We start from the raw sequence: 60,948 nt of genomic DNA, 5'->3' as shown, positions 1-60,948 counted from the left end.
TGTGAAGCAGAAGCAGGATTATAGAATAAAATCATGTACAGAAGTATGTATGAAGGATATAAAAGATTCTTGATGTTATTACTAGAGGAAAGTTTCATGTTATGTATAGTCAAATAAGATTTGAGTAACAATCTTGTATCTCATGTACTGTTAAAACAATAGAGATAATGTTGAGTTATTTTCTCAGATATTTGTACAAAACTAATTTTTAATGAAATTAAGATATATTTATATGAAATCTTAGGAGTCAACGTAGCTGGGCATGGTAGTATATATGTTTTATCCTAGCATTCATGAGGCAGAGGCAAGCAGATCTGAGTTCCATGCCAGCCTGGTTTATATAGTGAGTTCTAGGCCAGCTAGGATACATAGTGAGACTGCTATTCATGTCCTTTGCTTTCAGTTGAAGTCTGCAGAGTTTCTATGGCACTTTCTATGACAAAGAAACTTGGTATAAAAATATTGAGATTTAAGTTCTTATCAAATTTCAATAATGTAGCAGTCATGTGATCATGGTAATTCATATGATCATTAGACTACAAAAAGAGAAGTTATTTTATTTACAGAGAAATAACAGATTAAGGGGCTATTGCAAAGAAGTGATACATCATCAATACTCTAGTACATCATCAATTCAGCAGTCAATGTTCTGTCCAAGTGATGCTGGAGACTAAGTCCAGGGAGCTGGGCATGCTAGGCGACTCCACTACCTTCCCAGCTCAAGAGTCAAACGTTTCAGAGTTGCATTGCTGTCTATAGAACCTTTTCAATTCTTTTAAATTTACATATTGTAGAAGAGAATAAAGATAATCATTAAAGCCATAAAAATGGATTCTGTAATGGGATTAATCAGCAAAGCATCAGCAGTTCTAAGTAATTGTTTTAAATCTGTACTAAAATTGATACACAGATCAGCAGTATTTTTGCACTCAGCAGGAAACCATCTAATTTTGTCATAATTTCAATAAACCTGAGCACAAAACTGCTTCCTTTAGTCCTTTGGTTTTCTTTATGTTGTATCCTAAAAATCAACTAGAGCATTCCAAGTCCAAGTAATAGTTAAAAAGGAAGTTGCTTTTATCATCTTGTAAGATGTGTAACTGATATTCTGATATTTTTTAAGATTTATTTGTATTTTATGTGTATGAGTGTTTGCTACTTCCACCATGTGGGTCCCAGGGATTGAATTTAGCTTGTCAAGTATGGCAACAAGGGTCTTTACCCACCTGGCCCAGTGTTTAAGGAGGCCAGAGGGGGCCTTGGATGCCCTGGAGCTGGAATTACATGGGTGCTGGAAACCTAACCCCGCCCTCTATAAGAACAGCAAGTATTCTCAACTCCTGAGCCATCTCTCCAACCCTGATAGTCTGATTTTGTTGTTGTTGTTGTTGTTTGAGACAGGGTTTCTCTATGTAGGTTTGGCTACCGTGAAGCTCACTCTGTAGACCAGGCTGGCCTCGAAATCACAGAGATCTGCCTGCCTCTGCCTCCTGAGAGCTGGGATTAAAGGTGTACAGCACCACTGCCTGCTGATACTCCGATGCTTGGCCTTGTATTTTATATAGTCATTGAAAACCAGTCATTTATACACTGTATGTGTATAGCATCTATTGTAATTGTACTTTGGTCAAAGGTGAATGTGTTTTCCGCAGTTCTAGACAAAGTACATCCAAATTCTCCTAACCATAGGGAAACCTTCATTCTTTGGGGCCTCCAGGATCAACGGTGGTGCCCACTAGGAGCTGGGACAGCGCCTGGGTGAACTCTGGGTCCTTCTCCCAGTGCTAAAATGCCAGTTGTGGCTCATCACAAGGAACCATTACTATCTCCTTGTGAGGGTTCTCAGTGAATTCTATCTGAGAAGACCCCCAATTGTGTATTTATTATATTCATTTCATTTATTTTATGTGTGTGTGTGCCACAGCACACGTGGAGGTCAGAGGACAAGTAGTGGGAGTCAGTTTGCTCCTTCCACCTTGTGGGTCCTAGGAATTGAATTTAGAATGTCAGGTTTAGGAACAAGCGCCTTTACCCACTGAGCCACCTCCCTGACCTGATATATATACATTTTAAATTCCCATGTTTGCTTTGGCAGTACATATACTGAAATTGGAACGATACACAAATTAGCATGGCCCCTGCGTATGACAAGAAAACATATTTAAAAAAAAAAAAAAATCTCGACTATGTGATTGTGCCAGTTTACCCCAGGGAGCAGGCTTCCCAAGACCCAAGCGGCCCTCCCTATTGGAGCCAGGCCCCTTTAAGGCCTTTCCTCGTCTCGGAGGCGGAACCGGAAGCGCGAGGACGCGGAGCCCAACATGGCGGCCGCCTGGCCCGCGGGTCGGGCATCCCCAGCGGCGGGGCCTCCGGTCCTCCTCCGCACTCTGTGGCTCGTGACGGTCGCCGCGGGACATTGGGGGGCCGCTGCCTCTGGCGCCGTCGGCAGCGAGGAGACGCCCAAGTGTGAGGACCTCAGAGTGGGACAATATCCTCCGGAAAGCGCTCGGCAGGACCGGGGCGGTGGGATGGGCACGGTGGGATGGGCAGCGGGGCCTCTGCTGCGGCTTTAGTGACCGGTGGACCCCGGGAGGTGAGGAGGGCTGTGGGGACCGAAGGCCGAGCACCGTGTGCTCTCACCCTGGACCGCCCAGTGGTTGGCACTTCCTTTTTTTTTTCCCTGACGGACCCGTGTGTTGTTAACCGGTGCGCTCGCTTATTCAAACACACACAATCTCAGGCTTTGTCCAGATTCTAGAAATGCAAAAATGGATAGAAGCTCCCCTCAAAGTTTGCAGGCGTTGAGGAAGACGAATATGACTCGTGAGCCAGTGCATATTTCTCATTTGTCATTAACGTTACATACATCACCTCCAGCCAGCCTCAGATGGACTGCCAGGCAATTGACGGCTTCACTTTGTGATCTTAAAATAAGAGATCCTCTTAGATATTTTTAAATGTAATATTTGTGCTAATACTTTGTGAGAGTTTCATCCAATGGATTTTGAGTATATTCACGGCGACTTTTCAACCCCTAACTCCTTCCAGATAGGCTTTGACCTTCTCACTCCCTCTTAACTCCCCCCCCCCCAGAAAAACAAACAAACAAAAACCAACCTACCAAAACGTAGAGAGTCAGATTTCTGTAGCTCACATCCTCAGAGGGGTGGGGCTATCCACTGAAGCCTGATGGGCTTACCTGGGACCACACCCTTAAAACTATGGCTCTCTAACTTAAAAGCCATCAACTGGCAGTAGCTTCTCAGGGATGGGGGCTCTTAAATGAGCAAATTATGTCTATTTTCTTATGAATAAAACATCTAGTGTCAGTGACACCCAGCTTAAAGGGCATTTATATTAATTAGTACATTTGTGTTGTTATTTACAGATGACAAATCTGAATTAGGATTAGGTGAATTGTCTTATTACAACAGAATTGAAATAGAGAAACAAGCCGGGCGGTGGTGGCGCATGCCTTTAATCCCACCACTCGGGAGGCAGAGCCAGGCGGATCTCTGTGAGTTCGAGGCCAACCTGGGCTACCAAGTGAGTTCTAGGAAAGGCGCAAAGCTACAGAGAGAAACCCTGTCTCAAAAAACCAAAAAAAAAAAAAAGAAATAGAGAAACAAGATGAAATGTGTGTTACACTCAAATCACTGTGAATGAACAAAACTTTGAGTACTGACACAATTCCTCAAACGTTTGTATACAGACTCTCAAACCTGCAGAAGCAAGAAAGAATAAGAAAAATGTTAAAATTAAGAAAACTCTGTAACATCTGTATACGAATTGAGGAGAGGCATCTATTAGACTTTCACAGACTACCTCATAATTTGCTAATCCCAACATGAGTGGAGTTTCTGACATACTGAGTTTAGCATTGTCTTAGGAAAAACATGAGTGTCCTTCTAAGAAGTAACTGAGCTAATTATGAACTGTTGAACCCTGGTAAGAAGGGATTCTGCCTGTAGAACTCTGAGATGGTGAAAGCTGCACCTTGTCTTAATGACCTAACTAAGAGATGAAATTTCCAGTAGTGATTTCGAAGTCCGAAATAAGGGTCAAGCTGTGACTAGACATCTTGTATGTACCATACCTACTCCATTGGAGTGTGAATCATAAAATCTTTAGACAATAAAACTTAAAAAAAAAAACATTCTTATTGTTTTAGTATCTATTTAGAGGGGTTTTCAGAAACTTAAAATCCTACTGAAGTCACTGACCACACAGAAAACAGCCAACTTCCTGCAGTCCGATGCAAAGTGCCCCAGGCTTAGAATCACGATACCTGGTTTTGGTGCCGATCATTTACATGACTGAATAAGCTACTCAAAGTTTAAACCTCAGCTATGCTTTTGTGGCATGGGAATAATAAAGGGTATCTTCTTTGCCTCTTTGTGTTATACGAAATTCAGTGTGAATTAGTTGAATCCAGAACTCTGGAAACTGATTTTTTTTTTTAAACTTAAAATAATTTGGTAAAGATTTCTATTTATTTATTTTTTTTTGGTTTTTCAAGACAGGGTTTTCATGTATATCCCTTGCTATCCTGGAACTTACAGAGATCCACCTGCCTCTGCTTTCCATGAGGCCCCACCTTGGGGCAAGATTTTTAATTTGATTGTTTCTTTGTGTATTCTCTAATTGATGTTCTTTGACATCATCTGCTAGAGCTTTTGATCGAATTTGTTTTATGTGACTTTTCTATAATAATTTAATTTTGAACTATCTAAGCAACACTGAAAGTGTATTTAGGTTTGTTTTGTTTTGAAACAAGGTCTCTCTCCATAGCCCTGGCTGTCCTTGAGCTCACAGAGATCCTCATGCCTTTGCCTCCCAAATGCTGGGATTAAAGGTGTGCGCCACCACCCTAGGTTTAAAAGTGCATTTGTATCTGAATTTGTTGACTAGTACAAACTCAAAGTCTTTCTGTACATGTGAATTGACAGGAGTTATAAGGCATTTAAAACATAGTATTATATGCTAGAAATGTAATTCAGATTTCCTTAACTTTTTAAACATATATTTGTAAAGAACCAAAAATAAATGATGCTACACAAGAACCAGTTAACTGTACAAACTACACAGCTCATGGTAAGATTTTCAGAATCTTTAAAGTCTTTAAAGTGCTTTGTAAGATTTTTACCTATTTCAAGAAGCAATACATAATGCCTAAGGGCAATTAATAAATGTGTTTTATGTTGTGTTAGACGTGATTGTTCAGTTTTCAGAACAGTTTAGATATGGAAAATGATTACAAATGGTGAACATTCAATTAATTGATTGGTTAATTAACTAATTAACTTTGGTGCTTGGGCTTGAACCCAGGGGTCCTTGCATGCTCTTCCAGTGTTGTACCCAGTGCCACTCTTTCAAGTTAAAAAGCAATTCTTCTAAACGATATAAACTGGGATGTTTTCTATTATTTTATACTTATTTTAAAACTTTAGAATCCCCTTATAGAGCTCATGTGTTTTAATTTTTATTTAAGTTTATCTTTAACTGATATATGATTACATAACTATTGTACGTATTGTATGATGAAATGTTTTGAGGTGTGTGTGTGTGTGTGTGTGTGTGTGTGTGTGTGTGTGTTACTTAACTCTTTAAATATTTCTAGTCTTTTACTTCCCAAGCTTTGTTACAGAAATATAATTCTTTAGTCGGGATTTTGTTGTTGTTGTTTAATTATATCTTTTAAAGACAAGGTCTCACTGTGTAAGCCTCAGACTCACAGAGATCTTTCTGCCTCTGCCTCCCCAGTGCTGGCATTAAAGGTGTGCACTGCTGTATGCTACTAAAGGTCGTGCTGTCGTAGTCGCTCTTCTATCGCTGTGAAGAGACACCATGGCCAAGGCAACTCTTACTGGGGCCTGCTTACAATATCGGAGCCTGAGTCCATTATCCTCATGGCAAGGAGCATGGCAGAGTACATGGCATTAGAGCAGTAGCAGAGAGCTTCATCCAGATCCACAGGCAGAGAGCAAGACTTTGGGTCTAGCCTGGGCTTTTGAAACCTTCAATCCCACCCGTAGTGATACTTCTTCCAACAAGACCACATCTAATCCTTTCAAATAGTGTCACTCGCTCATGACTAAGCATTTAAATATATGAGCCTGTGGGGGGCATTGTTATTCAGAGTACGACAGGTGCCTAGCTAGTTAGTACTTTTATGTTTCATTTTCTTATTTAAAATTTTTGAAAAATTTCGTGTGTATGTGTCTGAGTATGTATATATATATGTGTGTGCATGCAGGAGGCTGTAGAAGTCAAAAGAGAGTATTGGATCCCCTAGAATTAGAGTTACCAGTGGATGTAGGTGCTGGGAATATGCAGTACACATATGTAGCAGTCAGGAGACCTTGCAGAAGTCAGTTCTGACCTTTTACCCTGTTCTCAGGTATCAAGTTCAGGGTGACAGGTTGGCAGCAAGTGTGCTTACTCACTGAGCTGTCTGCCCACCCTTGGACATGTGTTTTTAATTACTGGAAAAGAATTTGAAGCTGGATATGGCAGTACACACCTGTAACCCCAGTACCATGGAGGGTGAGGAGGAAGATTATGATCTTGAGACCATCATGATCTATATAGCAAATTTGATGCCAGCCTGGGTTCTGTAGTGAGAGAAAGAGTTACAAGGGACAGGAAGCTGTTCAGTACATTACACAGAACTGTACTACCCATAGGATACTTGAAACGTGGACTTTAGTATATCCTACATAGAAAAACAGTATGGTAAAGATTTTATAGCTGTATCACTTATCAAAATATATCAAAGAAGTGTTTGGATAGTAGATAACACCTTATTCCAATGACTGAGGGGAGCCTCTCTCATTCTAAATATGTATAAAGCTAGGTGGGATTTAATAGATTGCTTCCTGTCTTAATCACTGTTCTGTTGCCGCGAGGGGACACCATGACCATGGCGACTCTTATTTGGAAAACATTTAATTGGGAGTGTGCTTACAGTTTCAGAGGCTTAGTCCATTGCCATCATGATAGGGAGCATGGCGGCACACAGGCAGACATGGTGCTGGAGAAGAAGCTGAAAGTTCTACAGTGTGATCGGCAGCAGAAAGAGTGAACTGGATCCAGTAGGGGATTTTGAAACCTCACAGCCTACCTCCAGCACTCCAGAGGCAGAGGCAGGTGGGTTTTTGAGTTTGAGCCAGCCTGGTCCACAGAGCAAATTCCAAGACACCCAGGGCTACACAGAGAAACCCTGTCTTAGAGAGAGAGAGAGAGAGAGAGAAGAATCATAATTAGAATAAAAAAAGTACTGTTTTGTCTCTTGAAGACTTGATTTTAGATAGTCTCAGACAGAGCTAACAAGGCTGTATAATAAGGAAATATTTCCCACATGTGTGAGTTTTCTGTTACTGTTATAAAAAAAATACCTGAGATAACAAATTGAAAGGAAGAAAGGTTTATTTTTGGCTCTCAGTTTCCAAAGTATCAGTCCATGCCTAGCTGACTTCATTGGTTTTAGGTTTGTGGCAAGACTGAAACCCTGTGATGGAAAGGCTTGCTAGAGGGAAATTGCTCATATTTTGGCAGCCAGGAAGCAAAGAAAGGACAGACTGGAAAGGAGGATAGTCAAAACCATGCCTAGTGACCTATGGCCTCCACCAGGCCCCACCCCTTGGGTCCTATCGGAAGTCTGACATTGAGCTTTACAGTAAACTGTTGGACTTTGCTTCTACTTAGATTTGATTGTGACTGTGCCCTGATTCTTCCCTCTTACGTTTGATTTTACAGGGACTTATAGTTGAGATATTTGGGGTATTTTAGATAGACTATGGTTATTTTAGAGACCGAATATTTGACACAAGCTAGAGTCATTTTAGAAGAGGGAATCTCAGTTGAGAAAATGCCCCCCCCAGACTGGCCTGTGGTAGATTTTCTTGATTGGTGATGGATGTGGGAAGGCCCAGTTCTCTATGGGCCATGCAGAGTAAGCAAGCCACGAGGAACAGCAGTAAGCAGCACTCCTCCATGGTTTCTGCACCAGTTTCTCCCTCCAGGTTGCTGCCCTGCTTGAGTTCCTGCCCTGACTTCCCTCAGTGGTAGACTGTGCTATGGAACTGTAAACTGAAATAAACCCTTTCCTCCCCAAGTTGCTTTGGTCATGGTGTTTCATCACAGTAGACAATGTATGTGTAAGTGCAGGTGTGTACATATGTGGAGGTCATAGGGCAGTTTTGTAGCGTTGGTTCTAACCTTCCATCTTTATGTGGGCTCTTGAGGCTCGGAATCTGACATTGAAATCAGAGTATTTACAGAGCCCTGTTCCTCTCAGGCTTTAGAGCACAATCCTGTCCTTTTCCTCCTTCCATATTTCTGATGGTAGCCAGTCTGGTACTTTGAAAGAAAATGCCTCCCAAAGGAATTGGCACTATTAGGAGGTGTGGCCTTGTTGGAGTGGGTGTGGTCTTGTTGGAGGAAGTGTGTCACTGTGGAGGCGGGCTTTGAAGTCTCATATATGCTCAACTCACACCCAGTAAGACAGACCACTTCTGTTGTCTGCAAGATGTAGTACTCTCAGCTACTTCTCCAGCACCATGTCTGCCTGCATGGTGATAATGGACTGAACCTCTGAACTGTATGCGAGCCACCCCAGTTAAATGTTTTCCTTTATAAGAGTTGCTATGGTCATGTGTCTCTTCACAGCAACAGGAGCCCTAAGTAAGCCAGTGATTCTTGTTATTCCTTGTCTAGCAATTGCATCAACACAACCTTTGCCTCCATCTTCACACAGCATTTTCCCTGTGTACCTTCACATCCTCCCTTCATGTGTCCAGTTTGTTTGTTTTTCTTGTTTTTTTTTTTTTTTTGTTTTTTTTTTTTTGAGATAGGATCTTACTATGTAGCCTTGCCTAGCCTAGACCTCACCATGTAGTCTAGACTGGTCTTAAACTCAGAGAGATCCACCTGCCTCTGCCTCACCAGTGCTGGGATTAAAGATGTGTGCCACTATGCTTGGCCATTTTCCTTTTTTATATAAAAGGTTAGTACCTACTTTAATAATGTTATCTTAAATATGCCAAGAGCCTATTTCTAAATAAGGTCCCATTTTTAAGTTGAGTGCATGCCTGCATGCTTTAGGCCCCAAATGCAATCCTTAGTAGCAAATACACATGCACACAGATGTTGAAGAAGAAAATGTTTCTTAAGCTAGGCATGGTATCACATGTCTTTAATCCCAGCTCTTGGGACTGGGAAGTGGGGAAATGAAGGACTTCAAGGTAAACTTGGCCACATACAAGTAGTTTAAGGCCAGTCTGAGCTTCATGAGACCTGGTCTCAAATAAACAAACAAATGTATTGAGTACCTTCTATATGCTATATACTTTATGGTACATAGTTTTATGTATTTAACCACAATGGTCCTATGATGTAGGCGATCTTAGTGTTATTTTTACCTGCAAGGAATCCAAGAGCTGAAAGAGACAAAAATAACCCACATAAGGTCATCCTTACTTCAAAGGTCTTCTGTATACCGTGAGGTATACAGAAGTGTCTGCCTGTCCACAAAGTAACATCTGTACTATTTGTTTATATTATGTCTTGGGTTGTAGTGTGGCTTGATATTGCTAAATGCTGAAATAACATTATATCAAGACCTAGACGGAGTCAAGATAGAAATATATTTATGGAAGCTGTTGTCAGTGGTACGGTAGTATCCTCAGTTTCTTGCCCTGTTGCTGTGTCAAAGCCTGATAAAAATAGATGAAGGAAGGGGTGGTTTTCCCTCCCAGTGTCAGGAGACACAGTCCACGGTGGCAGGAACGCTCTGATGGCAGGAGCAGGAGGCAGCGGATTGCGTTATGTCCGTAGTGAGGAAGCAGCAATGAATGCTGCTATCAGTTCACTTTTCCCTTGGTATTTTAATCTACAGTCCCAGCCTAAGGAATGGTATTGCCCCCATTTAGGATGGGTCTTTCCTAATGATGTTAGCCTTAATTCATAGAATTCCTCAGATACGTACAGAGGTTTGTTTCTATGGTGGTTATATCCCCATCCAATTGTCAGTCAAGATTAGTCATCACAAATAATTAATATAAGCTGGAGAGATAAGCCATAGATTATGTTACAGTGGCTTGATAATTACCAAAAAAAAAAAAAAAAAAAAAAAAAAAATTCAAGTATTTATCTTAGAGGTAAAGTTTAAAAAAAAAAAAACAAAAACAACCCAGTAATATTTTGCAGTTCTTTCTTTGTCATCAGAGGCAAGAAACTGAACTAGATGGGCCATGCACACATCTGAAACAGTATGGCGATATTTGTATTATTGTATGAAGAGACCGCTATCATTTATCTTCCATATAAGGGCATTTAATAGATATAATACAATTCTTTAACTTTCAGTCTAGATTAAAGCCTTCTGTCACATGTTACAATGGGAGATAGTTTGTTATAATGTTATAGGTTATTTTGTACTTTGCCAATCTTGGGGGAAAAAATTCACTTTTTCTGTTTTTAGTTCAGTGTTTTCCAGCACCCAACATAATTTGTAAGGATTACAGCGGTAATGAAACACATTTTACTGGAAATGAAGTTGGTTTTCTCAAGCCCATATCTTGCCGGAATGTGTAAGTACATTACTGAAAATTAAAATGTTGTATCTTGATTTGGTGGAGTGAAAAATAAAAGAGACATGTTAACGGAAGTCCTGCAAATATAACTCATATCTTCTTGCTTATGTTGACAACCTTCTATTTTAGTTTATAAGTACAATTCACCAGCCAGGAGCTGGGTTAACTTGTGAGATAGAAAAGGATTGAAGTTGACTCAGGCCTTGTCAAGTGAGTTTATGCCATCAGGTAAATAAGTTATGGATAAGTTCTGTTTTCAAAATTGGAGCACAAATAGGCATTTACTTACTGTAGCAGAAAAACTGTCTTGTTAATTGTTTGTGCACTGTGTTAGGTACTTTTCTCTCTGCTGTGACAAAGTGCTAGACAAAGGCAACTTCCACAAGGATCTATTTTAGCTGACAGCCTAAAGGGAGCAGGTCAGTCTTGCAGGGGTGCCACAGTGGCAGGAACTGGAGGCAGCTGGTCTCGTGTGTCCATAGTCAGGAAGCAGGGAGAGGTGAATGCTGGGCTCAGTTTACCTTCTTTTTTTTTTTTTTTTTTTTTTTTTTTTTGGTTTTCCGAGACAGGGTTTCTCTGTGTAGCTTTGCGCCTTTCCTGGGACTCACTTGGTAGCCCAGACTGGCCTCGAACTCACAGAGATCCGCCTGGCTCTGCCTCCCGAGTGGTGGGATTAAAGGCGTGCGCCACCACCGCCAGGCAACCTTCTTTTTATTCAGTCCAGGACCCCAGCCCATGGAATGTGCGGTCCACATTTAGGGTGTGTTTTTATACCCCAACCCAGCCTAGAAACTCCTTGCCAGAGATTTGTCCCTAGGTAATTCTATATCTAGTCAAGTTGACAGTATTAGCCATCACACACTGGTTTCACTTTCTGTAGCAGATGAATGGTAACATTAGGCAGACAGAATTCAGAAGCTGGGTGAGTGTGGGATAGTAAAGGAACGGTTTCTATTTAGAGAATGTTTTATTTTCTTCCTATTAGAAAGCTTGCATTCACTTTTTCTGCCATGAGCTAAAGACATGATTTACTTTTCCCACCTTCTTTCATTCCTGGTATCATATTTATGTATTAGAACTGTAAATGGTTGCATTTTATTTGATGGTACATATTTGCAGTCATGTTAAAAAATAGCTAATGTTTGGATTTTTTTTTTACAACTTTTTCCAGAATCCTTAGAAAGGATTAGCAAAATAAAAATAGTTGAAAGGAATTATTTCCTAGCATGTGGGTATTATTTATTCAATTTTAAATTATAGATTGCTATTTCTACCTTGCACATTCCGAATGTCAGAACAGATAATACATTAAGTGCTGGTATGAGAAAAATATGGCTGTTAATACAAGTAACAGACTCATCTGTTGAGAATCCCAGCTTGCTCAGGTTGGCTCTTATAATTATTGTCTGTCATGGTATCTATGCTTTGTTACTTAATTTCCAAGCTAGTCTGAATTTTCTTACAGTGTCTCAGGGTAAACTAGGCTGAGAGAGACTGAGATATGCTAAATAGGTTACAAGGCATTGATGTCAGTTTTGATAATGAATATAATCACTAGAGAAAACAGACACTCCAAGTCTCCTAGCCAGTTTATTCCTTTCATAGTCAAATCAACAGATCCCAATTAATTTTTTTTATAAGAATTGAATCAGAACATGAGATTCCAGTAGTGGATAGTTTTAGTGTAAAAGTAACACACTTAGCATGTCCTGCTATGTCACATTTCCTTTATCAGGATCAGGATGCACAGTATGTGTGCAGCAAAAGGTCAGCTGTGAATAGACTCACTAGCAAATTCTATTTGCTGAGATTTCCATTTCCGTTGACATGGTTTTTTTTCTACTCTTGCTAGCATATTTTTGAAAATATGTAATATTAATACTCAATTAAACTCCATTTCAGTATTACAGACATAGACACTCTGTAATATAGTCTCCAGAAACTGGAGTTTGGTAACGACAATAAGAGTTATTTTTTATTCATGATATGATCTAGTTTGGGTTTCCTTAGAGCTCTGGGTTATGATATGAGCAAGTGCTGGTGGTTCCACACAGCCATGTAGGGCCCGGCTTCTCCGTGGCTTTGCTTCCTCTAGAGTCCTTTCCATTCAGACAATAGATGAGAGAGAGGAGGGAGAACCCTTTGTAAGCATATTTTAAGGATGAAATCCAGAAATAGCACTTACTTCAGCCTTCTTTCCGTTGACCAAAACACAGTTATGGTTGCACCCAGTTGCAAGGCCAGCTAGGAAATGTAGTTCAGCTGATGTGAAAATTAGAAATGGTTTGGTGAATGTCTAGGCAGTCTCTGCCCTACCAGGTTGTTCTTCAGCATGGTTTACATACATAGCTAATTGCTTTTGTATTTCATTCCCTTTACCCGTTAAACTTCTAAATAATTGTTTCTATAATACTTTCTCATCAACTATCAAACATTCTGTGTAGCATCATACTGGAATTTACCAGCCATCCTTCTCTATCAAATACTATTTATATTCCATATTAAAATCACTCTCCAACATTGGATATTTCCTTCTTTTCTTGGTTTCTTATATGAACTCATATAAAATAATTTTTTTTTTAGATTTATTTATTATGTACATAGTGTTCTGCCTGCATGTATGCCTGCAGGCCAGAAGAGGGCACCAGATCTCATTACAGATGGTTGTGAGCCACCATGTGGTTGCTGGGAATTGAACTCAGGACCTCTGAAGGAGCAGTCAGTGCTCTTAACATCTGAGCCATCTCTCCAGCCCCTAATAATCTTTTTATTACTATGTTTTAGCTTTTTTTTTTTCTTGAGATTTATTCAATTTTTATCTTTCCCAACTGTGTGTGTGTGTGTGTGTGTGTGTGTGTGTGTGTGTGTACATGTATATGTGAGTGCCTGTGGAGGCCAGAAGGCATTGGATCCCCTGGAGTTAGAGATACAGGTAGTTTATGAGCTCCTTGATGTAGGTACTGGGACTTGAACTTCAGTTACCTATAAGGGCAGTGGTGTTTTTAACCACCTATCCATCTCTCCGGCTTCCTTAGCTTCTTTCTTAGATGTTACTATCCCCTAAACAATATCCTTAATCCTTTATTTTGTTTGTTTATGAAGCACAATTGGAGTTTCATAAGAAAAGGTTTAAGGTAGATTTAAGCAAGGGCATGCAGCGTGTGTGTGTGTGTGTGTGTGTGTGTGTGTGTGTGTGTGTGTGTGTTACACAGTAGTGTATGCCCTAGATTAGGTTCAGGCTTCTTGAGAGAATCCCTCAAGATTGCTTTTGATCTAGCCGCCCTTTACATGTTATCATCTTTATTATGGTACCTAAAACAGTACATGATGATGTCTTTCCCCTCTGATTTTTGGCTCAGTGAATGGCACCTATTCTACCCAGTTTTTTAGAGCATAGGCATTGTTGCATTACTTGGTGGGCAGAGGTAGGAGGATCATAAGTTTGAGGCTAGCCTGGACTATGTGATGAGACCCTATCTCAAACAAAACAAAACAAAAACAAACAAAATAGAGAACAGAAAATCCAATCAGAACTCTAGAGTCATTCTCTCATTTTCCTTAACCTCCATGTGAAGTCCGCTTGCTTCTGCTTTCTTAGTGTCTACACGTTTTGTTCACTTCTTTCTTCTGGTCTCAGTCACTGTGTAGCCAAGGTTGATCTTTGGACCTTGATCCCCTTGCTTCCATCTTCCAAATGCTGGCATTATAGCCGTGTACCACCACATCCATCCTCAATCTCTTGATGCTCAGTATTTCCTGTATGTTTGTAACTTAACTGTCTAATTTCTGTCTGTGTCCTAGACTTATTTCCATAAATCCATGCTGTAGTCACTTTTTCTCGTCAGGCTTTCTTTGGACCGCCAGCCCCACTTATTATTATGAAAGATTGGCCTTTAGCTTAGGCTTATTCCCAACTAGCTTTTATAACATAAATTAACCTGTTTCTATTCATCTATGTTCTGCCATGTGGCTTTTTACCTCTCCTCCATTCTGTACCTCTGGCCTCCCCAGTGTCTCGATGGCATCTCCTACATTCCTAGATTCTAACCCTGAGTTCCTCTCTCTCCCCAAAGGACTGCCTAGCTATTGGCCATTCAGCTCTTTATTAAACCGTTGAAAAGGTGCCTTAGGCAGAGACACATCTTTACGGTGTGCAAAAAAAAATTATCTCCCAACACCACACTTGTAATGTTCAGCTGATTTTTTAATTCAACACTATTTGGGTATCTTATGGACACCTCACCCTCACATATCCAAACTCTATTTTGGTTTTCGTTTCAAGAACCATCCATCTGCATTCTTTCCCAACCCCTTCAACTTCTTAATGCTTAGGATAAAATTTGGAGTGCTGTTATTGTTTCTTTCTTTTCTTTCTTTTTCCTCTTCATACCCTAAATTTAACAGATAAGAAAACTGAACATACTTGGAACACATCCAAGAATCTGATGATTCTCAGCATTTCTTTTCTAGTATTCAGTCAAGCCATTATTAATTCTCACCTGAGTATTGAAAAGCATTTAAACATTTTGTCCTTGTGCTCAAAAATAAATTTGAATTTGTTAGCAGATATTCATCCCTCAATTCTTATTAACAGAAGAACGTGTATTTCCCATACCATTGTTTTTGGACTTGGCTGTATTGGTTAATTTAGCTTAAGGTTAATAGACAAGTAACATGTAGAGGCTTAAGTGTGTTTTTGAAATTCAGTTTCCCTTTTGTATTTTGATGAGATAATCCTGAAAAGAACTTGCCTCGGGTGTCTGCCTCATGTTCAGCCTGAACCTCAGAAGTCTCAGTTTCAGCTTGAGACTGAAAGTGAATCTGATCTGTAGCCTGTATTCAAGTTCAGGGCACCTCAGCCCAGATGCTGTCTGCTGAACCACACAGTCTGCCATGTAGAATGTGAGAATAATCACTTATTGCTGTAGGCCATTGGGTTTGGGGGTTTGTTTTTAGAATGCTTGTGACATTAGTTGACAAATACTCCATTACAATCTGTTCTTAGCATAACAACCACAGTATTTGAAAGTGTAAAACAGATCTTATCACGGCTTAAAATCCTGTGATAGCTTTCCGGTTTTCTCAGAGTGAGAGTTATGGTGGTGCATGGATTCTCAGCCTCCTATTTCCGCTCCCTCAGTCGCTCACTGGTCTGCTCTCCTCTCTCCCTAAATCTGCTTCTACTCCGCTGGCCTTAATCCACCCCCATCCATAACAGTGAACTGCCTTGCAGCAGCTGCTCTTCCCTTGAACTGACACGGCTTAGCTGATCCTTAGGGCTTTTCTCACATAGCACTGTCTTGTCATTAAGTAGCCCCCAGCATCCTGGACTTCCTGTATACCCTGGTATTCTGAATTCAGTAAACATCTGCTCCACCTTTTTTTGTTTCCTAATATGTATAACTTTCTAATAAACTGTATAATTAGATTTTTAAATATGTTTGGGTTTTTGTTTACTGCCACTGAGGGACAGGGAATCTATGTTGCTTTTATTCATTAATATATACCATAAGCTTAGAATAGTGTTAGTTACAAAACCTCCAAAAGACAAAGTGCATGAATGAGTGAGCCACTAACCAAATAGGTAATGATGCACAGATCTGTTTTCTAAAATGCTCACATGTTGGTAATGCATGGCTGTGACACTCAGGTTTTAATTCTCTGCAGAAATGGCTACTCATACAAAGTGGCAGTTGCATTATCTCTGTTTTTGGGTTGGCTGGGAGCAGATCGATTTTACCTCGGATATCCTGCCTTAGGTGAGTATGCTTCATTCAAAAACAAAAGAAAGAAAATCCTTGTGAAACCTGTTTAGAGTTTTTGTTAAATGAATATATGCCTATGATTTAGATCTCTCCACGTACAAGAGTCATGTGAGTTGAATGGGTACATTTTTCTCTGAGTTGAGAGTGTTCATTTCTGCAGTTCAGCTAAAGCAGGCAATATTGGCCTTTCCAGTGTATTCACCCTTTGGAAAACATAATCGAGGGTGAAGGCTCGTCACTTGACTGGAACTGTTGTGCTGTGCTAGGCACGCAGTGGCTGTACAGTATGTTTACGAGTGTGTGTTCTTTCCAAAAGAGTGTCATTTGCCAGAGTCCTTGTCACTGTTGCCCTGGAATAGAAAAAACTGCTCTCAGGACAGAGTGGTGTTTGGTGATCACCATGAGCTGGGATGAGAGTCTGACCCACTCTATCCCTCCATCCTAACTATATATTTCCCTTTTGCCATGGTTTTACTAATGCATTTATATTTGACCTTAAGTTTTGTTAAACTTTTATATGCTTACCTATATTTAAGACTTATAACTCTATGGTTATCACCCTCTTTAAATCCTCTTCAGCCTAGGGAAATTCACCAGAGAGGTTAAGGGATTTACTGAGCCAAGAGGCTTTGCTGTATTCTGTGACATATTTGTTATAATCTTTCTTTTATAGATAAGGAAATTGTCATGAGATTATGAGATGGTATCCAAGGACATTTAGCTTAATAGGAACCCAAATTTTCTGTCTTTGGAGATCATGTTTTACTTACTATTGGATTCTGCTGGCATATTGAGCAAATGTAAAGTTTGAATGCTCGGCTTCCCAACTGGCAGCCCTAGTCTTTGCATGTAACTACGCACCAGAGAGCAAAGAGGGATCTTCTATATGGGGTTGGGGGAGGTGTATTTCTGTCACTCGTATCTGAAACTAAATGTATAGTACATAAACAAAAGCCAGTGTTGACTTAGTGAACAAAGAAAATGAAGCTGGGCACGGTGGTACACACCTTTTCTCTCAGCAGCTGGGAGGCAGGGGCAAGTGGATCTCTGTGAGTTTAAGGCCAACCTCGCCTATATAATGAGTTCTTGGATAGCCAGGGCTACATAGAGAGACCTATGTGAAGAAAAAAACAAACAAAGAAAATAGCTACAGGTTGGCAAGATGGCTTACCAGGTCAGGAAAAGGAGCTTGCTACCAGGCCTAACCAGCTGAGTTCAATCCTAGGACCCACATGGTGAAGGACAACTTACCCTCCTGTTTTCTTCTGACCTCCACTCACAGGTCATGGCATGTGTATCCCCCCCACTCCCACAGTAAATAAAATGTACTAAAAGAAAAAAATAACTACATAAAAATTATGGAAGTAAAGATGAAGATTACAGTGTATATTTTTGTCTTAATTAGGGTTACTATTGCTATGATAAAACACTGTGACCAAATTAACTTGGGGAGGAAATAGTTTATTTGGCTTAGACTTCCACATCACTGTTCATAATTAAAGTCAGGACGGGAACTCAAGCAAGGCAGGAGCTGATGCAGATGCTGTAGAGGAATGCTGCTTACTGGCTTTCTCAGCCTGGTTTCTTATAGCACCCAGGACCACCAGCCCAGGGATGGCCCCACCCACCATGGGCTCGACCCTTCCACCTCAATTATTAATTAAAAGGAATGCCCTATAGGCTTGCCTATAGTACTATCTTGTAGAGGCATTTTCTCTTTCTTTCTGGTTGTTTTGTGTGTGTGTGTGTGTGTGTGTGTGTGTGTGTGTGTGTGTGTGTGTGTGTGTGTGTGTGTGTTTTGAGACAGGGTTTCTCTATGTAGCCCTGGCTGTCCTGGAACTCACTATGCAGTCTAGGCTGACCTTGAACCACCTGTGCCTCCTCAAGTGTTGAGATTAAAGGTTGCACCACCATGCTTGGCTGTTTAAAGCGTTTTTAGCATTACATTTTTCTAGACATTGACATTTATTTATTTTGTGTCTGTTTGTATATACGTGTATGTGGTGTCACCCACATGCCACAGTACATGTGTGATATCTCCAAATTTTCACTAAAATGCTAATGTCAGCAGGCATGTTTCCACAGCATACCTACAGGAATTACTTTATGAAATACTGGATACAGTGACTGAGATCTTAGGAACTGGGATAGGAGATTCATCCATTTATTTAACAGGGAATAACCATCTACTAGGTTCCAGGCAATGCCATAAGCACTTAGGATGAAGACGTAAACAAGACACACAGAAACCCTGTCATAACCAAGCTTTCAGCAGACAGGTAGTAAAAAGGTAGATAGGAAGTGCTTGGGAGAAAACTAAAAGCAATGTTTCTTTACTTTTTGGATTTTAATGGCTGTTACTAAATTACTGCCGTGTGCTACCCCAATGCATGCAGTATTCTGCCCTATGTCCAGCCCTAAGAAGAAACCAGCTCTTGTACATTTATGTGCTTGCAGCTTTGTGTTTGGAGAGGTGATCTCATCTACTCTTAACAATTTTGAGTTGATTATCTGTTTAGCTGTATGTGGAGCAATTATTTTAAAAACATTGTTTTATTTTATTTTATTTATTTATTTTACATGTATTTATTTGGCAGAATTAGAGATATTTGAGTTACTAGTCAAATTTTGGATGTTTTGTTTTATTTTTCAAGACAAGGTTTCTCTGTGTAGTCCTGGCTGTCCTGGAACTCACTCTGTAGCCCAGGCTGACCTCACGAAGATCCTGCTGCCTCTGCCTCCTGAGTGCTGAGATCAAAGGTGTGTGCCACTATTGCCTGGCCGGATTTTGGAATTTTACAAGATCAGTATTTTTGTTGAACATTTTTGTGGCTTGACAGTATAGATTTGAACTTTCTGCTCTGTTCAGTTAAACTTGTATCACATAATGTGTTTTGTCTGTTCAGATCAGTAAAGGGCTTTGCTACTAAAAGGTACTGTGAGCTCTGGGGTGCTGAGGGTCTGTTGTTTGTGTTGCTGAAACCCCTGTGCCTGCTGGACAGACACACAGAGGCCCAGATGTGGGTAGATGGAAACACTTTTTTTTAAGTTTTGTAGAGTATATATTTTTTTATTTATTTACTATTTTTGTTGTTGTTATATTAGTTACTAAACTATTTTGTATATGAGGTTCCTTTAAAACATTTTTGTATTTTTAGGTGAAGATTTGATTTTTTTAAAGATTCTCCTTTTTATCATACTGTAGAGTTTATAGACTATAGCTTGGTAGAAAGCTAGAAACATTTTAAGTATTTATAAGACTTTCGTATTGTGAATTATTTTCCTTTGTGCTTTCCTAGGCTTGCTAAAGTTTTGCACCGTAGGATTTTGTGGAATTGGGAGCCTAATTGATTTTGTTCTTATTTCAATGCAGGTAAGTTAGTTTCAGTCTAGAAGGTAAACTATAGTCCGCATGGGAGTTTGGTGGACCTCTCCACGTATGTGACACTTCAGATACATTGGGAAACAAAGGGGAATGAATGCTTTACAACTTGGCTGCAGATGCTGGGCCTGAGGGATCTGGTTGCAGTTTCAGTAAACATTTCTCAAACTGTAGCTCTAAAGCTATAGGATACTTATTTCAAAAAGGACTGTATGTTCAAAGGTGACTGTAGATATGGGTTCAAGTGAGTAGAAATTTCTTTACTGGAGAATTTCCAGAAATCTTTATAATTTTATAATATATTTTGTAATGAGTCTCTAAGGCAGGTTACAATTATATCTCTGACTTAGAATTTATTTGCCTGGCAGTCCTGATCACCTTGTCAATTACCAGAATAGGATGCATTGATGGGACTCTGGCACATATATGAACATTCAGGAGACAGAAGTAAGATTTTCTTTCGAAGTGCATAGGCACTTTCTACAAATTGCACTCTGTGCAAATGACAGAAATTATAATCTAGCTAACTTACAGGATAAACAAAGGAGTGTGTGTGTACTCCACATGGTTTCTAGTAGTGGATAGCCTCAAGCAAGACCAAATCCACACAGATTTTATGTTCTCTACTGGAGATTTCTCCCTGTTTCTCTGTGACAGCCTCACCTTCTCATGCTACAGTGGGTTTGGTGACTGGCATAGTTTATGAGATGCTGTCCTTAAGCATTTCAAAGTGCCACCATATGTTCTCTGTTAAATAAGAAACTGCTTGTGATTGCTCATGAAGCTTCTTACATTAGAGGCAAGGATGAATCTTGTTGAGCAGCACTAGGGCAAGCATTTATAGAGCACCTAGTGTCCTCAGTGAGTGTCAGTGTGCCTTTAAATCATGCTTTGCTCTGCCCTCAGTCAGCACTGCCCCTCTTCAGTTCTGACTGCTTGGTGTTACTGTCAATGCTTTAAAGGCCGGTTACTCTTGAATTTTGACTCCTCTGTGAGGAGGGGGCCAGCATGTAGATAAATGAGATACAAGAATTAAACAAGGAAAATAGTTGTTGTTGTTGTTGGTTTTCCATACAGGGGTTCTCTGAGTTCTAGCCCTGGCCATTCTGGAAATCGCTTGGTAGACCAGGCTGGCCTCGAACTCAGAGATCCACCTGCCTCTGCCTCTTAAGCGCTAGGATTAAAGGTGTGCACCACCAACTGCCCTGCAAATATTTGGTTTTAAAGTTGAACTTTTCCTGCCTTTACACACAAGCCACACGCCTAGGCAGATAACCTGTCTAACCGTGGAACAGGTGTAGGCAGGAAGAGGCAAAGGCACCTAGTGTTAGAATGGACTTCTCACTTTAAATGATGATCAAGCAAAGTCATGTTCTATTGGTATTGTCCAAATTAAGATATCCAAAATTTAATACATCTTGTTTGTTTGTTTTTATTTTGAGACAGAGTATCACATAGCATAGACTAGCCTTGAACTCCTGATCTCCCTGCCTCTACCTCTAAGGCAATGGTAGTTTTTTGTTTTCTTTTTTTTTTTTTTTTTGAAGAGAAAAATATTTTAATTGTATTGAAACCTCTTCCATTTGTACGTAATCAGAAAATTTCAAATCAGCATCACTAATGTGTATTCTGGCAAACCTGTGAGACAGAATAGTTACAGATCCAAACAAGTAGAAAAGCTAGAAGTAGTAGCTTAGTAAGCAGTGTTTGTTTCCCTTTAGACCTTAGTGTATTGGGCTGCTAGAACCAAGCACCTTAGAATAGGTCATTTCTTTTATTTTATCTGTTGATGTTTTATTTCGTATTGTATGTATGTGTGGGCATGGCCTTCAGAGGACAACTTCATGTTTTGTATTGTGTGTATGTGTGGGCATGGCCTTCATAGGACAACTTCATGTTGTTGTCCTGTATTGTGTGTATGTGTGGGCATGGCCTTCAGAGGACAACTTCATGTTTTGTATTGTGTGTATGTGTGGGCATGGCCTTCACAGGACAACTTCATGTTGTTGTCCTGTATTGTGTGTATGTGTGGGCATGGCCTTCAGAGGACAACTTCATGTTTTGTATTGTGTGTATGTGTGGGCATGGCCTTCAGAGGACAACTTCATGTTTTATATTGTGTAGATGTTACCAACTGTCTTATTAAATAAGAAACACAGAACCAATGCAAAGAAGAAAGCCAAGAGGTCAGAGCTAAGAGCTAAAACCTTACCCTTCCTCCTGTGGTGGTCCTACCTCTCCGAAAGAGAGCTACTTCCTGTGTTAAAGTCTTTATAAAGACTTTCAGTTCTGCCTTCTCATTGGTTGTAAACCCAACCACATGACAGCCTCGTCACTGCCTGTCTGTACAGACCTCCAGGTCTTCTATGGTTGGTATTGAGATTAAAGGTGTGTGTCTCCAATGCTGGCTGTATCCCTGAACACACAGAGATCTACCTAGCTCTGCCTACCAAGTGCTGGGATTAAAGGCATACACCACCACTGCCCAGCTTTCCTGTGGCTTGCTAATAGCTCTGGTCCCCGGGCAACTTTATTTATTAACATACAAATAACATTTTAGTACAAAATAAAGTATCACCATATTTTCCCTTTTCTATTTTAATAAAAAGGAAAAAGGAAAAAGCTTATAACTAACATAAGAAAAACTATCTACAAAAGTACAATAACTATATACAATATATACAAGTAATAAATACCTAAACAATGTCTAGTCCATTTGTATTTGACAAATTCAGACAAAATAATTCCATTATCTATCCTATTTTGGTAAGTCCAAAATGTATCTAATTCACTTTCTATCCTAATTAATCTTCAACTATAACTAACTAATCTTCAACTCCCTCAGAGACCCAAGAAGGAAATAATATTAGCTAACAAAAATAAAAACAGGAAGTACATGCAAGCAACTTCCAAAAAATTGTGAGTTGACAGAAACAGCCAGCTGCCTGGACAGTCATCTGAGGTTTCTCCACAGTGTTGGGGCATCATCTTCAGCCTTTAGGCTTAGCGTATCTGACAGACTCATTTGTGAAGTAGGATGTACACAAGGTCAACAGTTCAACCTCACATTGGGTGAGAGCAGTCCATGTACCAGAAACACCTGAATTCCACTAGTGTCATGTCATGATTCAGGATTTTAATTTCTGGAAATTGTTCATGTTTTTTGAATTCAGCTGTCCATTCTTCTTGGCTGTGTGTGTATGTGGCTTCATCTCAGCATCCTGTTCTTCTCTACATCCCTCTAATAATGCCATTCTACTATTGAGAGGCGGGAGCTTAGTTACTCTTCAAGAATAACTGTTTCAGCTGCTGTTCCATTGCACATCAGAAGCCATCGGCCCACTGGCTTTTCGGCTGCCTTCAAAGAAAAGGGCACTGTACCTTTTCTGGATTGCGAAGGCCACTTCAGGGATGGTGCCATATTGTCCTGTCCTCAGAAGATGCCTTTTGATAAAGCCATAACCACACTTGTTTTGGCAAGAATCAGTAGTCCTTTGTTTCCTGTCCTGTCTGTCCTGTTTGTCAGCAGTTGATTCAAGGATACTTTGTTGTCCAGTGGCTAACTTTTGCCACAATGAAAGTTAACTTCAATTGCCCATATTTTCTCTGAAGTAGATTGGTACTGCCAGGAGCCGACATGTCTCATAGTCATAACAAAAAAGAAAAATTTTCTAAGTTATTAAAACATTTTAAATACCATATTTTGTAGATCTCTGAAGGGTTTGAAGATGACCTGTTTATCTAAAATATATCTGCTCAATCTTGAAAACATACCTAATATGACTACGAGTTCTATTATAATGTCTAACTACTAACTTTCATTTCTTTATATCCTAATAGTTGGTAATAACATTCAAGGATCAGAAAATTGCATTACATTGTTAAATGAACGGTATAAGTACAATTAGAAATATACATATAGCATTTTCTAACAATATCAATTTCAATATATATAATTTGTATACAATATAAAACAATCCAATGCAATGTAAAGTTTTTAAAACTAGTAATTGTCTTTTTCTTTTCTTTCTTTTTTTTTAAACAAGAACCTTAAATCTAATCTCCTTTGCTTAGCCCTTTTCCTAACCCTTGACAACTTGTAACCAACCCCCCTAATCAATGAAAATTATCCTAGACCCAAAACCCATTAAAAGACCAAAAATAACCACCCACCCCACACCACCTCTTTGGGAATGTGGGCGTCGTATTCTTAAAATTGCTTCCTGCTGGGTATGGGCGAATGTATCTTTATCCTGAAAAGAAAAATTTTAGGTTAATTGTCAAATTCTAGGAAAGGTAACTATATCCTTCGTTATCCAATCTGTGTATAATGCCAAAGTTCAGGGTTTATCTCAAATCCTTATTCAAGTAGTCTTTGAGACTGGATCATCTCAGCTAGCCCTCTCAAAATTGCTCTGCGCACTTTGTAGTTCAAAGCTAATCTATAGATGATGTTTGTCAGCTTAGTGATGTTATTATTGTTCACGTGGAATTGTTGTTGTTGTGGGGCCCCATCTTCTTTCTGGAGACTTCAGTTGATGTTAGGCCTGGCCGTGAATTCTTGCAGAAAACTAATTAGAGACTTGAACACAAAGACATATATATGCAGCTAATTGAAGCCTTTTTTCTTTCTAGAATTAGTTAGTACTTTATATGACCATTCATATCTTAACAAAGCTTAAAATGTATCTCTCTCTCTCTCTCTCTCTCTATATATATATATATATATATATTCTTGTAAATTTTGATATAAAATTAATACTTTAAGAAAAGTTTAAAGAATCAGAATAGAATCAAAGAGTTGAGATCAGTAATAGAATGAATAGTCCCTTAATTAATTTGGCTTTTCTCCTGTCCCATAGCAGAAGATGGCTCTTTTCTTCTGGCATGATACAGGGAGTTTGCATTTTCCTTTTAACAACATGCTTGAGTTTAAAGAAGGAGAGAGCCATTCTCCAACTCCAAAGTCAGCTTTAAATTTTAATTGAACTGGGACTATTAGAAGACCAATAATGTTAAATCTTTAGAGAAAAGCAGAAACAAACATTTAGGAAGACATAAAATTTTTTAGATAATATATACCCATACACCGTTTCATTCTGTTTCTTGGGATAGATGATTTGTCCCTTTTCTTCAGTTGTCTCATTTGTCCAGTGTTCTTCAGATTCCTTAACCTTCATTCTCCTAAAAGACAAAAACAAAGACCTTTCCCCAAGACTAATTTTGGGGATGTTCCTTTTTGGCAAGTTATTATCTGATTAAATGAAAAGGCATGTGTTACTGGTATAAGTTAGTTTAAACTGGATGTTCATGCTAGTTGATGAACTATCACCTCCTCTAATTAAGAGATCTCTCTTGTTCAAATCGAACCTTTATCAATTTTGATAGTACCCACAGCTTATCTTCTCCTGTAGAAACAAAAGCAAAACCTCGTCCCCAATGTAATACATATCCTGGTTTCCATTCTGAGGTCAGCACATCCTTAAAGTATATAGGCTGATTTAATTCTGTAGTTTTTTTTCTATTATCCAATGTCTCTCTGCGGCTGTTGTTCCTTTCTCATTGGCATTGAGAAAATTTAAAGTTAATAGAGCATTATGTAGTCTATTTCTGGGGGGTTTTGTTACCCCTTTCTGTTTATTTAGCATATCCTTTAGAGTTCTGTTGATCTTTCTATAACTGCTTGACCTGTAGGAATATGTTGTATACCTGTAATATGCTTCATATTGTAATAAGCAAAAAACTGTTTCATTTTAACAGAGACATATGATGGAGCATTGTCAGTTTTGATTTGTGCAGGTATACCCATGATGGCCATAACTTCTAGCAAATGAATGATTACAGAATCAGCTTTTTCAGAACTCAAAGCAGCTGCCCATTGAAATCCTGAATAGTATCAATGGTGTGGTGTACATATTTCAATTTTCCAAATTCTGCAAAGTGAAACACATCCATCTGCCAGATTTCATTCCTCTGATTACCCTTTGGGTTAAATCCTGCTGGTAATGGCGTTTGATTGTAGAAGGAACAAGTAGGACATTTCTTTACTATTTCTTTGGCTTCTTGCCAGGTTATGGAAAAATCCTTTTTTAAACCTTTACTATTGACATGATATTTTTTATGAAATTCTGAGGCCTCCAGCACATTTCCTATCAATAATTTATCAATCTCATCATTGCCTTGTGCTAGAGGGCCTGGCAGACCAGTATGGGATCAGATGTGAGTTATATATAAAGGATGACTCCTTTTCCTGATTGTATCTTGTAATTGAATGGATAGTGAAGTTAATTCTGAAGCATCAGGGATAAATTCTGCAGTTTCAATATGTAATACTACTCTTTCAGCATACTGAGAGTCAGTTACTATGTTGAGAGGTTCTGAAAAATCCATTAATACCAACAGAATAGCATACAATTCTGATTTTTGAACTGAATTATAAGGACTTTGAACCACTTTGCTTAAATTTTTGGATTTGTAACCTGCTTTTCCGTGTTTGTTGGCTTCTGTATAAAATGTACAAACTCCAGATATGGGTTTTTCCAGTACAATTCGAGGCAAGATGCAATCAGCTCTCTTTATAAGATCAATTCTATTGCTTTTGAGATATTTGTTGTTAATTTCTCCCAAAAAATTACTGCAAGCTTTTTGCCAAGGTTCACTTTCTATCCATAATTTTTCAATGTCCTCCTTAGTTAAAGGTACGACAATTTCTGCTGGGTCTATTCCTGCTAATTGACGAAGTCTCAATTTTCCTTTCCAAATCAAGTCAGAGATTTTTTCCACATAAGTTTTTATTTGGTTTATTTGGTAAAAATATCCATTCCAATATAATATCTTCCCTCTGCATTAATATTCCTGTAGGAGAATGCCTAGAAGGTAAAATAACCAAAATGCAATCCAGCTTTGGATCAATACGATCTATGTGCCCTTCATGTAGTTTCTTTTCTACCAAGGCCAATTCTTTCTCAGCTTCAGGTGATAATTCTCTTGGACTGTTTAAGTCCTTGTCACCTTCTAAGGTTTTGAACAAATTATTCAGTTCATCATTTTTTACCCCAACAATAGTTCGTAGATGAGAAATGTCTCCAAATAATCTTTGAAAGTCATTAAGAGTCTGTAGTCTATCTCTCCTAATTTGCACCTTTTGGGGTCTAATTTTTTTGTAGCTCAATTTTATATCCTAAATAATAGAATCTCCTCTTTGTATCTTTTCAGGAGCAATTTGTAATCCTCAGCAAGGCAAAATTTTCTTTACTTCTTCAAACATCTGCATTTGAGTATCTGCATTTGAGTCAGCTAGTAAAATATCATCCACATAATGCTAAATTATAGATTTAGGAAATTTTTTAGATACCACTTCCAATGGCTGTTGTACAAAATATTGGCATAGAGTTGGGCTATTCAATATTCCCTGTAGGAGGACCCTCCATTGAAATCTTTTAACTGGTTGAGAATTATAAGTAGACACTGTGAAAGCAAATCTTTCTCTGTCTTTTTCTTGTAAGGATATTGAAAAGAAACAGTCTTTTAAATCAATAACTATGAGAGGCCATCCTTTTGGTAACAGAGTTGGCAAAGGAATTCCAGATTGTAGAGAGCCCATGGGCTGAATTACTTTGTTAATTGCTCTAAGGTCTGTTACCATTCTCCATTTACCAGATTTCTTTTTAATAACAAATACAGGAGAATTCCAAGGGCTGGTTGATTCTTCAATATGCTGAGCATTTAACTGTTCTTTACCAGCTCTTCTAAAGCCTGGAGTTTCTCTGTTGTTAAAGGCCATTGCTGAACCGCTTGTTTGTTGACCATTTTAAAGGTAGAGCTGTTGGTGTTTTTGGAAGATTATCAGTTGTTGTGCCCTGTTCTTATATAACATGGATGACTGGTGACCACTCATTAGCATAATATCTTCTAATATTTCTCTCAGAAACAGTATTGTGTGTATGTGTGGGCATGGCCTTCAGAGGACAACTTCATGTAGTCAATTCTTGCCTTCCACCTTTACATTGACTCTAAAGATCAAACTCGGGTCTCCAGACCTGCTTGCTGGGCCATCTTGCTGACCCTTTTTGGTGTTTTGTTTTGTTGGAGATTGGATCTTATTGAATAACCCATATAGGCCTGGAACAGCCCAGTTATGTCAGCGTCCCCACCTCTTAAATCCAACACATTGGGGATTAAACTTGAGGGACACATTCATACTGTAATAGGTCCTTACGTAAAATTTCAAAGTTCATAGGGTTATGAGGACCAATGAATAAAGATAAAAGCTGATATGATAAATTGCAGAGTGGGCAAGATAGCTCACCAGGTAAAAGCACTTGCTGTTAAGCTTGAGACCTGTGTTCAATTCCTGGAACCCATGTAAAGGTGGAAGGAGCTAACCAACTCCTACAAGTTATCTTCTGATTTCTTCACATGTGCCATGGCATGTGCATCCACACCTGCCACCTAGCCCTACCCACACAAAATAAGTATAATTAAGAATAATAAATAAATTCTCTGCAGTAGGTGTGGCGCTGTCACATTGACAGGTTTAGTGAGCAACGGGGATAATATGTTTGAGTCCTTGCCCTAGAGGACTTTATAGTCCTAACTATCCTAAGAGAGGTTTGATAGTAGATTCTGCTTTTTAACAGAAATATTTCCTTAGGAACCAAGGCTTTAAATAAAAAGAGCTTTATTTTTGAGCCAGCTATGGTGGCTCATGCCTGTAATGTGGACACTTGGGAGATTGAGGCAAGAGTTTTGAAGCCAGCTACACAGTAAGTTCAGGACAGTTTCTCTCCAAACAAACAATATTGATTTCATCTTGAATAATTTTTTTCAACTTTGCTAAAATGTTGAAGATTCTAGACTTTTCAGTTTATCTTAGAACATAAATGATGTCAGAGCCTTGGGCTAACTGTGGAGAAAGGCAGCCTGTTCTGAGAAAAACCCTGTGTACCCCTTGGCCTTTGATATGTGTGCTGCTGACTGAAGGAGAACAAAATGTACTCCCTTCTAATCTGCCAGTGCCGGAGCCTTGACAGCTTATTTGGTGGATGCTCGGTGTGGGCAGCAGTACATAAAAGCATAAGACTGATAAGTATCAAATCTAGCCACAGGTTCTCACATTATTCATTTAACCCTAGGGTTATTTATTGGGGGAAATAAATTGGCCAACTAAGGTGACTTATTAGTTTGTGTTGTTTCTGCTCTGAGTTAATTAGGTAGATTTCAGTTCACTTACCCTGTGGGGGCATTTAGTGACTTAATAACAAATGTTTAAAACTGTCTGACCAATCCCTAAGCTGTGGTTTCCTCAGGAGACATCATGGTGAGTGTTACTACGTAAAGAATAATATTTATATTAGTCATTTAAATTACAATTATCAGTTGTTAAAAGAAAATGAAGTCAAATGGTCCAAATCCATAAATTCTGGTACTCAAGTAGGCATTCTGATGCTAATTTAATGTGATCCTGGTAAGATGGTTTTCATGCCCTTATAAAAAAATTAAACATGCAGAGAAGTCAATATGGAAACAGTGGAATTCAACTTTTAGGAGATACAGACGTGCTTGTCTGGGACATTGGGATGGACATGGCTGCGTCATTGTTGTCTTATAGTCGACTGCTGAGTCAGTTGCTTTCTCACTAGCGTGATAGCTCCCTGGGAGATGATTTGATCTGGTCAGCATTTTGTCCAGTCAGTATTAATATTTGCTGAGGGAGACCAGCTCCCTCTTATTCTTCCATGTTACTCTTGAGCAGGGAGAAATGAGAAATATTAGCTAGAAGGAGAAACCTAGATGAGAGGAAAGACAGAAACACAGGTTAGCCTTGGGAGGGCCTGGTTCCAAACCCACCAGCCCAGAACTTTATTCCAAAAGGCTATTTATGACAGTGCCAAGGGGAGGAGCAAAGACCCACCTCTACGCGTGCGCGCATGCACTCCAACAGTTTGCATTCTTTCTATGGAGAAAGTTAGAAGTAGAACAGAAAGGTATGTTGGCTCATGACTGTAATCTGAGCACTCATGGGTGAAATGATCTTGAGTTGAAGGCTAACCAGGGCTACTGCATGTATCCCAGAATAGCCCGAACTACACAGTGATACAACATTTCAACATAAACAAATAACAAAGCCCAAGTTGTATGAATCAGCACACTTGTTTAATCCTAGCACAGAGAAACCCTGTGTCAAAAAACCGAAAACAACAACAACAACAACAAAAAAAACCAAACAAACAAGAGAAATTCTGGTTTTAAAAAGATACAATAGGCTAAACAAAGAGTTAACAGACTGAGTAAAAGGATAACAACAATAAGAATTGATATCTAGACTATATAGTCAGTTTCTGCAAATTAACAAAAATGATAGCCTAGTAGAAGAGCATAATAAATTAATAGTCAATTGACAGAATTGGTTATTTACATAACTAATAAGCAAATAAGGAAAGCTTCCTGAGCATGTACTCAAAAACTTCATGTTCCTGTCAACCAGGGAGCATGCACAAAGATGTCCACTATAGCTCTGTTTGTAGGTCTGCCCACTAATAGGGAAATCCTTTGTAACATTAGTAGTTACAACAGCGCTTACCCAAATGTGTACATAGCAGCATGAAAAGTCTTAAAATCATAGATTCTGTGACAATAATTTTAGCCAGGCCTGGTGGCTCAGGCCTATAATCCTGGCTACTTGGGAAGCTGAGGCAGGAAGACTGCCAAGTTCAAGGCCTGCCTGGGCTCCAGAGTGAGTTCAAGGCCAGTCTGGGCCAGTAAATGAAACCCTGTATCAAAAAAAAGTGAAGACTATCCACGAGACTGCTTAGTCTACTTGCCAAGCATCCAGGAGTCCCTGATTTAAATCCTGCCATGAGATACAAACAAATTAGCAAAAAAGAAAAGAGATTTCAATTATAAAGATTTGTAGCACAATACTATAAGATAAAATTTTAAGCACATTTTTTTTTTAGGGAGCAGGGGTTGCATTTCGAGACAGGGTTTCTCTGTGTATAGCTTTGGCTATCATGGAACTCACTCTGAAGACCAGGCTGGTCTCGAACTCAGAGATCTGCCTGCCTCTGCCTCCCCAAGTGTTGGGATTAAAGGCACGTGCCACCACTGCCTGGACTGCAGAATTTTTTTAAACATTTATTTTTATTTTATGTATATGAGAGTTTTGCTTGCGTGCATGCCTGTGTACCAGATGCATTCCTGATGCCCACAGAGGCCAGAAGTGGGCATTGAATCCCCTCGAACTGAAGTTACAGACAGTTGTAAGCCACTGTATGGGTGCTAGGGATTGAACCTGGATGCTCTGGAAGAGCAGTCACTGCTTTTAACTGCTAAGCTATCTCTCCAGCCCCACTGTTAGGTAAATTTAAAGTAGATATTTATTCGAAGAATGTCACATTTCTAAGAATAAGTACAGATTCAAATCACGTGGCAGCTCATTGTGTGCTTATTCTGTGTGTAGGTACCTATAAATGGGAGGATTGGGGGAGGTGGATATGAGTGTATGTTGCAGGGGGGTGGGGTGGGATGGAAGAACTATTATGGAGAATTAGACCAATGACATCAAGGGTAAAGAACAAGAAGTTCTCTCCAGGCCACCTCCTTTTCCATGGGCAGTCTGGGCCAAGGGAAACGGTGAGTGTCATTTCTAAGCCAGGCAAGTTAAAGGTCTTAATATGGGGGGTCATCTTGGTTTACTGTGTGGATACTAATCCAGTGTGATAGTTGGCCGGAGAATGCCAGTTGACTCAAGAAGCTTGGAGCTTCTGCCTTCCAGCATTGTAAATGTCTGCCACCCTACAAAATATGTGGTCATTTGTTAGAGCAGCTTTAGGACACTAAAGCTGAGTCTGAATTCTGTGGCTGTAGGCCTTATGTTGTTATAAAGTTCTTATTTGGTGGGCACGCTTAATAGCACTGGGAGCGAGCAGGCGATTCTGAGTTCGAGATGTGTGGTGAGCTAGAGAAAGTTCGGTTCTTCATTTAAATATTTTAATTCAACATTTTTTACTGTGTGTGTGTGTGTGTGTGTGTGTGCGTGTGCGCGCGCGCGCACATGTATACATGTTGTGGCATACATGTAGATGTAGAGGTCAGTGTACAACTCAGTGGAATTGGATCTCTGCTTCCATTGTGGGCTCTAAGAATTGAACTCAGACTGGCTAGCTGGGCAACAAATACCTTTATTCATGGAGACACCTCATTGACCCCAAAAGTACTTCTTAGAGTATGTTGACCTTCTTCTTCTTCTTCTTCTTCTTCTTCTTCTTCTTCTTCTTCTTCTTCTTCTTCTTCTTCTTCTTCTTCTTCTTCTTCTTCTTCTTCTTTTTCTTCTTCTTCTTTTTTTCTTTTTTTTTTCTTTTTCTTCTTCTTCTTCTTTCTTCTTCTTCTTTCTTCTTCTTCCTCTTCTTCTTCTCTTCTCCTTCTTCCTCTTCTCCTTCTTCCTCTTCTCCTTCTTCCTCTTCTTCTTCTTCCTCTTCTTCTTCTTCTTTCTTTCTTTCTTCTCTTCTTTCTTCTCTTCTTTTTTTTTTTTTTTTTTTTCTTCTTTCTTCCTCTTCTTTCTTCTTTCTTCTTCTCTTCTTTCTTCTCTTCCTCTTCTCTTCTTCTTCTTCTTCTTCTTCTTCTTCTTCTTCTTCATGTTGACCCTCTTGTTCACCTACTTTATGACAAGAAACTTTGAAGAACTAACAAAAATAGCTTAAAGGAGCTGGGCGGTGGTGGCGCACACCTTTAATCCCAGCACTCGGGAGGCAGAGGCAGGTGGATCTCTTTGAGTTTGAGGCCAGCCTGATCTACAGAATGAGTTCTAGTACAGCCAGGGCTACACAGAGAAACCCTGTCTTAACAAAACAAAAAACAATTGCTACATTATATATAACATTCATGTAAACTTCAGTGAGTGCCATATTCAGTACAGGAAAGGGGAAGGGGACCAACACACCAACACATAGCATTTCCTACAAGTTAGTGGCTAACATATTGTAAAACATCTGTGCTTAGAATGAGCTGCAGATGGGCTTATTAGAAATGCATGATATTAAAAAGTCACCCAATCATGTATCACCTAATTTCTAACATTTATATATTTTTCTTCAATGAGTAAATGCAATTATCAGGAAAAATAGTACAGGAAGAAAAAGAAAATAGAGCAAACGGCTCAGTTCCAGTCTGATTATATAGTCCAACAAGATGGGTTTTGACTGTGTTATTTGGCCTCTTTCCACTAGCTGAACCTCACTTTTTTGTTTTCTTAATAAAGTCTCAGAATATTTTGCCTTCTAATTAACCATTTTTCTCTCAGCTTAGTGTTCCTGGTAATTCTTCATGAGCTTACCCACAAAAAAGTCACAGATGCATTAATTTTTACTTAAGTTTATACACAGCATCCATAAATGTCAGACAGGTTAATTTACTCTTTAGGGATTAAGTCAACGTGCGTAGCTGCAGCCGACAGAGGAAGCTCCCTGTTGGCTGGGATGGTATCTTAATCACTGTTATACGCAAAATGTCTGGGACCTTCCTGGAATAGTGTAGGAATTAAGTATTTGTTGAGTTGTTTTTGTTTTTATGAGATGGGTTCTCATTTATGTAGCCCAGGCTGGCCTCAAGTTCTTGTGTTCAAGCAATTCAATTCTTGGGTTTTCCTGCCTCAGACCCCCACCCCCACCTACCCCCAGACACCTCGGACTATAGCTGTGAACTATTGCATCTAGCCTGTTCAGTTTTGGGCACTGAATGAACTATGTATTTTTTTAAACTAAAGTCCTTTTTGTTTTTATCTTTTAGATTTATTTATTTTATTTATGTGTATGAGTGTTTTCCCTGCATGTGTATATGTGCCCCACATGTGTGCCTTGTGCTCTCTAAGGTTAGAAGAGGGTGTCAGACCCCTGGGAACTGGAGTTGTGAACCACCATGTAGGTGCTGGGAACTAAAGCCAGGTCCTCTGCCTGCGTGGCAGCTGCTCTTTACTGCTGTGCCGTCTCTCCAGACCCTGTGTGTTCCTTTCTGTGAGACAGCCTGGCTGGGTCGCTCTGGCTGGCCTTGAATTTGTGGCAGTCCCCGTTCTGTGTCTTTAAGTGCCAGGGTCACAGGTCTGCATACAGCTCTGAAGTCACTGAAATGAGAAGTGCTCGTGGCAGTTTGCTTTGCTCTAGTTGAATAACCCTTAGAAGAATATTTTTAAGTCTGTACCCTCTGCATATTTTTAAATTGACATTTAAGTTTTCCATCATAAATTTAAATAGCTGCATAGGATGTCATTTCAAATATTGACATGTTTAAATAAAACTGTTACATCAATTTTTAAATGTACCCAACAGACTATAAATACCACAAATTTTAAATGTCATTTACTTTATAAAGAAAGGAATAAACTCTTCACAAACTATAATAATTTTTTTACTTAAAATATGAAATGCCTTTATGTACAGGTTCTGGAAAATGAGATAATTGTAACTGGCATGCAGGCTGACACAGCCTTGAATGGTAGTCGTGTAGTGGGCACTTGGAATGAGCTATCCCAGCACACTGCACCCCAAGCATTTGCCAGACTGTTGCATTTCTTCCCACAAGAGAACTTCCTCACTACCCCCAAGACCAATAGACTCTAATAATCTATCAGAAATGTCTTTTAATACCCCTTTAAACACCTTAGAAACAACAGCCAGCCCTAACATTCGGATGGGAACTTGAGGAAACTGCTTTCAATGCAGTTAATTACCACAAAGCACTGCATTGTGTGATGTCCCTTGGTAGCCCATCTTTTTATTTTGACAGTCTGATCTGAAGGGGCTCTGTTAGTTGCATGTGCAGGCTCCTCATTCAGAGCGACTCCCATGGTGCTGGTACGCAGACTCCCGTTTCTTCATCTGTAAAGTGGATAATAGCACCCTTTGAGTCTCAAGACTGAAACTTAAAAGTGCATGGAGCAACTGCCTCACTGCCCTGTGCCACCAAGTCTGTCCTGTGCTCCAGTGCTGTGGCAGTGCATGGACACTTGGTTACTACATGTAAGGCCTCACTTTTCACATACCCCATTGGAACTGTAGAGAATCCTGGTGTAAGCAGCTGAAATACCAACATAGGATATCCCAGCCTCACCGGTTTCTGTCAGGATTTTTCACACTGTGTTTGAAACTGAGGAAGCTGCTCATTGGGACTTTAGAGATAAACTCCCATGGCCCAAGGTCAGCCCAGACCAGGGATTTTGCGGCTACAGTTGAGGCCCAAGGTAGTGGCACATTGGCCCAGTGACCTCCATGGGACCAAATATCTTCAATGACTTTATAGTTAGGGGCAGTTGCTTTTGTAAGGTTTGGGGTAGGCTTTGATGGTAGCTTTTCTGCTACTGCTTAGAGAAATGACCACATTGAGAAGGGACACAGGACAGAAAAACAGTGTAACGTGTTTACTGAAGCCTGGTGCCAGGCAGATAAGTTTTATAGAGTATTGATACTTATAAAAACTTCCTAGGCCTCACATACAACTTGGTAAATTCTTGTCTACTACTGTTAAGGCTACAGGGTCTTTTGTCTGTCTGTTCGTTTATGTGTGTGTTTGGGGGGGGGAACGACACACATGTAGGGGTCAGAGGACAAGTTGCTGGAGTTGTTTTTCTTCTTCTACCTAGTAGACTCCAGAGATCAAACTGAGGTCAGCAGACTTGGTGTAAGAAAGCTTCTCTATGCTTGCTGAGCTCTCTCACTGGCCACACCTGTAGATTTCTGTCTTGAATGATAATTACAGAATCCTTGTTAACTGTACAGGATTAACAGTGGACAAGATGATTGTAATGAACATGTGTGGGTTTTTTATAAATATATTTTTAAAATCTATAATTTTATGTGTATGAGTGTTTTACCTCCATGTATGTCTGTGCATCATGTGCATGCAGTGCCCATGGCCAGAAGAGGGCATCAGATCCCTTGGCACTAGAGTTATAGATGGTTGTGAGCCGTTATGTGGGTGTTGGGAGCCAAACCTGGGTCCTCTGCAAAAGCGGGCAGGATTCTTAACCACTCTGCCATCTTTCCAGCTCCAGCCTATGTGTCCACTGAACTGCTTCCTTTTGCATTGTAGGTAGTTGTAGTTAATTACACTGCCATCTCCTGCTGGGAGTCTGGCCTGGACAGTCATATTAGATTTTATTTCCTTGGATGTGGTAATTATCTAGCCATAGTCATAAACCACAAACAGGTCAGTGAAGGTCGCTCTCTGAAACTGATGTGTAAATAGTGGGGGAGAGAAGTGTATTGGAGAAGGCTGAGGTGGCAATACATGATTGTGGCATTGGTGGCCTGTAGAGAACAAAAGCAGAGCCTAGGGGTCGGGAGGCCAGAGTAAGGGGCACAGAATGTAGCCAGAACCCAGTTCCTCTAGCTCCTTTCTATCCTGGGAGCTCTCTGGCACTTTTTCCACTTTACTTATTTTGTTTTATTCTTAGACTTGTTTTTTTTGGCCACTGAAATAATTTTATTGCTTACTAACAAAAGTAAACTCAAGTATCTTTTGTAAAGTAAAAGGAATAACTTTAAATTTTTATCTTTTCTAGATTGTTGGACCGTCAGATGGAAGTAGTTACATTATTGACTATTACGGAACCAGACTTACAAGACTCAGCATTACTAATGAAACATTTAGAAAAACACAGTTATATCCATAAATGCTTAAAAAGAGGAACAGTAAGTGATCGATCGATTGATCTACCTACCTACCTACCTACCTACCTATCTACCTACCTATCTATCTATCTATCTATCTATCTATCTATCTATCTATCTATCTATCTATCTATCTATCTATCTATCTATCTTAATTCTGGGTTTCTCATGGACTTAGTCGATGATGGAACCATCGGCAGACTTCAGAGTCCATTTAGTGTTCAAAACCTCTCACTTCCTTTACCAGCAGATTTAGGTCCACATGTGTGAGTGTCCCTGTCCACTGACAGTATTCTTACTCTGCTCAAGCGCTTGCAGTTTCCTCCGCAGACACGTTGTTTCCAGAGAACATGGTTTTCACCAGGACAATACTGTGTGGTGGTTATAGTGAGGTGTGTGTGGTACTTCTGGATGAAATGCTTTCTGTTGTCCAGTTCTTTGGGACCAGGATAGTAATCTTTGGTTTGATTTTTTTTTTTTTTTTTTTTTTTTTTTTTTTTTTTTTGTGTGTGTGTGTGTGTGTGTGTGTGTTTTTTTTTTTTCTTCGAGACAGGGTTTCTCTGTGTAGTTTTGGTGCCTGTCCTGGATCTCGCTCTGTAGACCAGGCTGGCCTCGAACTCAGAGATCCGCCTGGCTCTGCCTCCTGAGTGCTGGGATTAAAGGCGTGCGCCACCACCACCCAACTTGTTTGATTTTTGATTTGGTTTTGATAGTGTTTTTTTTTTTTTCCTTCTTTAAAATTTATTCTTTGACAATTTCACACATGTATACAAAATGTTCTAGTCTGCTCAATCTCACCTCTACACCCTCTTTTACTTATTTCCCATCTCCACTGATGGCCTCCCTCCTCCTAACAGGTTCTTTCCCATTACCATGTCTTTGTGCTTTTGTTTTGGAACACACTGAATGAGGCACTAACCACTGGACAGAGGCTTATCACCAGTGACTACACTGCTGAAGACCAAGACTCTTCCGTCCCCTCGGCCACCAGCTACCAATAGCTTTCTCTAGAGGGGGCTCTTTCTCCCATTCATGATTAAATGTTGATGGCCTGTTTCGTTTCTTTTTTCAATTCTGGGGTTGAACCTAGTGCCTAGCACATACCAGGCAAGTGCTCCACCACTGAGCTCCATCGCTGTCCTGTTTCTTGGTTTTTCAGATAGATTTCAGTACATAGTTTAGAGTGACCTAGAACTTGCTATGTTGCCTAGCATGGCCTCAAACTCCAGGTCCTCCTCTTTGCAACTACCAAATGCTAAGATTATAGGCATGTGCCAACATGTCTAATATGAATAGGATTTTTAACCTTCCCTTTCTTCTTCCCTAAATCTAAAAGCTGGGATATCCAAACCTTCCCTATGTACAAGTACTAATGATTGGCTCTACCCATGAAGTTACTAACTGGTTTCAGTTTTTAGTAGGTCTACAGCTAGAATGAGAGGTGCTGCAGTCTTCATGGTTGGGTATCTGCCACTACAAAGATTTAGGCCATTTGCTGTGTTAATCTAGTTAATAATTTCCAGTGCTATCAGGTTTTCCTCAGAAGGACATGGGTAGGTAGGTCAGGCAAGCTGTTTCCTGGTCCATTCGTTCTCTATAATGAGAAGCATTGTAAAGCATGCAGTAGCATGTATGGCTCTTTTTATATTAAAGTCCACCTTCAACTGTCCGTGTACTCTCAGATAGGCTGAAGAAAGGCAGGTTAGATGTCTGGACTCCATCATAGAACTCCATCTCAGAGACTTGTTCTAGAGGTCAGAAAATGAAGAGACATTGTTCTGTGTGTTGTGGTGTATAAATAGAATCTAATGCATAAGTTTGCCTAATAGGGAGATTATTTTTCTTACATTGAAATTTTTGAATACATGTGATTGTTAAAGGATTGAATAGTGACCATCCCTGCAAAATACAAAACCGATTGTCCAAAAGTTTCCAGATTATCACTATATAGTCTAGGCTGGCCTGAAAGTTACTGTGTGGCCCAGGCTAGCCTAAAACTCTTCATTCTCCTGTCATAGCTTCCTGAGGGCTGGGACAATTAGCCACAATACTGGGTTTCAAATTCTTTCTTAAAGAGCACATAGTGCTCTCCGAAATAACTTTTGAGTTTTGTAGCTAGAGTTTTCCTGCCTTGCCCACAGTCAGGACAAATCTCTGTCACCCGCCAGTCCCACAGCCGCTCAGACCCAACCAAGTAAACACAGAGACTTATAGTGCATACAAACTGTATGGCCGTGGCAGGCTTCTTGCTAACTGTTCTTATAGCTTAAATTAGTCCATTTCCATAAATCTATACCTTGCCACATGGCTGGTGGCTTACCGGTGTCTTCACATGCTGCTGGTCATGGCGGCGGCTGCAGTGTCTCTCCGACTCAGCCTTCCACTTCCCAGAATTCTCCTCTCTCCTTGTCCCACCTACTTCCTGCCCTGCCACTGGCCAATCAGTGTTTTATTTATTGACCAATCAGAGCAATTTGACATACAGACCGTCCCACAGCACTTCCCTTTCTTTTTTTTAAAAGGAAGGTTTTAACTTTTACACATCTCCAAAGTCAGCTTGGTATATTTGGGAATTTGGGTGTAGCTTCTCTTACTACTTCCTGCTGGAGGGGAGCGCTGTATCTTAAGGGGACACAAAGAAAATCTTAGGATCATGGAGTAGTCCATGAGGCTGTATCGTCTGAGCCAGTTGTCTTGAAACGATTCTGGATATTGCATCATCTGGGCCATGGTGTCATCGGAGACCTTTCAGGTGGTCTTGGCTGGTCAAACCTGATGTATCTCAATCTGGAACAAATCCATAGCCTCTGGCTTTCTGTAGAAACAAAAGCAGAGCCTCTTTTCCAAAGCAACATATACTTAAATCCAAATTTTGAAGTCAAGGTACCTTTAAAATATACATTTTGGCATAACTCAACAGCTTTTGCAATCAAATGTTTTTCTTCAGTTACGAATATCAAAGAGAACATAATCCAGATTCTCTGTGTGGTAGCCATCTTTATGTGGCTTATTTTTTATATTACCTTGAGCCTATTGCTTTAAACTGCAGCCTTCTTAGCACTGTGGCTGCTGGCTCTGCCCACTTCAGCTTCCCAACATGGCGGTGGTACGTTTTCCGCCAGCTCTGGGAGCCATCAACTCTCAGAAATAGTGGGTCTATGCTTCTTATCAAAGCAGCGTGTAGCCCAGAAACCTCTTTTTGTTTTCTACTAGCAAAGGCTAAATCCACCATGCAGCTTAATGTGCCACTTGCAGGGGCCTCATTCCCGCCATACTGCAGATCGAGCGCACACGCCAGGAACCCGCCAGGAACTCAAACCGGCAGCTGCTGCTCATTTGAGAGAGACAATTAGGAAGCTGTTTTTAGCTCCGTTTTAGAATCTTCTCTCAGGTTTTAGGTGGAAACTCTTGCCCTCTCGTTGGGCGCCATTTGTAGCTAGAGTTTTCCTGCCTTGCCCACAGTCAGGACAAATCTCTGTCACCCGCCAGTCCCACAGCCGCTCAGACCCAACCAAGTAAACACAGAGACTTATAGTGCATACAAACTGTATGGCCGTGGCAGGCTTCTTGCTAACTGTTCTTATAGCTTAAATTAGTCCATTTCCATAAATCTATACCTTGCCACATGGCTGGTGGCTTACCGGTGTCTTCACATGCTGCTGGTCATGGCGGCGGCTGCAGTGTCTCTCCGACTCAGCCTTCCACTTCCCAGAATTCTCCTCTCTCCTTGTCCCACCTACTTCCTGCCCTGCCACTGGCCAATCAGTGTTTTATTTATTGACCAATCAGAGCAATTTGACATACAGACCGTCCCACAGCAGAGTTTACTTCTAAGTAGCCAATTTGGGTGGTTCACAGCTGCCCATATCTCCACTCCAGGGTTCCCAGTACCATCTTCTGTACTCTCAGAGGAGCTGCACTTGCATGAACACCCCCTAATCCCCCCACATAAATACTTAATTAAAAATAAAATAAAAATGTAAACAATCTCTTATAAATAAGAGGGTTTTTTATTTTATTTTTCTAACATCTGTGTGTGCGTACATAAATGCACGTTCTTGCCATGGTATACCTGAGGAATGTGTTTACCATGGTATACCTGAGAAATGTACTTACCATGGTATACCTGAGAAATGTACTTACCATGGTACACCTGAGAAATGTGCTTACCATGGTACACCTGAGAAATGTACTTACCATGGTATACCTGAGAAATGTGCTTACCATGGTATTATTACCTGAAAAAATGTGCTTACCATGGTACACCTGAGAAATGTGCTTACCATGGTACACCTGAGAAATGTGCTTACCATGGTACACCTGAGAAATGTGCTTACCATGGTACACCTGAGAAATGTGCTTACCATGGTACACCTGAGAAATGTGCTTACCATGGTATACTGTAGGAATGTACTTACCATGGTACACCTGAGAAATGTGCTTACCATGGTACACCTGAGAAATGTGCTTACCATGGTATATCTGAGAAATGTGCTTACCATGGTACACCTGAGAAATGTGCTTACCATGGTACACCTGAGAAATGTGCTTACCATGGTACACCTGAGAAATGTGCTTACCATGGTATACTGTAGGAATGTATTTACCATGGTACACCTGAGAAATGTGCTTACCATGGTACACCTGAGGAAGTCTGTTCTCTTTTCCCACATGTGCGTTCTGGAGATTGAACTCACCTCATCAGGCTTAGTGACAAGCACCTTTACCCACTGAGTCATCTCACCCCCTTATGATCTTTTCTTTAGCTTATAAAACTACTGTAAGAGAAAGAAAAAAATGTCTTGAGCAGATGAAGTGTTTAAGTGTCCATCCTGAGCTAGAAGATAGTTCAGTGGTGGAGCACTGCCTAGCATGAATGAGGCCCTACATTACACCCCCAGCTGAAAAGGGAAAGAAACAGAAATGTGTCTGTGGAACCTCATGGGAACATTGTTTAACTTCCTTTTCCATTTTTGTTTTAGGATTTGCGCCTCCTTGACTTCAATAGAGCCCCGGATGTGAAATTCCAGATTTTCCTTTTCCTTAAGTACTACTTTATGGGTTCTGGATGATGTTTTGGTGTGTGCTCAATTTTGATTTGTTGATTTAGTTGAAAGTATTATTCCTGCATTTATTTAATGTCTTTCTTAAAAAATCAGTATAATAGTATTTTGTGGGCTTCTATCTCTATGAGATAGCTAGCCTCTTACTGTTACTATTATGTATTACTGTACTGTCCTTTACATGTTACCTGTCATTTTTATTTGTGAAAAATAAAAACTATAACTTATTTACATCTTATTATCCTCTTATTAAGAATGGAGCTATCTTGCACATAATTCACGGTGTGAACATGGTTCATACTGTTTGGGGCTGCAGTGTCCACCTGAGATGCTGCAGCTTTTAGTTCTGTGTTGTGTGATATCCATGGGGCTGTGAGGCACATGGACACTTCTGGTCTCAGAAATGTGAACTTTGTCTCTCTTGCTCGGAGAGTGATACATTGGCTATGGAGGCCAGGTGGGACTATTTCAGCTCACTGCAGTTGCAGCTGACACTGGGTGGACAAGGTGGGAACAACAGCCAGATGATCACTGTGTGCCATCTGTGAGCACTGCCAGGAAGGTGCCAGCACCCTGGGGTCTGAAGCAACACCTGTGTGTTAGCGCCTGGTTTTCCTATTGTGTTAGAGGGCCTTTAAGGAGATGAAAATCAGCTGGGCAGTGGTGGCACACACCTTTAATCCCAGCACTCAGGAGGTAGAGGCAAGGGATCTCTGAGTTCAAGGCCAGACTGGTCTATCGAGTGAGTTCTAGAAGCTAGGACTGTACAGAGAACCCCTGTCTCAAAAAACCAAAAAAAAAAAAAAAAAAAAAAAATGAAATTTGCGAAATGTAAGGTCTCCAAAGTACTGCCCAGCCTTCCTTTAGCAATTGACATGCTAACATGAAAATTAATAGGTACATGGTTCATTGTGGTACATCAGTATAGTATCGTTTACTTCACAACAGTCAGAGATAAATAAGAGCTACCTTGATTCCTATATGGGGGTTGTAGTCATTAATTTGACTGGGATAGCAAGTGCTTTTTTCCTTTTCCTTTACTTTTTTTTCTAAGACAGAATCTCATAGCCCAGGCCAGCCTTGAACCTACTGTGTAGTCCAGGATCACCTTGAAGGTCTAATACTCCTGTCTCCACCTCCCAAGTGCTGGGATGATCATATCCACTGTCATACTCAGTTTATGTGGTCCCAGGGGTCAAACCCAGGTTTTCATGTATGGTAATATTTTATTTGTACTGAAATGTGATTTTATTTGTATGTTAATAAATAAAGTTCCCTGGGGGTCAGAGCTAATAGCAAGCCATAGCAGAAGCTGGGTGGTGGTGGTGCATGCCTTTAATCCCAGCACTTGGGAGGCAGAGCTAGGCGGATCTCTGTGTGTTCAAGAATACAGCCAGTATGGAGACACACGCCTTTAATCTCAATACCAACCATAGAAGACCTGGAGGTCTGTACAGACGGGCAGTGATGAGGAGGTCATGTGGTTGGGTTTACAACCAATGAGAAGGCAGAACAGAAAGTCAATAAATAGGACAAACAAAATAAATAGGAAGTAGGGCTCTTGCGGAGAGGTAGGACAGCAGTGACAGTGAAGGGTAAGGTTTTTAGCTCTTAGCTATTGCTCTGACCTCTTGGGCTTTTAACTCTGCATTTGGCTCTGTGTTTCTTATTTAATAAGACCGTTACATCTACATTCATGTATGATAGACAAGTACTCTACATACTAAGCATCTCTCAGCCCCAAGCAGACACTTCTCAGTATCTGTTCATATACACAGTATTACAAAAGAGTGGTTGACTTTCTTTTCAATATAGTTTTTATGACAAGAACACTTTTGTCTAGTTCTCTGTTGCATTATACATGTAATGTGTTAACAGATGTTTCTTCTGTTACTCGTTTTTTATTCTACTCAAGTTTGTCAGTTTTCCTTTTGTCAAGCATTATTTCATCATGACTGTTTATTAGTAAGTATGAATTTTATGTGACTACCTTGCTTTTAAAGTAGTGGGCAGAATTGTGAAGTGGGTTAGCTCAGTCGTTCTACAAGTTTACTCCTAAGCCCTCAGGGGTCAGTGGAATGGCCCCTTTCAGTCCTGCAGACATTTAGTGCCACAGCTGTGGTGGTCATTTACAGATGTACCTGTAAATGGTTAATGCTGTTTCCAGGAGTAACTATACCCAGCTGTAACCCCAGCTTTTGCTTCTATTATAGAATGTCAGGTCCTAGGTCATTTATAAGAAGCAAAGGTCACTTTTTTGCAGTGCTGGAGACTTGGAAATTGAGGTGCTGAGCTATATCGTGACATGGCAGGAAAAGAGCAAATGAACCCAGGTCTCCTACCCTACTGACTTCCCAATCTCTACTATACCCTAAGGCTCTACCCCTAGACTACCATAAATACTCTCCATGTACTACCAAGTATGTGAGTTTGGGGGCAGAAATTAAAATGATAGGACCACATAGATAAACTAAAGCACCTTTTTAGAGATGTCACAAGAAGCTTTAGATCTCAGCCAGCATTTGTTCACAGATCCACAAAGACCATAAGAAATAACAATTTTTATGAGTATGATTTGTTTTATGCAGAAATTTTTCCTTCCTTCCTTCCCTTCTTCCTCCCTTCCTCCCGTCATCCCTCCCTCCCTCCTTCCCTCCCCCCATTCCTCCCTCTCTCCCTCCCTCCCTCCCTCCCTCCCTCCCTATATTTATCCCCTCCCAGTGCTGGGTATCTACCAGGGCCTTGTACATGCTAAGTGAACAGTGTGCCTCTGAACTACATCCTTAGGCCTTTCCCCATTATTTTAACCTAAATGTATAAGAATATGTCAAGTAGTATATTTGTTAGGCACCCAGAAAGCTAAAGAATCGATTTATGTTTCTTTTAGACATTTTTGATTGTATTATACTGAGTTACTGAGGGCCATCTTCATGCAAGCATGCAGTGTACTTTGAGAATGTTCCCCCACAGCCACTGCCCTCCCCTTCACTCCCTTCCATTAGTTACCTTTGTTCCTCTAGTCCAGTGGTTCTCAACTTTCCTAATGCTGTGACCCCTTTACAGCTCCTCATGGTGTGGTGACCCTCAGCCATAAAACTATTTCCATCACTACTTCATAATGGTAATTTTGCTACCATTATGAATCATAATGTAAATATCTGTGTTTTCGGATGGTCTTAGGCGACCCCTATGAAAGCGTTCTTCGAATTGGGGGTCGCAACCCACAGCTTGAGAAACGGCTGCTCTGGCGTCTCGTCTACTCTCATGGCGTCTGTACTTAAGAGAAAGTGTGAGATCTGTTTTTTCTGAGGTTTAGTTCGTGTTGTGTGATGGTCTCCACTTTCATCAATTTTCTTGTAAGTGACACAACCTCATTCTTCTTTCAATTTAATCTTTGTTTGTGTTAGTATGTGTGGTGTGTCCATGTGGGTGTGTACACAACATTCTTGTAGAGGACAGAGTAAGATGCTGTGTGTCCTGTACTGCTTCCCACCTTTTTGCTTTGGGCCGGGCTCTCTCACTGAACCGAAAGCTCACTGTTTGAGCTAGGACTTTGGCCAGCCAGTGAGATGTCAGAGGTTCTACATGTACTTTGCCCCCAGTGTTGGGGTTGCAGGCACTCCAGTGTCTGTCCAGCTGTGCTGGAGGTTCCGGGGCAGGTCACTCCTGCCCGCCGAGCCATCTCCCCAGCTCCTGGTTGAAAGGATCCCACATTTTCCTTCTCTACCTCTCATAGGTAGAGATGTACTCATAGGCTGGTTCGCTAACTTTGCTGTTGTGGACAGTGCGGAAGGAAATGGTGTGCACTTTCCCAGTGACTTGCTGACTGGGAGTTTTTGAGTAATACTTGGGAGTGGTATATAGCAGGTCTATTTGTAGTTTGTGGGGAGTCTCCATATTGATTTCCACAATGGACTTATTTATATGCCCACCGTGGGTGAGGGCTCCTTTCTGTCCATATCCTCATCAGCATTAGTTCTTTGTTTTCTTAATGGCTGCCAAAATATCTGCTCGTGGGAAACCCGCACATCGGCGGGCCTCTCTCTCGGAAGGGCCGTGCCCAGGGTGTGCTGTGAGCCTTCCTTTTCCGCTCATTTGCCGGCAGCTCTTGGGCTTTTTCCTATTTGCAAAACCGACACCTACCTGATGAAGAAAGACACCAAAAAGCACAAAGAAAATAAAAAGTGTTTCTGCTAGTTTCTGTGCATGCTTATGAAGTGCATAATCTTAATAATAAAGACCTGGAGTTAGATATCGAGGGTGGAAACTGAAAGATCAGAGAGGCAGAGCAGCCAGCCCCTAGAGACTTCTTACCTCTATGAAATCTCAGATCGAAATGAGGGGATCCTGTCTCTACGAGTCCTCAGACTGAGTGGACCAAGATCCTGTCTCTGCCTCCCTAGTGCTGGGATGAAAGGAGACTGCCTGGCCTCTATGGTTAACTAGAGGCCAGCTCTGCCTGTGATCTCCAGGCAAGCTTTATCTGTCAGAACACAAACAAAATACCATACAACATGTTTATACATTTTTCTCACAGAAATGATACACTGTGCACACTGTTATGACAGCTTCACCTTGTAAAGATTTTTCTGTCTCAGTAAATATTTTTAATTTGTGTTTTACATTTATTTCTATTTATAGATAAATAAAATTATTCATATTTATTACATTTACGTATCTTGCATGTGTATGCATGTTGGGTGTATGCCATTGCCTGCATGTGGAGGTCAGAGGACAACTTGCAGGAACTACTTCCCTCTTTCCACCAGGTGGATCCAGGATCAAACTCAAGACTGCCAGGCTTGGCACCAAATGCCTTTACCCACTCACAGAACCTTCTAGACAGCCCTCCATAAATATTCTTTGAATTTTTGTTTTGTTTTGTTTTTGTTGTTTTTGTGAGACAGCATCTTACTATTTAGTCCTTGCTGGCCTACAGCTCTTTGATACAGACCAGCCCAGCCCTTAAACTCACAGTGATCTACCGGCCTTTGCTTCATGGGTGCTTGGATTAAAAGCATATGCCACCATGATTGGCTACAAAATTAACTGCTGTGGAATATTCTATGTCTATGCCAAATTTACACAATCCTTTATCATTTTATCCTAGCAATATTGACCAGTTACTTTTGCCCTAGATTTGGAATCTCCTGGTCTTAGTTAGGGTTTCTATTGCTGCGGCGAAGCACTATGACCAAAAACCAAGTTGGGGAGGAAAGGGTTTGTTTGGCTCACACTTCCATATTGCTGTTCATCTTCAAAGGAAGTCAGGACAGGAACTAAAACAGAGCAGGAAGCTGGAGGCAGGACCTGATGCAAAGGCCACAGAGGTAAGTTCCTTACTGGCTTGCTATCATGGTTTGCTCAGCCTGCTTTCTTATAGAACCCAGGACTACCAGCCCAGGAATGGCCCCACCCACAATGGGCTGGGCCCTCCCCCATCAATCACTAGTTAAGAAAATGCCTTACAGCTGGATATTATGGAGGCATCTTCTCAACTGAGGTTCCCTCTTTTCAGATAACTAGTTTGTGGGTCAAGTTGACATAAGACTAGCCAGCACACTACCTCAGGTTGCTAGGCTTGCAGGACAAACACCTTCACACAGAGTTATTCAGAAGCCTGTTTTGTTTTGTTTTAAAATTCATATGTGTGGTGTCAGTTAAACAGGGTAATGGAGAAGAAATGAAGTCTAACAATCCAAACCCAAGTTTAAACAAAATTGTGGTAACTTCCCAATTTCCTTGGTGCAGATTAAACGTGAACCAGGCATTGCAGAGACTGCTCTTTGCTGTCCACCAACCATTGCTTATATTGGTTTTGATTGGTGTTCCTCACTCCTGAGGGCCTCTGGGACAGGAGTAAAGCTTCTGGAGAACAGGGCAGGCTGTCCATATTGGGAGGGAAGTAGCAAGGCCAAGTGACATAGAATGTCAAATGGTTGGCTCTTACCGAGTTGCTTCCCAGACAGCGTGCTGGGAGAGGTGATTGATTCTAAGAGGGCACTCATTCATACGGTCTTCTTCTTCTTTTTTTTTTTTTTTTTTTTTTCTGCTGAGAGGGAAAGAGCGGCGATAGATTTAGAAATGAAGAAAGTTACTGATTAGAGAGAAATAAATTTGGGGGAGGAGAGCATAACATGCCCACAATCCCAGCATTCAGGAGTCTCCGGCAGAAGGATCAAAGGTTTGAGGCCAGCTTCTGCTACAAACTGAGTTCTGAGGCCAGCCAGCCTGGGGTACATAGAAGGACCCCCTAGCATGTGAGCCAGTGGTGCCAGACATGTCCCCTGACCACTGAGCCCAGACAAGTCCCCTGACCACTGAGCCCAGACAAGTCCCCTGACCACTGAGCTACACCTTCCAAGCCCTTGAGTCATGAGTGGCTCTGAGTAGCTAAAATGAGGTTTGGAACACCGCTCAGCTAAGCTCAGTGTGGTACAAATTACTCGTTCCTGTGTCTTTTTAGAGAGTCATGTAGATTCTTCCTCAAAACACCAGTTCTCTTAAAGCTAAGTTACTATCTGACAGAGGACACAACCTTACATTTCTAGAAAATATTTTTAAGAAAAACACTTGTAAAAATGATAAGGTGTAGAAATCTTAAAATTTCAAATGTTAACTTCTTAAAAGTTGTTTCCCACATGCAGTCACTGTGCTAAGCTCATCATGTATCTTAAATGATTTAATTCTGTTTTGTGGTTTGTGGTCATGGTAGTTGTTTTGTTTTGAGACATAAATGCCAAAACTGTTTCATGAATACCAACACGAGATTAAAAGTGATTATTGCCAAAACCAGAAGGCTTACTCTTTATCTGTCATCTATAGCACACTGATGTCCCAAAAAGGGGATTGTATTTGTATGGCAATGGGAGAGATACTCAGATACTCAATGGGACCAGACTGTTTGGCTCTGTGTATTTTTGCCAGGGACAAATGAAGCTGTCGATATCTGTAGGTGGTAGGATTGCAAGTCAGTCTTTGGGCTTCTTACATTTTTTTTTTTTTTTTGACAACAAAAGGGCATGATTTTCATGGATATATTTGACACAGTGGAAGATGAGTGAAGTAAAATAAAGCGCCCACATGCATCTTAATCTTATTCTCCTTTTTTTCTCCAGATCTATCCACTGTGCTGTTTGCCATGATCACTGAAACAACAGATAAGCTTTAGGGAGATGTTAGTAGAGTTGGCATCCCAGTAGCAAGAGGGAAAGCACAGCTATTGGGACCAAATGAGCTCGAGTTTGCATCCTGGTGCTTAGTTGTTTTGTGACTCAACATGTGACCATTATGAGCCCCTCTGTCTTTGTGTGGCTCGGGCTAATGGCCACAGGTCATATTGAAAGTCTCTATGACGCTATCTATGACAGTTGTCGCTCTTTAAAGGGATGGACTAGACTCAGGAATTTATTAAGTCCACCTGGAATGAACCAGAGTTTCCTTACACCTTCACTACAGTGTGGTTACGTAATGAGCAAATCCTCAGTCTCAAAGTCTCTGGAAGGGAAGTCATGTGCCTTCTTTAGACATGTTTACCTAAGTTTTCCTTATCTCCACTTTCTTATCTCCATAATTGTCCTTATCTGCAGCTACTGGGTGTAATAAAGACCAAAAATGTCTCTCTTTTCTCAAGAATTCGTCTTCTCGGCACCTCCCCGCTTTGAGAGTCCTGGGTGAAGGGAGGCTGCTACTTGCAGGACTTGTTGCTGCTTTTAATCCAAAGGTCTCTTGAGATTTTTATCTAATCAATTTTGAAAAGTTTCAGTGAGGCTGCAGTAGACTCTCTGCCTAAATTACCTTTTATTGCAAGCAGTCTCTAGCCACACAACACACTGTTGCTTTTAACTTGTCAATGTTATCAGACTACGCCAAGCATGTAGAGATTAAAACTTGAAAAATGATTGAGGTTAGAGCTATTTGGACTGTGAATCCCAAAGAAAAATGTTTTACCAAAACTCTCTAGAAAATGTGGTTTTTGGAACCTTTAATCACATGAGCTAATATTCTATGTAAGAGGGTGTGATAAAGAAAACTCCAAGTCTCATCTTTGATTTTAAGAAGAGTCAAGCTTTGAATATTACTATATTACTATTGCAGTGTAGATCCCTGAGGAAGGAGGCGTGCCTTCTCTATCCAGTCTGTGACTGAGAAACTTGAAGTGTGAGACATGACAGAAATTAACCTAATACTATATCACATCTTTTTAGAGGTCTCAGAAAGGGACTCATTGTTTATTAAATCTCATTTATTGGCCCATTATGCACATCTGTGCTCTTACCCTCCAATAGTGTATTCTCCACACAGCAACTACAGAGATAAAATTAAATGAGAATGTGTCACTCTCCTGATACTGCCCCAGAGGCTGTCACATTCATACATACCAGTGGGTTCCTTCCTCCAGGCACTGTTCTTGCTTCCCTCTGTTTGAGGCCTCTTTTTCCTGGCTTACAGGACTTGTGTGCACACTTTCTCGCATCTCCAGTATGATTCTTGATCATTCTCTCGAACATTCTGCCCTAATCCTCTTCTCTGAGTTTCTTTCTTTCTTTCTTTTTTTATAATTTATTTCACTTATTTTTTTTAATGTGCATTGGTGTGAAGGTGTCAGATTCCCCCAGAACTGGATTTACAGACATTTGTGAGCTGCCATGTGGGTGCTGGGAATTGAACCCGGGTCCTCTGGAAGAGTAGCCGGTGCTCTTAACCACTGAGCCATCTCTCTAGCCCTTCTCTGAATTTCTACTGCTTTATTTCTCCTCACGGCACTTATTGCCATCGGGCATTAGGTCTGGCTTTCCCCCCTGTCTCTCATACTATATTGTTGGCTTGGCAGGGGCAAGAACTTTGTCCTGGACACTGGAGACTTCTCTGCACTTAGGACAGTGCATTGAACATAACTGTTCAAAAGATGATTTTTTGAGTGAGTGGGAACACCAAAATTAGTTAATAAGAATGGCTTCATGGGTTAATAAAACTCCCTTGTGTTTATATCACATATTTTCTTTATTCAATCACCGTTTGATGCCCCTCTGGGCCTATGAACCACAACAATAGCCAGAATGGCAAGAGAGCCCCAGAGGTGCAATAGTGACACTTACATCCTGGGCATCACAAACAGCTGTCTACGAAGACTATAAGGCCTATTCGATAGGAGGGAATCCATGCCTGGTACTGTAAACCTGGTCAAGAACCCATGGCTAGCAAGGCCACAGAGCCTAAGGGGGACCCCACTACTGCCACTTTCCTAAACCAGTATGACTTCTAACTGTAGTCTAAATACTCACACCCACAGGCAAGTGTGGCTCTTTGCAGCAGAGACAACTACAGACAGTCACAACTGATCAAAATGCAAGGAACAACTGACTGTGAGCCACCCTGTCTCAATTCATACCTACACGCAAGTCCTGCACCTAGAGCTCAGGGACATTGTAGAAGAAGGGGCAGAAGGACTGTAAAAGCCAGAGGACTGGAATGTCTTGCTGGGAGACTGTCTTCTAGACATGTCAGGGAAGCTGCACCCATGAAACAGCAACACTATGGCCATAACAGTACCAATTAACATGCCAATGTAGATGTGGGGAATCTTGCAAGGGTCTACCCCTATGTGAAGAGCTATAGACAATGACTGCTTGGAGAGGAACAATCAGTGCTCCTCAGGGATGAGCCCTCTAATTTGTTATATCCATCACCAAGTGGTCAGCCCTAAACACATATACATAGGAGTAACATAAATGGGCTTAGCAGATTGTATTTATATATGCATATATATATATATATATATATATATATATATATACATACACATACTAAATGGACTTAGCAGTTAAATGGACATAGCAGTTAAATTTATATATTGATTAGTGTATACACACACATAAATGTGTATATGTAACAATCATACTTAAAAAAAGGGGGGCTATGAGTTTTCAGGGGAATGGGCGTGTGGGAGGAAAAGGAAGGAGAAATTGCTGTAAATACAGTACCCATATATGAAATTAAAAGAATATGGAGAGTCAAAGGTGGACATCAACAGATGAAGCATAGGGAATCCATAACAGCAGGTGTTGAAGTTCTCCTACATGATACAATAGGACTTATACCAAAACTAGGCAGCAGAGATAAAGAGGGGGACGGACTGCAGAATAATAAAAGGAACAATTCTCCAAGAGCATGTAACTATTTTGAGAGGCTTCAGGATGGCAGATGACACCCAGGTACCATCTGCTAGAGGCAAAACCCATGTTCTGTCTATTGACAACTTGTAATACAAAAGCAGCTTTGCCTGATGGCATCACTCAGCACCTTCCACAGCACTGCTTCCTGCTTCCCACAGATAGTTCTGTGGGTCCTTCTTGCCTTAGTGGAAACATGCTCCTCCTCAGAGAGGGGCTGAGATTATTGTGGGTGCAAAAAGAAGCAACAGATTGTGAATTTTGGAATCAGACTTACTGAATCTGCCTTTTAGCAATTACTTGATTGTTCTAGATGTTTAATTTCTTCTTTTGTAAAAATGAGACTAATAATACTCACTTAGTGGAGGTTTTGTGAAGATTAAATAAAATAACAAATATGAATGTGCCCTTCAAAATGGAATAGATGCTTCATCAATGCTACCTTTCCCATAGAATAATTAAGTATTTCATCTTCTTGTTTTTCTTCCCCTGACTTTCCCTATACAGGCCTTGATTATTGCTTTCTTTTTCCATTTCCATGTTTGCACCAACTGTTCCTTTGTCCCTTCAGTCCTAGGTAGGAGGGAATGTCCACAAGCTAGCAGTCCATGACCCAAGAGTCTGTTATGGTCCAGCTCCTTCCTGAGTAGTCCGTCTTCTTTGTCCTTTATCCTCATTCAATGGATTGTAGACTATTTTCCATCTGCCATATACTCTCTACTGCATTGATTCCAGATGGGTCTGTCCCTTGCTATCGATTGTTTCAGGCCAGAGCTGTCTTAGAAATTTATACCATTTCCTATGTTTCTCAGTACCAGTGTGGGAGATGGTATGATGTGGAGTCAGGTTACCTGAATTGAAATCTTCCTCTGCCAATTGCTAGCTCTATGATTTTAATCAAGCTACTTCAACTTTTCTAAATTTCGGTTTCCTTAGCATAACTATAGCATAATAAGAACTATCTAGTTTTCAGAATAAAAATAAATATGATGTGCCTATAAAGCATATTGCACTGCATGGTTTCCTAAGTCAGTGGTTCTCAACCTGGGGTTCATGACCCCTTTGGAGGTTGAATGACCCTTTCACAGGGCTTGCATAACAGATATCCTGCATATCAGATATTTACATTGCAATTCATAACAGCAGCAAAATTACAGTTATGAAGTAGTAATGAAAATAATGTTATGGTTGAGGGTTACTACAACATGAGGAATTGTGTTAAGGGGTCTCACCTTTAGGAAGGTTGAGAACTACTCCCCTAAGTACTTATTGAGTATTACATATTGGCAATATAATATGTCTGGTTATTACATATTGGCAATGAGTTGCTATATGGCCTACTGCTTCATTTCCAAATGCCGTTGTAATACACTACCACAAACTTCCTTGGATTAACACAACACAAATTTACTGTTATACAGGTCAAACATCTAGTTGAATTTCTTTTTTTTTTTTTTTGTTTGGTTTTTCGAGACAGGGTTTCTCTTGTGTAGCTTTGCGCCTTTCCTGGAACTCACTTGGTAGCCCAGGTTGGCCTCGAACTCACAGAGATCCGCCTGGCTCTGCCTCCCGAGTGCTGGGATTAAAGGCGTGCGCCACCACTGCCCGGCTGAATTTCACTCATGTAAAGTAAGTTCCCTTCAGAGCTGTGCCCTTCTGGAGGTTCTAGGGCAGATGCTGTTTCTGTGACATTTCTAGGTTCTAGAGCCTGCCTGCCTTGCTTGCCTTGTGGCTCGCCGCCGCCGCCGCCACCCGGTAATTTTTTCATACAATTTATTCTGATCATGGTTCCCCTCCCTCATGTCCTCCAGAGTCTCTCCACCTTCACATCCATCCAACTTGACACCATTAACCAAGGCAACTCTTATAAAAGAAAGCATTTAATTATGGGCTTGCTTACAGTTTCTGAGAGTTAGTTATCTCAGCAGGAAGCATGGCACCAATGCATAGTGCTGGAGCAGTAACAGAGCTACATGCTGATCCACAGGCTAAGAGAGAAGAAGAGAAACACTGGGCTGGGGTGTAGGCTTGTAAAAAAAAAAACCCTCAAAGTCCACCCTCAGTGACACAACACAGCCACACCTTCTAATCCCTCCAATCCTTTTAAATAGTGCCACTCTCTGGTGACTAAGCATTCAAAACTGGCCCCCGCGGGCCATTCTTATCCAAACCACCACTGTAGGGGTGAAGGCTCTAGTTAGGCACAGCGCAGATGCCAAGATTCTTACATCTACAAGGTCACTTTTGCTGTATAAAACAATATAATCGAAGGTTCTGAGAATCTGCATGGGAATATCTTTTAGGATCATTTCTTCTGCCTGATATGCCAACACTGTAAAACTCATGGGGCTGGGGAGATGGCTCAGTGGGTAAGCATTTGCCTTGTAAGCCTGATGATTTGAGTTTGGATCCCTGGAACTCCCATAAGGCAGTGTTCAGTAGCATTTCCCAGCATACCTTTACCTGGGAGATGGGGGGGGGGTGAATGTAGGAGAATCCTTGGAAGGTCACTATGCTGGTTAGCTTTTTTTTTTTTTTTTTTTTTTTTTTTTTTGTCACATTGGCACGAACTGGGGTCATCTGGAAAAGGGGAACTGCGATTGAAAAAAATGCTTCCACCCAATTGGCCTATAGGTGAGCCTGTTGGTCATTTTCTTGAGTAATGATTGATGTGAAAGGGCCCAGCCCACTATAGATGGTGCTCTCCCTCCTCCCTTGCAGGTGATCCTGTGTTTTATGAGAAATCAAATTGAGCGAACCATGTCAAAGAAGCTGGTAAACAGCATTTTCCCATAGTCTCTGCTTCATTTCCTGCCTCCAAGTTCCTATCTTAAGCTCTTGTCCTGGCTTCCTTTAATAATGGACTGTGATTAGGATGTGTAAGCCAAATGAACTCTTTCCTCCCCAGTTGCTTTTGATTATGGTGTTTATTCCTACAACAGAAGGCAAATTTAGACACTAATGTAGTCCAGCTAGTCTGGCATATAGAGCAAGGAACGATAAGAGACTGTCCCAAACAAGCTGAAGACCAATACTTCAGGGTTGGCCTCTGACCTCCACATGACACCAGAACACCTGCGCGCGCACACACACACACACACACACACACACACACACACACACATACACACATCATATAAACCTCTCATTCATCTATTCAACAAGTATTCCTATTTACCATTCTGCCAGTCCTTGCTTTTATTTTATTATATATCTATCTATTTACTTTGGTTTTTCAAGGCAGTATTTCTCCATGTAGCCCTGGTTGTCCTGGAACTCTCTGTAGACCAGGCTGGCCTTGAACTCGGAGATCTGCCTCCGAGTGCTGGGATTAAAAGCTTGTGCCACCACACACTCTTGCTTTTTTTTTTTTTTTTTTTTTAAACACACATCAGATATCTGACTAGGGCAGACATTAACATGCTACTGAGGAGCTTGAAGCAGGAGGAAGACAAGCTTGAGACTGGCCTAGGCAACTTGTTGAGGCTTTGTCTCTAAATAAAATTAAAAAGGCAATGGAGCTGGTGAACTGACCCAGTGGTTAAGAGCCCTGGCTGCAAAGACCTGAATTCAAGTCCCAGAACCTATATGGTATCTCACCACCATCTGTAATTCCAGTTCCAGGAGTTTGGCACCTCTTTTTGCCTCTGAGGGTATGCTGGAATGCACATGGTGCACATACACATACATATATGCAGGAACCCTATACATACAAACAATAAAATCAAATTTAAAAGATATTGAATTTGAAAGGCAAGAGCCGAAGGTACCTATGTGAAGTTTTATGTTCAATCTCTCTCTAATACTGAAAAATAATATTTGTCTTTCATGTTTTCTTTCCATCTAGCAGAAAAATGTTGTGGGTAGTTTATCAGTTTTATGATAGTATATCCAAAATGTGAAGGGAGATGATAAGATCTCACATTTAATAGTTACGCAAACCTTAGTGGTCTTTTGAATGGTAGAGAAAAGGAAAATACAGGGAAAGTCAACAAATGTGTTCCAGGTGTCCAGTGACATCCAGTAATTTTCCTGGGCCCCATATTTCCTACCTAATATTCTCCCTGGCTCCCTTGGACCCAAACTTTCCCCTCAAACTATTTTTCTCCTTCATGGTTCTTCTCTTATGAGACCCTCAAGAAGTGAGGTAGAACACTGGGGCGGGGGCAGCACTGTGAAGGTCCCTTCTTCTCTAGTACTGGACAACGTGACACTTTTTTATTTATTTTGTTGCTTTTTGTCATTGTCTGGGTGCATTTGTACTTTGTCTTCTTTAGTTCGGAAAGGGTGGTTATGGCTGAATGACTCCCTCACCTCCATATTTGTGTTGTTGTTTCTTGGTTGGTTAGTTGGTTGGTTTTCGAGACAGGGTTTTTCAGTGTAGCCCTGGCTGTCTTGGAACTCCTTATGAAGACCAGGCTCGCCTCTAATTCACAGAGATCCACCTTCCTCTGCCTTCCGAGTGCTGGGATTTGGAAGTGCACCACCACTCCTGGCTGAATAGGCTCTACAATGCAGAAAGAGTGTCAGCTGCCCTATTACCTATCAACTGTTCACAAGGTACGATCTCTGTGAGTCGTGGGGTTTGTAGAGCACATAGAGCTCATTTCTGAAGACTTCACTGATCCTCAACAAATATGTACTGTCTGCCCACTGTGGGAAAGGTAGGACAGTGGCTCAGGAAGTCGAGAGAGGACTGACACCTCTTGAACTTTATGTGCACACGTTCTGCGTTCCTTTGTTTTTGCTTGATTTGCCTATGAAATGTAAATCATTGCACTCAGGGGCTTTAAATGAGGAAGTTGGGTTAATCCCAGCACCCAGGAGGCAAAGGCAGGTAGATCTCTGTGAGTTCGAAGCCAGCCTGGTCTACAGAGATAGTTCCAGGACAGCCAGGGCTACACGAAGAAACACTGTCTTGAAAAACAACCACCACCATAAAAAGGAAGATGGGTTTCATCTGTGCCAGCTCCAGCTGTGCCAAAAAGAATCTAAGGCTGAGCTCAAGCTTAATGGGAGTGATTTTGATCCCATCAAAATAAATTTTTCTCTAAGTGGTCATGGAGACAATGGTAACAGGGACACCATGTACAGTCTCATCTACTCATTAAACTTCCATGGATACCAACTACGTATTTAAGCATGCACACAAATGCAATAGAAGGCAGGATGTGGTTGACAGAAGTGAAGGAAGCAAACACATCCTGCCAAAACCAGGTAAAGAAATTACTCTGGAGTAGGCAGATAATGCATCAAAAAGCAGTGGTTGCATAAATGGTTATGCAGGCTGGATCCAAAAGCAGAACCACTGAGTATTTGGAAAAGTGATTTATTACAGTTTTTAGATGCCATGAGAGGAACTGGGAAAGGCAGGTCCAGAAAGGGGGCTGAGAATCAGAAATAACGACAGTATCTAGCCTCTGCCCTGCCATGCTAGCTATCCTGGTTGGTGAACATGAACTTTCAAAGGGATTCTGGGAGGCCCCTCGTAGGCAGCTGCTGGAGTGGAATCACTGAAGGAAACTGGTGGAGAAGGGCATGGAAGGTTGGCTGTACCTGGTCAGTGGGGCCAGCTGTTGAGACAAGCTGGTGTGGGAGCAGAGGAGAGCAAGGATCTGGGGGAACCTGGGAGCAGCTGTGCTCCTATCAGCCACCACGTGTATCGAGACTTGAATTCTCCAGAACTCTTGTGAGTTTTTCTTTGGGTCAATATGAATGCAGGAAGATCCTGGGAAATGTGGTTCCAGCTTAGCCGAGTTAACAGTTCAAAACCATTGCCTTCCAACGCACGGAAAATTTGCCTAGGAGAAGAATGAGTGAACATGGACTGTTTAACAAGGTTTGTGAGCAAAGGCTTGGAGGCAGGAGCTAGTGAGTCAGTGCTTATGAAAGCAGAAGTAGATGAGCCTCAGTGCCGTGAAGGGTTCATGTTGGGAGACAGTGGAAGATGAGGTTGGAAACAAAGGTTGGAGTCATTATTTAATTAGCTTATTCAACCACTGTTTATTGAACGCATCATCCCTCCAGGCTTTGTACTTGGTGCTGGGGGCCATCGATGAATGAAACCCATTTTGAAAGGCTTCGAATGTTACGCTAAATATTTTCACAGAGTTTTGGTTTATCTGATGGGAAGCAGTTGATGCTCACATTTGGAACAGCTGCTCAGTTGAGCTTGTGCATGAATTCCACTGCCATTTCATCTCCCTTGCTGGGTGAGCTTCTCCAGGCATCCTGACGCTGTCTCTTCAGACCACTGAACATGGCTGCATCCCCTGCAATTGGCTGGAGTAGAAATACCGAGTCACTCCCCCTGCCAGTTTTCTCGAACCACTTACGCTCACGTTTTACTATACTTCACGGGATCCTCGTTCCAAACTCAAAGGCCTTTATTAGTCACTTAAGTGAGCTAAAGAAAATGTAGATTCAATTGTCGAAAGCCCAAACGCTTGCAGAAACAAATCTTACTTCAGTATTCGGTAAACATATTGATGCATAATTCATCACTGTTTATCTTGGGTAATACGTGAACCCTGTGCTAGTAAATGGTCGCACCACTTAGCACTGTGTCTAATGCATTGCACAAACACTCCCATTTAGCCCTTGCAGAGCCTCAGAAGGTAGGTACTATTGTTGGCTTCATTGTTTGGGTAAAGGAAAGCAAGACTTCGTGAGACTGAGTGCTTTTCCCAGGACAGTAAAGCTAGTAAGAAACTGAATGATGAATCTATTCTTTAACCGTTCCACAGCTATCTCCTCTGTGGTTGGGGAACAGGTGACTTAGAGACTCCTACAGATGGTTCAGAAGAATACTTGATAGGTAGGAAAGGTGTCAGAAAGATAGCACTGAGGATTACTAGATATACCGGCAGTAAGATATCTGTGCACCGAAATCTGCAGAGAGTGAAGGGAGACTAAGGTCTTTGGCTGCAGTCCAAGGGTGCCAGCTGGCATATAGGCATTTCCTCGGGATTCCACAATGCAGCACCTGCAAGGCAGCCCCACTTGGGATAGGGGAGGTTGTGTAGTAGGTATTTTTTTCCAAAACCAACCCCAGAACTTGTTGCTGATGGCTGTGGATGTCCTGTTATTTCTGTCCAACAAGCAACCTACTAAGGACTTCCTTGTATGCCCTTGTGCATGTGGATACAAGAAGGTGCATGGTTTTTACAAAGTAGAAATGGAACCAAGGGCTGCCAGGGTGGCTTAGCAGGGTAAGGTACTTGTCAATTAGGTACAAACCTAATGACCAGAGTTTGAGCCCACATTGTGAGGGAGAGAACCAACTCCTGCAAGTTGTCCTCTGATTTCCGTATGCTTGGTGGCATGCACACACCTGCACACATCAATACTAAATAATCATAACAAAATAGTTTAGTAAAAGGAATCAAAGGGATGGGGAGATGCCTCGGTGATTAAGAAAACTTGCTGCTTTTTCAGAGGACCCCTATGGAGTCTCAGCACACAACTGCCTCTAGCTCCAGGGGATCTGGTGTCTTCCTCTGGCCTCCTCAAGCACCTGCATGCATGTGTGAAAACACACACACACACACACACACACACACGCACGCACGCACGCACGCACGCACGCACGCACGCGCAAATAAGTAAGTAAATAAATAAATAAAGTATCAGAACCCAAACCAGTACACATTTTTTCAAGTTCTTCCCAAAGACCTGGTGGCATTTACTTCTTTTCATCTCCCTTACCAGGTCCCATTGGTGCTCACTGAAGTGTTTCAGCTTGATGGACTCTTTGTCTCTGACATCTGTCTCTATCTATCTATCTATCTATCTATCTATCTATCTATCTATCTATCTATCTATCTATCTATCGTGTGTTTATGTGTGGGAGCCCACAAAAGCTTCCTAGTGAGATCCAAGCTCGCTTTACACAGCAGGGCTGCATTAGGGGATGGCTTGATCACGTGCATGGTCACCAGGTGTTTGGGATGGTCTACAATTGGCTGTGTTGGGGGGAGGTCTTTTGCTCCACCCCTTGGCATTCCTTTAAAAAGCCCTTTAGTAGAGACAGAAGGGGCTGGTGGATTAGGATCTGGCCTCTCCCCAGCTATCCTGTGTTTCTGTCTCTCCTTTCTATACTTCCTATCTACTTATTTCTCACTTCTCCCTCCTTAAGAGTACCCTGGAGGAAAAAGAGGGAGCTGGTCTCCCTCATTTGTGTGTGAGGCACACGGGCCATGGGGTGCATGTGGAAGCCAGAGGGGAGTTTTGGGAGCCAGTTCTGTCCTTCCACTATGGATTCTGGGGATTGGACTCAGGCCATCAGGTTTGGCAGCGAGCACCTTTACCCACTGAGCAACCTTGTTAACCCTTGATGACTCAAGTGTGTGTGTGAGCATGGGCCTTGGACGGAGTGTTTGTGGAGGCCAGAGGAGAACTTGTGGGAGTAAGTTCTCTCCTCTCACCACGTTGGTCCCCATTTGTTAGACCTGCAGGGTAAGTGCCTTCCCTTCATCCTCTGAGCCACAGCACCAGCCCCTTTCTCGACTCTATCCCTCGGTGTGGAACACACCACTCTGACCGCACTGCAGACATCGATGTGCAAATTAGCCCTGGACCCTCATAACAGCTCTGTAAGGCCGGCAAGACTGGGGTGGAGAGACAGGGGGGGGGGGGTGGGGGGACACTTGCTAAGCAAGTTGATGGCAGAACCCGGAGTAGCTTGTGCTTTTTCTGCCCTCCCTCGTCACTAATGCTGGTCTTGGGATGACAGTACCACAGCTATGAGTCAGAGTTTTGACTTTTTAATCAGATTTCCACATGCTGACGTCCTGTTTTCTCTTGGGCACATTTTAATTAATTTTGGTGTGGGGACTACAGGAGAGGGGGGCTGTTGTTGCAGAGGGGCATACAGGAATCCAGAACACCCAGACCTATAAGCAATGGGCTGCCTGCTGCACAGCACAGACTATCCAAACCAAATGTGACAAATGGGCAGAAACTCATAAGTATTCCGGCTCTTCACTGCCCTAGTTTGATTACATTGTACTGGATGGCATTTGGAACTTAGTTCAGGGTGCATAGAGCTGAATTATGCAATTTGCTGATATGCAATTAACTGGAGTAGCAACACATTCAATCTAATGGGGGCCAGACAGAGAATGCATAATTCTTGGGAGCACAAGCTGATTATGCAGTTAAGTGATATGCACTTAAGAGAAGTGCACCACATCTTTCTGATCCCACTTCTCCCAACAGATTCTTTATGGCACATCTTCTCTGCCTTTCAGCTGCTGTGGTCAAATGTATTCTAACCTGTATCCCCTTGACAGGAGAACCTTACAGCTCC

The 60,948-nt window shown here is 41.1% G+C and overlaps 1 protein-coding gene and 1 pseudogene across 1 annotated transcript; both read left to right on the top strand.

The window, feature by feature from the left end:
* Positions 1–2,081: 2,081 nt before the first annotated feature.
* LOC114693800 lies at positions 2,082–2,181 on the top strand (annotated as a pseudogene).
* A 115-nt stretch (positions 2,182–2,296) lies between these two features.
* Positions 2,297–41,704, top strand: Tm2d1 (TM2 domain containing 1). The gene is made up of 7 exons (XM_028870282.2): positions 2,297–2,488; positions 5,021–5,094; positions 10,484–10,592; positions 16,263–16,354; positions 19,660–19,733; positions 36,295–36,424; positions 41,386–41,704. Exons 1-6 carry the CDS (start codon positions 2,322–2,324, stop codon positions 36,403–36,405), a joined length of 627 nt encoding a protein of 208 aa, XP_028726115.1. The 5' UTR covers positions 2,297–2,321; the 3' UTR covers positions 36,406–36,424; positions 41,386–41,704.
* The last annotated feature ends 19,244 nt before the right edge of the window (positions 41,705–60,948 follow it).

Source organism: Peromyscus leucopus, chromosome 2, assembly GCF_004664715.2.
Source record: "Peromyscus leucopus breed LL Stock chromosome 2, UCI_PerLeu_2.1, whole genome shotgun sequence".
NCBI classification, from domain to species: domain Eukaryota; kingdom Metazoa; phylum Chordata; class Mammalia; order Rodentia; family Cricetidae; genus Peromyscus; species Peromyscus leucopus.
This window is presented reverse-complemented; position numbering and strand designations above follow the sequence as displayed.

Bases quoted from the DNA above. Each gene is read 5' to 3' on its own strand.
- Tm2d1 (XM_028870282.2), top strand. From the start codon at position 2,322: ATGGCGGCCGCCTGGCCCGCGGGTCGGGCATCCCCAGCGGCGGGGCCT. The intron at 16,355-19,659 runs GTGAGTATGCTT...GTGCTTTCCTAG, and splicing joins CCTCGGATATCCTGCCTTAG to GCTTGCTAAAGTTTTGCACC. The intron at 19,734-36,294 runs GTAAGTTAGTTT...TATCTTTTCTAG, and splicing joins TTGTTCTTATTTCAATGCAG to ATTGTTGGACCGTCAGATGG.